Source organism: Mesoplodon bidens (assembly GCF_964165515.1).
Source record: "Mesoplodon bidens genome assembly, contig: HAP1_SCAFFOLD_42, whole genome shotgun sequence".
Lineage (NCBI taxonomy): Eukaryota > Metazoa > Chordata > Mammalia > Artiodactyla > Ziphiidae > Mesoplodon > Mesoplodon bidens.
The window spans coordinates 3,100,251-3,172,339 of record NW_027671544.1 but is presented as its reverse complement, the minus strand read 5'-3'; positions in this window follow the sequence as shown (position 1 = coordinate 3,172,339).

Here is a 72,089-nt window from a genome sequence, read left to right as displayed (position 1 = left end):
ACAATCCTCCATGTCCCTTGGGATCACATTGCTTCATGTCCTTGTCATGTCTCTCTTGCCTTTCTGATTTTTACAGATTTTCGGATGTTCCTTTTGACCGCTGGGTAGTGACAATTCTTTGTAGTGTGGATTTCCATTGCACGTTTGCTTGATTGGCCAAAAAGGGTGTATGCGTTATCTCCTGAATATATTCAGGAGAAAAGCCATGCGCCGTTTTTTGCCAAGTGCATCACTGTCGACGTTGTGATGCTTATCCTGTGCTTTAAAAGCGTTTCCAATTTACCACATGAAATATGTTTTGTGCAGTTCTGCCTCATTTTAAAGTCCGCTTCGTTGCCTTCTCTCAACAGATTTTTGGAAGAGAGTAGTCCATTATAACTCTGCAGGTTTGTGAATTGCTGTGCCCCTGAGCTCCAATTTTCAAATCCCATTTTTGGGAGCTGACTGCAAATCCACAATTTTGCTTCAGGAACTATACTGGTTCCAGGGGTGGCTATACTGTTCCCTATGGTTGGCTGAGGCTTTGGTTAATTCTTCCTGACGGGAATTTAGAGTGATATGTGCCCGTCCAAATGCCTATATCTACTCTCTGATTGGTTCTCCCTCTTCCCTTTCATCCTCTGCACAATTAGCAAACTGTGCGAACCAGGAGGTTATAGGGGCTAACTCTCCTAAGTTGGGAGATTCACAGTAAGGCAGTTGGAATGCCAACCTGGAGCACAAGGAGAGGACAAATTAGGAGACTTTTAGAAACCTTTCGTCATCACAGTGTGTCCATTCTCTAGGTTTCCCATACATGTTATAACTGTAGTGATATTCCCTTCTACCTGGAGATTTGGGAATCATGGAATGGTGTCATGCACTACTACTTTAAAGGGTCTGCATTTTCTCTCCCAATCTCACCAGTCCTCTCAGTCCCAAGTGTCCAGCCTTATGTCTCATCCAGTTGTCTTTGCAGATAGGGTCATTCCAGGTTTCATCAGAACCCCTGAAGGAATTGTGTAAGAATTTCGCTGTTTTTTTTGTTTTTTTTTTTTTGAAATTCATTTTTATAATGGGGTTGAGTTGATTTTCACTGACGTGTTTATGCCGATCTAGACACACTTGATTCCCTTACAGAGACATATCAATACATAGGTTTTAAGATTCTTACTAGTCAGATATATTCCTCTGCGGGGAATAGGGGTTTTGAGTCCCGTTCACTGAGGAAGGTGTAGGTAGTGTCTCTTCTGTATTTGGTTTATGGAATGTTACCTGTGCTAATATCAAACTCTGGTTTTATGCATCACCCCACCTCTCCTTTCCCTTTAAGCAGGCATAAGAGTGTTTTCTAAATGTGAGACTCTGTTCTCTTTCTTAATTCAGTTCATGTGTTGTGATGTTGACATTCCCTCTGTAAGTGATATCTTATGATAAGATTCTTTTTTTCTGTGTGACTAATTTCACTTAGAATCATCATACCTAAATCCACTCATTATGCTGCTACTGGCCTTATGGCATTGATTTCACGTCTGAGTGATATTCCGTTGTACAAAATTACCACAAGTTCTTTATGCATTTCTCTTTTTCCTGGGATAATTTAGGTGTTCCGAAGTTGAGGTTCTTGTATGCAGAGCAGCCCTAAATTTTGGGGTGCCTGTGTCTTGTCGATATTAGTCTTCCCAAGTTATATGCCCATGAGTTGAAGTCCCCTTTGCTCGGGGGCTTTGTATTTTAGATGTTTTAGGAAACATCATACACTTCTTCAGAGTGGCTCTTGGATATTTATACCCCACCCATCAGCGTGACTAGGCTCCCTGTTCTCCCTGGCCTCTCCTGCATTTCTGGTTTGTACACATTTTTTGGATGGCCTTTCTAAGCAGTGTATATTGAGACTTCTTTGTTGTGCGGATTTGCATTTCCCGCTTGCTTGGTTGGCCAAAAACTCTGTATGTGTTTTATTTTCCTGAAGATTTCACGAAAAAAACACATACACCCTTTTGCCCAACTGCATCATTTTAGAAATTCTGCTGCTTTTCATATGTTTTAAATGTGAGTACAACCTACCTTTTGAATTCTGTTTCCTGCAATTCTGCCTCTCATTCAGATCCTCTTCGTTGCCTTACCTGAATATATTTTTGGCCGTTGGTTATCATTTATATCTTTGCAGGTCTTTGAATTGTCAGCTCCTGAGCTCCATTTGTAACTCGCTTTTTTTTGTGAGCTGGCCGCCAAACGATTTGATTGCTTCAGGCCCTATTCTGGTTCTGAGGAGGCAGGCTGAGCCTTTGGTTAATTCTTGTTCCTAATGGGAAATTAGAGTGGCATGTGCCTGTCCAAACAACTAAGACTTGTCTCTAAATTTTTCTCAACCTTCCACTTCTTCCGCTGGACAAATTCCAAACTGTGTGCAAGAGGATGTTGACGGTGCTGGTATCCCCAAGGGAGGAGATTGTTAGGAAAGATGCTGGAGGGGTGAACCCGAGCACCAGGCGATGAGGAGATGAGGTGCCTTTTCCAAACTCTTTCCGATGAAACGGTGTAGCATCCTCTAGGTGTGGCAGGCATGTTTTAGCTGTAGGAAGGGTCCCGTGCATGTAAGGAGAACACCAGGGATTTTTCCAAATCACTGCCTCCCTGAACCCCAAACTGGGGAATTTTTAAGCTACGGCTACACGTGTGTCCATTAAGGGCCTTGGGAAATAGGCAGAGCCCAAACTTTAGATGATTGAAATCTTCAGGGTCAGAAGCGCTCACCATCGGCCTTGCTTAGGTTACATTTTATCTGTCATTGATAGATGATGTCAATAAAAATATCGATTCTTTTTCAGATTATTTCCCCTTATAGGTTATTGCAAAATATTCAGTGTAGTTCCATGTGCTATACAGTAGTTCCTTGTTGATGATCTATTTTATACATAGTAGTGTGTATGTGTTAATCCCAAACTGATAATTTATCCCTTCTCCTATCTTTCTCCTTTGGTAATAATAAATTATAAGATTTTATACATCTCAGAAATGGGGGAACTGAAAGAGATGTATCATTTTTAATGGAAAAGCATTCAAAACATGATTGAAGTTTCAGCCAAGAGTATTCGATGTACATCCATGGAAATAAATCACTTCATTTCTCTAATGTTGACCTGACAAATAAGACAGACGTCTTCACTGAACTTGCTTATAGGAAAGTGAAGGAAATATCAAATGTAATTCTTAGAAACATTTTATTTTACCCGAGCATTATACACTGCTCTATGTTAACTACAGTTTTGCTCACACATCTGTTCATTGAAGTTACTATGTTCTCAATTTCTGTTACTGATCCTCCGGAGTGGACCCCAACAGGAGTCCCCATGCCCAGTGTCATTGGAGCCAATAGATCAAGGCTGAGTTTGGTTCAGAAGCAAAGGAAACATTATTTTGAAAACAGAATGGAGAGGTGAGAGTATGCCCTCCCCCACGGGCTGTGGGCTGGGCTGCTGTGTAGGGATCCCAGCAGCTTCAGTGGGAGGGAGGGGATGGAGCTCTCGAGGGCTGGGTTGGCTGCAGCTCAGGCTCTATGCCACGGAGTCTGCATGGGACCCCGCTAGCTGAGGTGTCGACTCATGCATTCTGTTCTAGGAAATCCGGTCTGAAGTGCCAGGTGTGGGACCTCTGCATGCGGAACCCTAGGAGCACGTGAAATTAGACAAAGCACAAAGGAAAAACAGATTAGACTTTATTTTATTGTCCAGATTCTCTTTTTATCTCCCAGGAATTTTTAATGAACGTTGCCAGAGACAAACACCTCCTCTACGTTTTGTTCTGTTCCACATTATTGGGGTGTTGAGGGTGCAGACCCCTCTTTTGTAACTGCTTCATGCTATGGTGGGAGCCCTGATACCTGGGGGGAGGGGCAAAACGTCTCCCCACCAGCCTCCAGGTGAGGTTGATTGTCCCAAGGCCTCCTTCCTCACTTCTCGTCCACCTGAGCACCAGCATTGGAAGTGTTATAGATTCTAATGACCTTTAAGGGTCCAGGAAAGAGATGTGCAGAGATACTGAGGTGGCAGGTTTCACCCCACACCACATTTGTTCAGCGACCTTAGGAAAATGGTTTTTGCCAGCCTAGATGCTCTGACCTGTAATTTGTGCTTTCTTTAATTAGGTCCCTGAATTAATGTACAAACAGGACCATGTGTCAGAGCCCTGCCCGCACTACTCCCAGACAGTCCAGTGTCAGTGGTGATCCAGGACCATGACGTCCACTGAGTCAACGGCCTTTAGAAGTAACCAGCAGTCCAGCCGGTCATATTGGCCACCATCACCGTGTTGTCTGTAGGGTTTTCTATGGTGAAAGCGTGATATACCTTTCTCCGTCCAAGCTTATTAGCTCCACTCTGGGTGCAGTAAGTCCTGCAAGCAGAAGTCTGCTCTTTCAGACACAGTCTTGTTGTTTTTTGAGAGAAACTCCAGGTCAAGTGATGGTCACACGAGTCAACTTGGGGGCCCATTGCCCCTGTTTGTCTCTCTGGAGGTTGGAGTGTGAGGGCCTCCTCACACGAGGTCAGTGTGTCCACAGAGAGACCCCTGCAACTTCAGGGCATGATGGGTGGTTAGGATCACCACGTGGGGTCATTTTCCCTTTGGAGCGAGCTGGCCTTGTGGGCTGCTGATTTTCAGCTTTTTAGATACCCCAGTATCCTGGCCTGATGATTCGGTGGCAAAGCCCTTGGTGACCATAGTTTATCATACCTGAAGGGCATTTTGTGTTGCTCCATTTCAAGTGGTCCCAGTATTTCCACTAACGCTCCAAGGGCGATTAACCTTTGACCGGGTATGTAAAGGTCAAAGGGTTTAGCTAAATTAGGGTGTTCCTGGGCAAGTGTCTGAATTGACTGCTCTTTCCATTCTTGAGAGGCTGCTTCTGGATTCTACTCAAAAGGATCATCATCTTTTCGTGTCAGTGTTTCATGTAGAGGCCCAGCTATTAGACTGTAGTTAAGGATCCAGATGCAGAAAACCTTGGCCTCCCAAGGAACCCCTAAGCTGTCTTCTAATTTTAGAAGAGGTTAGGCTGCAAATGGCTTCTTCCCTATCCTGGGATGCGTTTCTCCGAATATCTGTGAGAATGAAGCCCAGGCATGTCACCTTAGCCTTAGATATTTGAGCCTTTTTCTTGGACACCTTCTATCCTTTATTGCCTAGGTAGTTCAGAGGCGTCTTTAGTAGGCCTGGTGATCAGAATGTCATCTGCATATTGAAGGAGGGTTCCCTTTTACAGAGGTAGAACTTTTAGGTCTTTAGAGGACATTTCCCCAATTATGGTGTGGGGATTTTTGAACCATTGGGGCAGGACGGCCCAGCATTATTGCTTTTGTTGCATGTTGTGTCCTGCCACTCACAAGCCAAACATTCTTGTGACTCTGAGATGAATGGAATACAGAAGAACGCATCATTGAAGTCTAATACAGAATGCCATGGCCTGGTGGATGGTAGAATGACCAGCAGGGTGTAGGAAATAGGAGCTACTGGATATATATCCTCGGTGGCTTCACTGACTGTCCTGATATACTTCACCAGGTCTCCAGCAGCCCATGGGGCTCTCGTGGTCAGGCCAATCCCAGGATATGGAGCTCACCTGGGCTGCACCGCCCACCACACAGCCCACGGGGCTCTCGTGGTCAAGTCCCTCCCAGGGTATGGAGCTCACCTGTGCAGCTACCCAGCAGCCCATGGGGCTCTCATGGTCAGGCCCTTCCCAGGATACGGAACTCCCCTGGGCAGGTACCCCAGCAGGGCTGGACACACAGGATCTGGGCACATAGCCCACCTTGCAGAGAACCCCCAGCTCACCTGTCACTCACAGCTGACACAGAACACCTCACAGCAGGACTTGAACTAACAAACAGCATCACTGACAGGTCTGTGACCCTGGCTATCACTCTGTGCAGCCTCTCTCTGCCTGGTTTTCCAGACACTTCCACTGCAGCCAAGGCACCAAGCCTCTGTCTGCACCCACCATCACTCCGCTCCCTGACTCCTGGGTTCTTCTCATTAGGATAGGGTCTTCTTGAAGTTGTTTTCCACTCATGGACCAGATAAAATGGTAAGAAAACAAGCCGCAGCTGCAGCCTCTTGTCTATCCTAACTCTCAAGAGCCCACACCTGTTCCTTGGGCGTGGCCCTTTTAGCAAGGTTCATTTTATGCAACTGTGAGCCCCTGAGGGTAGAGGATTGGCTGATTTGGGCAGCTGTACACTGTCTTCCAGCCCTCCCCAGGTGTGCCTGGGTTGAGGTCAATATAAACACCTCTCCAGTCAGCAAGAGCCCCTGTAGCTGTGCCTGACGCCATATTCTCTGCCCCCTCAGCAGTGTCGGGGCTGGGGTGGTGGGAGGTTGTGAGGGGCCGTGGCTTTTTGGGTGGCCCAGTGTGAGTGGGGCTCTGCTTGTCTTTCTGCAGGAGTTGCCAGGCTGCCACCTGCTAAAGAAGAGGATGTGTCACCCATACCTGCCGCTGGAAATTCTCCCCAGGCAGAGGTGAGGAAGTAAAAAAGCAGTGGGGGCCGTGGCAGGAGGGGAATCTCAGGCAGGAAAATGGAAAGCTTCCAGAAGAACATCTGGGGCCAGGACCATCCTGGCTGTCCTGCAGGCACCAAGTCAGCCTGCGTGCTGTCGCTGGTGTGGCTCCACAGCCCTTCCTCTAGGCTTGCAAGTGCTTGTACATATTCAGGTGTTTTACCTGGAAAGGGTGGGAAGAGTTTAGCTGCAGCAGGACTGGGGCTCAGCTCACATTTACTAACAGACGCTTCAACACAGTCCCCCAGCTTTGCAATGAGGATTCTCCTTGTGGGGGGGAACACTGCTGACTGCATGGGAGATGATTTCCCACCTCTGACCAACTTAAGAATATTTTACAACTGCAGCAAGTGCCCTGATACGATATTCCTCTGTATAAATGGTGGGTTCTGTTTTTCTTTTTTTCTTTTTGGTTCAACGTATATTTTATTTATTCCTCTTTTTATTTTTTAATTTGGTGATATAAACATGGAAATAATGCATTAATATAAAGACGTCTCTGTGAAGGGAAAAACATTTTTCTGTTTTATTTTATTAAATGTTATTTACTCATTTTTAATTTTTAAAATTTATTTATTACTTTTATACAGCAGGTTCTTATTGGATATCTATTTTATACATATAAGTGTGCACATGTGAATCCGAGTCTCCCTATTCATCCCACCACCACCCTCACATGGCGTTCCCCCCTTGGTGTCCATAAGTTTGTTCTCCACATCTGTGTCTCTATCTGTGCCCTGCAAACCAGTTCATCTGTACCATTTTTCTAGGTTCCACATATATGCATTAATATACAATATTGGTTTTTCTCTTTCTGACTTACTTCACTCTGTATGACAGTCTCTAGATCCATCAAGGTCTCTACAAATGACCCAATTTCATTCATTTGTATGGCTGAGTAATATTCCATTGTATATATGTACCACATCTTTATCCATTCGTCTGTCTGTGGGCACTTAGGTTGCTTTCATTACCTGGCTATTGTAAATAGTGCTGCAATGAACATTGTGGTGAATGTGTCTTTTTGATTTATGGTTTTCTCTGGGTATATACCCAGTAGTGGGATTGCTGGATTATATGGTAATTCTATTTTTAGTTTTTTTAAGGAACCTCCACACTGTTCCCCATAGAGACTGTATTAATTTACATTCCCAACAATAGTGGAAGAATGTTCCTTTCCTGCACACCTGCTCCAGCATTTGTTGTTTGTAGATTTTCTGATGATGCCCATTCTATCAGGTGTGACGTGAAACCTGATTGTAGTTTCCATTTCCATTTCTCTAATAATTAGTGTTGTTGAGCAGATTTTCATATGCGTACTGGCCATCTCTATATCTTCTTGGAAGAAATGTCTATTTAGATCTTCTTCCATTTTTGTATTGGGTTGTTTGTTTTATTAATATTGAGCTGCATGAGCTGTTTATATATATTGGAGATTAATCATTTGTCCATTGATTCGTTTGCAAATATTTTCTGCTATTCTGAGGGCTGTCTTTTTATCTTGTTTGTAGTTTGCTTTGCTTTGCAAAAGCTTTTAAGTTTCATTACATCCCATCTGTTTAGTTTTCTTTTTTATTTCATTACTATAGGAGGTGGATCAAAAAATGATCTTGCTCTGATTTACGTCAGAGTATCCTTTGTAAGTTTTCCTCTCAGAGTTTTATACTATCCGGTCTTACATTATGGTCTCTAATCCATTTTGAATATATTTTTATGTATGGTGTTGGGGAGTGTTCTAATTTCATTCTTTTACATGTAGCTGTCCATATTTCCCAGCACCAATGATTGAAGAGACTGTCTTATACCCATTGTATTGTCTTGCCTCCTTTGTCATAGATTAGTTGACCATAGGTGTGTAGGTTTATCCCTGTGCTATCTTTTTTTTTTCCTTTTACACGTTTATTGGAGTATAATTGCTTTACAATGGAGTGTTCGTTTCTGCTGTATAAAGAAGTGAATCAGCTATACATATACAAATATCACCAGATCCCCTCCCTCTTGCATCTCCCTCACACACCCCATATCCCACCACTTTATGTGGTCACAAAGCACCGAGCTGATCTCCCTGTTCTATGTGGCTGCTTCCCAGTAGCTATCAGTGTTACATTTGGTAATGTATTTATGTCCATGCCACTCTCTCACTTCGACCCAGCTTACCCATCCCCCTTCTGGTGTCCTCAAGTCCTTTCTCTATGTCTGTGTCCTTAATCCTGTCCTGCCACTAGGTTCTTCAAAATCTTGTTTTTTCTTCATTAGGTTCCGTATATCTCTGTTAACATACAGTATTTGTTTTTCCCTTTCTGACTTACTTCACTGTGTAGGACAGATTCTAAGTCCATCCACCTCAGTACAAATAACTCAGTTTTGCTTCTTTTTATGGCTGAGTAATATTCCATTGTATATATGTGCCAGATCTTCTTTATCCATTCATCTGTCGATGGATACTTAGGTTGCTTCCATGTCCTGGCTACTGTAAATAGAGCTGCAATGAACATTTTTGTACATAACTCTTTTAGAATTATGATTTTCGCAAGGCAAATGCCCAGTAGTTGGATTGTTGTGTCGTATGGTACTTCTATTGTTAGTTATTTAAAGGAACCTCCGTACTGTTCTCCCTAGTGCCCATATCAATTTACATTCCCACCCACAGTGCAAGTGTGTTCCCTTTGCTCCAATAAAGGCCTCTCCAGCATTTATTGTTTTGTAGATTATTTTGATGATTGCCACTCTGACTGCTGTGAGGTGATACCTCACGGTAGTTTTGATTTGCATTTCTCTAATGATTAGTGATGTTCAACATCCTTTCATGGGTTTCTTGGTAATCTGTATATCTTCCTTGGAGAAATGTCTATTTAGGTCTTCTGCCCGTTTTTGGATTGGGTTGTTTGTTTTTGTGATAATGAGCTACATGAGGTGCTTGTAAAATTTGGAGATTAATCCTTTGTCAATTGCTTCATTTGAAAATATTTTCTCCCATTCTGTGGGTTGTTTTTGCATCTTGTTTATGTTTTCCTGTACTGTGTAAAAGCTTTTAAGTTTCATTAGGTCCCATTTGTTAATTTCTGTTTTTATTTCCATTTCTCTAGGAGGTGGGTCAAAAAGGATATTGCTGTGATTTATGTCATAGAGTGTTCTGCTTATGGTTTCCTCTAAGTGTTTTATAGTGTCTGGTCTTATATTTAGATCTCTAATCCATTTAGAGTTTATTTTTGTGTATGGTGTTATGGAGTGTTCTAATTTCATTCTTTTATGTGTAGGGGTCCAGTTTTCCCAGCACCAATTACTGAAGAGACTGTCTTTTCTCCATTGTATATCCTTAGCTCCTTTGTCATAGATGAGATAGCCATAGGTATGTACGTTTATCTCTGGGCTTTCTGTCCTGTTCCATTGATCTGTGTTTATGCCAATCTACATACACTTGATTCCATTATGGAGACTTATAAATACATAGGTTTCAAGATTATTACCAGTCAGATATATTCCTCTTCATTGAATAGGGTGTTTTGTGTCCTGTTCATTGAGAAAGGAGTAGGTCTTATCTATTACATATTTGGTATATGGAATGAGATCTGTGCTAATTTCAAACTCTTCTTTTACACATCACCCCACGTCATCTTTTCCCTTAAGGAGGAATAAGTGTGTTTTCTAAATGTGTAACTCTGTTCACTTTTGAAATTCAGTTCATGTGTAGCCATGTTTACATTCCCTCTATAAGTGATATATTACAAAAAGTTTCTTTTTTCTTTGTGGCTCATTTAACTTAGCATCATCGTACCTAAAGCCACTCATTATGCTTCTATTGGCCTTATGACATTGATTTTATGTCTGAGTGACATTCCATTGTATATAAGTACCACAACATCTATATCCATTTTTTTTTCATTTCCTGGGATATTTAAAGTGTACTGAAGTCGAAGTTCTTGTAAACAGAGCAGCCCTAAACTTTGGGCTGGCTGTGTGTTGTGGATTTTTAGTTTTCCCAAAATACACGCCCATGAGTGGAAGTGTGTTATGCTGTGTAGCTCTGTTTTAGAAAACAACATACTGTTCTCCAGAGAGGCTGTTGGCAATTTACATCCTGTCCATCGGCGTAATCAGGCTCCTTTTTCTCCATGGCCTGTCCTGCATTTGTGTTTTTTACACTATTTGTGGATGGCCCTTTTGACTGGAGGTAAGGGCCACTTTTACGTAGTGTGGATTTGCAATGCCTTATGGCTTGCTTGGCCAAAAAGGGCGTATGCATTTTTTCCCGAATATATTCAAGAAAATACACATACTCTCTTTTCGGCCAAGGGCAACATTGTCGAAATTCTGTCACTTTTCATGTGCTTTAAAGATGACTCCAATCTACCTCTTGAAATCTCTTTCCTTCAATTCTGCCTTGCATTCAAATCCTTTTCACTGCCTGACGTCAGTATATTTCTGGATGATAGTTGTCCTTTATAACTCTGCAAGTTTGTGAATTGCTGTGCCCCTGATTTCCATTTTTCAACTCGCCTATTTGTGAGCTGGCTGCAATACCGTAGGGTGGCTGTAGGCCCTAGTCTGGTTCCGGGGCTTCAGGCTGATCCTTTGGTTAATTCTACTTCCTGATGGGAAACTAGAGTGACATGTGCCAATGCAAACACCTACAGTTAATCTCTCATTTGTTTCTCCTCATCCTGTTCATCCTCTGCACAATTTGCAAATTGTGCATAACAGGAGGGTAAAGGCGCTGATACTCCAAGTGGGGAGATTTTTAGTAATGCAGATGGAATGGCGAAGCCGAGAAAGACGAAAGGAAAAATGAGGTACCTTTTAGAAAACTTTCCCAATTACACAGTGTACCATCCACTGGGTTTCCCATGCATGCTTTAAATGTAGGAAGATTCCCTTAAACCTGGAGAGTTGGGACCTCTATAATGGGTAGCACACAGTATTGTTCTAAGTGGTGTTATTTTGCTCACACAACCTCAGCAATCTTGTCAGCACCAAGTGTCCAGTCTTATGTCTCATCCGGCTGTGGGTGTAAAGGTGGACAATCCAGGTTGCATCACAGGCCCTGAACGTAATTCTTAAGACTTTCTCTCTGTTTCGCTGTTTTTGCATTTTGCTTTTGAAATTTATTTTTATAAGGGTGTTAGGTGAATTTCAGTGCTGTGTTCATGCTGTTATACACACACATGGTTCCTTTATGGAGACATGAGAATACATATGTTTTAAAATTCTTGGAGTCAGATATATTCCTCTGCAATGACTCGGGGGTGTTGAGTCCAGTTCATTGTGTCGGGAGTAGGTGATGTCTATTACATACTTGGTTTATGTAACGGTATCTGTGCTAATTTTAAACTGTGGTTTTATGCATCACCCCACCTCACCTTTCCCCTTAAGCAGGCAGAATATTGTTTGCTAAATGTGTGACTCTGTTGTGTTTGTAATTATGTTCATTCGTAGCCAAGTGTACATTCCCACTATGAGTGATCACTTATGATATGATTGATTACTCTGTTATCTTTCCTAACTCAGTTCATGTGAAGCCATAGTTACATGACCTTCATAAGTGATATATTATGATAAGTTTCTTTTTCTGTGTGACTTATTTCACTTAGAATCATCGTACCTGAATCCACTCACTTTGCTGCTACTGGTCTTATGACATTGGTTTCATGGCTGAGGGATATTCCATCGTACGTAAGTACCACAATTTCTTGAACCATTTTTGCCTTTCCTGGGATATTTAATGTGTACCCAAGTTGAGGTTCTTGTAAGCAGTGCAGCCCGAAATTTGGGGGTGGCACTGTCTTATTGATTTTCAGTTTTCCCAAGGTATATTCCTTAGATTGGAAGTGCCATGGGCTCTGTAGCTCTGTTGTTTACTTGTTTTAGGGAACACAATGCAATCGTCCTGAGAGGCAGTTGGCAATTTACATCCCGCCTATCAGCATAACAATGCTCCCTTTTCTCCAGGGCCTGTCTTGCCTTTCTGGTTTTTACACATTTTGCGGATGCCCCTTTTGATCGGAGGGAATTGATACTTCTGTGTAGTGCAGATTTGCATTGTCCGCTTGCTTGCTTGGCCAAAAAGGGCGTATGCGTTTTCTCCTGAATACATTCAGGAGAAAACGCATACGCCCTTTTGGCCAAGTGCATCATTGTCAACGTTGTGCCCCTCTTCCTGTGCTTTAAAGGTGATTCCAACGTACCTCTTGAAATCTGTTTCGTGCTATTCTGCCTCTCTTTCAAGTCTGCCTCGATGCCTTCCGTCAACAGATTTTTGGATGATAGTTGTCCTTTATTACTCTGCCAGTTTGTGAATAGCAGTGCCCCTGAGCTCCATTTGTCAACTCGTTTTTGTGAGCTGACCGCAAGTCCAAGATTTTGCTTCGGGACCTCTACTGGCTCCCGGCAGGAGGCTGAGACTTTGGTTAATTCTGCTTACTGCCAGGCAATTAGAGTGACATGTTCCCGTCCAAATGCCTAACAGCAACTGTCTCATTGGTTCTCGCTCTTCCCTTTCATAGTCTGCCAAATTGGCAACCTGTGCGAACAAAGAGTTTAAAGGGCCTGTCTCTCCAAGTTGGCAGATTGATAGTAAAGCAGTTGGAAAGACAAAACGGAGCACCAGGAGAGGGACTATTACTTGAGTTTTAGAAAACTTTCGTATTCACAGTGTGTGCATTCTCTAGGTTTCCCATACATGTTATAGCTGTAGTTATATTCCCTTCAACATGGACAGTTGGGACCCATGGAATGAGTGCCATGCATTATTGCTTTACAGGGTCTGCATTTGCTCACCCAATCTCACCAATCCTATCAGTCCCAAGTGTCCAGCATTTTTCCACATCCAGCTGTCGTTGTAGACAGGGTCATTCCAGGTTTCATCAGAGACCCTGTAGGAATTGTAAAGAATTTCCCTGTTTGTTTGTTTTGTTTTTGAAATTCCTTTCTATAGTGGGTTTCAGCTGATTCTCGCTGCCATGTTTATGCCAGTCTGGACACACTTGATTCCCTTACAGAGACATATCAATACAGAGGTTTTAAGATCTTTACTAGTCAGATATATTCCTCTGCGGGAAATATGGGGTTTTGAGTCCCTTTCACTGAGGAAGGTGTAGATCTTGTCTATTCCATAGTTGGTTTTTGGAACGGTACCTGTGCTTATATCAAACTCTGGTTTTATGCATCACCCCACCTCTCCTTCCCCCTTTAGCAGGCATAAGAGTGTTTTCTAAATGTGAGACTCTGTTCTCTTTCCTAACCCAGTTCAAGTGTAGCCATGTTTACAGGATCTCCATAAGTGCTATCTTATGATAAGTTTCTTTTTCTGTGTGACTTATTTCACTTAGAATCATCATACCTGAATCCACTCATTTTGCTGCTACTGGTCTTATGACATTGAGTTCATGGCTGAGGGATATTCCATCGTACGTAAGTACCACAATTTTTTAAACCATTTTTATATTTCCTGGTATATTTAAGGTGTACCCAAGTTGACGTTCTTGGAAGCAGTGCAGCCCTAAATTTTGGGGTGACTCAGTCTTATTAATTTTCAGTTTTCCCAAGGTATATTCCCTAGACAGGAAGTTCCTTTGGCTCTGTAGCTCTGTTGTTTACTTCTTTTAGGGAACACAGTGTACTTCTGCAGAGAGGCAGTTGGCAATATACATCCAGCCTATCAGCATAACATGGCTCCCCGTTCTCCAAGGCCTCTCTTGCCATTCTGCTTTTTACACATATTGTGCATGTCCCTTTTGACCGGTGGGAAGTGATACTTCTTTGTAGTGCAGATTTGCATTGCCCTCTTGCTTGCTTGGCCAAAATGGGCGTATGCGTTTTCTCCTGAATATATTCAGGAGAAGACACATACGCTCTTTTTGGAAAAGTGCATCAATGTGGAAGTTTTGCCCCTCTATCTGTGCTTTACAGGCGATTCCAACATACCTCTTGAAATCTGTTTCCTGCTATTATGCCTCGCTTTCAAGTCTGCCTCATTGCCTTCCCTCAACAGATTTTTGAACGATAGTTGTCCTTTATTTCTCTGCCAGTCTGTGAATTGCTGAGCCCCTGAGCTCCATTTTTCAAATCGTTATATTGTGAGATGAACGCAAGCCCAAAATTTTGGTGCAGGACTTATACTGGGTTCCGGTGAGAGGCTGAGACTGTGGTTAATTTTTCTTCCTGCCTGGAAATTAGAGTGACATGTGCCCGTCCAAATGCCTAACAGCTACTCTCTCATTGGTTCTCCCTCTTCCCTTTTTTCCTCTGCCAAATTGGCAACTTGTACAAACCAGGAGGTTAAAGGGGCTGTCTCTCCAAGTTGGGAGATTGATAGTAAAGCACTTGGAAAGTCAAACCAGAGGAACCAGGAGACGGAGTATTCCTTGAGTTTTAGAAACCTTTCGCATTCACAGTGTTTCCATTCTCTAGGTTTCCCATACATGTTATAGCTGTAGTAATATTCCATTCAACCTGGAGAGTTGGAACCCATGGAATGGGTGCCATGCATTATTGCTTTAAAGGGTCTGCATTTGCTCACCCTATCTCACCAATCCTCTCAGTCCCAAGAGTCCAGCCTTATGCCACATCCAGCTTTCATTTTAGATACGGTCATTCCAGGTTTCATCAGAGACCCTGAATGAATTGTAAACAATTTCCCTGCTTTATTGTTTTCTTTTGGAAATTCCTTTTTATAGTGGGTTTGAGCTGATTCTCGCTGCCATGTTTATGCCAGTGTAGAAACACTTGATTCCCTTACAGAGACATGTCAATACATAGGTTTTCAGACTGTTACTACTCAGATATATTCCTCTGCGGGAAATATGGGGTTTTGAGTCCCTTTCAGTGAGGAAGGTGTAGGTCTTGTCTATTCCATAGTTGGTTTTTGGAACGGTACCTGTGCTTATATGAAACTCTGGTTTTATGCATCACCCCAACTCTCCTTCCCCCTTAAGGAGGCATAAGATTGTTTTCTAAATGTGAGACTCTGTTCTCTTTCCTAACTCAGTTCATGTGTAGCCATGTTTACAGGATCTTCATAAGTGATATCTTATGATAAGTTTATTTTTCTGTGTGACTTATTTCCCTTAGAATCATCGTACCTGAATCCACTCATTTTGCTGCTACTGGTCTTATGACATTGATTTCATGGCTGAGGGATATTCCATCGTATGTAAGTACCACAATTTTTTGAACCATTTTTATATTTCCTGGGATAATTAAGGTGTACCCAAGTTGAGGTTCTTGTAAGCAGTACAGCCCTAAATTTGTGGGTGACACAGTCTTATTAATTTTCAGTTTTCCCAAGGTATATTCCCTAGACTGGAAGTGCCCTTGGCTCTGTAGCTCTGTTGTTTACTTGTTTTAGGGAACACAGTGCACTCCTCCAGAGAGGCAGTTGGCAATTTACATCCCGCCGATCAGCATAACAAAGCTCCCTGTTCTCCAGGGCCTGTCTTGCCATTCGGCTTTTTACACATTTTTTGCACATCCCTTTTCACCGGTGGGAAGTGATACTACTTTGTAGTGCAGATTTACATTGCCTGCTTGCTTGCTTGGCCTAAAAGGGCGTATGCGTTTTCTCCTGAATATATTCAGGAGAAAACGCATACACCTTTTTTGGAAAAGTTCATCAATGTTGAAGTTGTGCCCCTCTTCCTGTGCTTTAAAGGTGATTCCAACATACGTTTTGAAATCTGTTTTCTGCTATTCTGCCTCGCTTTCAAGTCCGCCTGGTTGCCTTCCCTCAACAGATATTTGGACAATAGTTGTCCTTTATTACTCTGCCAGTCTGTGAATTGCTGAAACCCTGAGCTACATTTTTCAACTCATTTTTTTGTGAGGTGATCGCAAGTGCAAAATTTTGGTTCAGGACCTATACTTGTTCCAGGTGCCTGTCTTAGTCTGTGGCTAATTCTTCTTCCTGCCTGGAAATTAGAGTGACATATGCCCAGCCAAATGCGTAACAGCTACTCTCTCATTGGTTCTCCATCTTTCATTTCATCCTCTGCCAAGTTTGCAACTTGAGCGAACCAGGAGGTTAAAGGGGCTGTCTCTCCAAGTTGGGAGATGGATAGTAAAGCAGGTGGAAAGTCAAACCGGAGCAACCAGGAGAGGGAGTATTCGTTGAGTTTTAGAAACCTTTCGTATTCACAGTGTGTCCATTCTCTTGGTTACCCGTACATTTTATAGCTGTAGTAATATTCCCTTCAACCTGGAGAGTTGGGACCCATGGAATGGTTGCCATGCATAATTGATTTTAAGGGAATGCATTTGCTCACCCTATCTCACCAATCCTCTCAGTCACAAGAGTCCATCCATATGCCATATCCAGCTGTCATTGTAGATAGGGTCATTCCAGGTTTCATCAGAGACTCTGAAGGAATTGTAAAGAAGTTCCCTGTTTGTTTGTTTTTTTTTTTTTTCTTTTTGCGGTATGTGGGCCTCTCACTTTTGTGGCCTCTTCCGTTGTGGAGCACAGGCTCCGGATGCGCAGGCCAAGTGGCCATGGCTCACGGGCCCAGGTGCTCCGCCGCATATGGGATCCTCCCAGACCGGGGCACAAACCCGTATCCCCTGCATCGGCAGGCGGACTCTCAACCACTGCGCCACCAGGGAGGCCCTTTCCTTTTGTTTTTGAAATACCTTTTAATACTGGGTATAAGCTGATTCTCGCTGCCATGTTTATGCCAGTCTAGAAACACTTGATTCCCTTACAGAGACATATCTGTACATAGGTTTTAAGATTCTTACTAGTCAGATATATTCCTCTGCGGGAAATATGGGTCTTTTGAATCCCTTTCACTGAGGAAGGTGTAGGTCTTGTCTATTACATAGTTGGTTTTTGGAATGGTACCTGTTCTTATATCAAACTCTGGTTTTATGTGTCACACCACCTCTCCTTCTCCCTTAAGCAGGCATAAGAGTGTTTTCTAAATGTGAGTCTCTGTTCTTTTTCCTAACTCAGTTCATGTGTAGCCATGTTTACAGGTTCTCCATAAGTGCTATCTTATGATAAGTTTCTTTTCCTGTGTGACTTATTTCACTTAGAATCATCGTACCTGGATCCACTCATTTTGCTGCTACTGGTCTTATGACATTCAGTTCATGGCTGAGGGATATTCCATCGTTCATAAGTAACACAATTCTTTGAACCATTTTTATATTTCCTGGGATATTTAAGGTGTACCAAAGTTGAGGTTCTTGTAAGCAGTGCAGCCATAAATTTGGGGTGGCTCTGTCTTATTGATTTTCAGTTTTCCCAAGGTATATTCCCCAGGCTGCAAGTGCCCTTTGCACTGTAGCTCTGTTGTTTATTTCTTTTAGGGAACACAATGCACTCCTCCAGAGACGCAGTTGGCAATATACATCCCACCCATCAGCATAACAAGGCTTCCTGTTCTCCAGGGCCTGTCTTGCCATTCTGCTTTTTAAACATTTTTTGGATGTCCCTTTTGAACAGTGGGAAGAGATAATTCTTTGTAGTGCAGATTTCAATTGCCTGCTTGCTTGCTTGGCCAAAAAGTGCGTATGTGTTTTCTCCTGAATATATTCAGGAGAAAAAACATACGACCTATATGCCAAGTGCATCATTGTCGATGTTGGGCCCCTCTTCCTGTGCTGCAAAGGTGATTCCAGCGTACCTCTTGAAATCTGTTTCCTGTTATTCTGCCTCGCTTTCAGGTCTGCATCGTTGCCTTCCCTCAATAGATTTTTGTATGATAGTTGTCCATTATTACTCTGACAGTTTGTGAATTGTTGTGCCCCTGAGCTCCATTTTTCAACTCGATTTTTGTGAGCTGAACGCAAGTCCAAAATTTTGGTTCAGGACCGATACTGTTCCTGGTGTGTGGCTGAGACTTTGGTTAATTCTTCTTCCTGCCGGGAAATTTGAGTGACATGTGCCCGTCCAACTGGCTAACAGCTATTCTCTCATTAGTTCTCCCTCTTCCCTTTCATCCTCTGCCAAATTGGCAACCTGTGCAAACCAGGAGGTTAAAGGGGCTGTCTCTCCAACTTGGCAGATTGACAGTAAAGCAGTTGCAATGCCAAACCGGAGCACCAGGAGAGGGCCTATTGGTTGAGTTTTAGAAACATTTTGTATTCACAGTGTGTCCATTCTCTAGGGTTTCTGTACATGTTATAGCTGTAGTTATATTCCCTTCAAACTGGAGAGTTGAGACCCATGGAATGGGTGCCATGCATTATTGCTTTAAAGCGTCTGCATTTGCTCACCCATTCTCACCAATCCTCTCAGTCCCAAGAGTCCAGCATTTTTCCACATCCAGCTGTCGTTGTAGACAGGGTCATTCCAGGTTTCATCAGAGACCCTGAAGGAATTGTAAAGAATTTCCCTGTTTTTTTGTTTTGTTTTTGAAATTCCTTTCTATAGTGGGTTTCAGCTTATTCTCGCTGCCATGTTTATGCCAGTCAGGACACACTTGATTCCCTTACGGAGACATATCAATACAGAGGTTTTAAGATCCTTACTAGTCAGATATATTCCTCTGCGGGAAATATGGGGTTTTGAGTCCCTTTCACTGAGGAAGGTGTAGATCATGTCTATTCCATAGTTGGTTTTTGGAAAGGTACTTGTGCTTATATCAAACTCTGGTTTTATGCATCACCCCACCTCTCCTTCCCCCTTTAGCAGGCATAAGAGTGTTTTCTAAATGTGAGACTGTTCTCTTTCCTAACCCACTTCAAGTGTAGCCATGTTTACAGGATCTCCATAAGTGCTATCTTATGATAAGTTTCTTTTTCTGTGTGACTTATTTCACTTAGAATCATCGTACCTGAATCCACTCATTTTGCTGCTACTGGTCTTATGACATTGAGTTCATGGCTGAGGGATATTCCATCGTACGTAAGTACCACAATTTTTTAAACAATTTTTATATTTCCTGGTATATTTAAGGTGTACCCAAGTTGACGTTCTTGGAAGCAGTGCAGCCCTAAATATTGGGGTGACTCAGACTTATTAATTTTCAGCTTTCCCAAGGTATATTCCTTAGACTGGAAGCTCCTTTGGCTCTGTAGCTCTGTTGTTTACTTCTTTTAGGGAACACAGTGTACTTCTGCAGAGAGGCAGTTGGCAATATACATCCTGCCCATCAGCATAACATGGCTCCCAGTTCTCCAAGGCCTCTCTTGCCATTCTGCTTTTGTACACATTTTGTGCATGTCCCTTTTGACCGGTGGGAAGTGCTACTTCTTTGTAGTGCAGATTTGCATTGCCCTCTTGCTTGCTTGGCCAAAATGGGCGTATGCGTTTTCTGCTGAATATATTCAGGAGAAGACACATACGCTCTTTTTGGAAAAGTGCATCAATGTTGAAGTTGTGCCCCTCTATCTGTGCTTTACAGGCGATTCCAACGTACCTCTTGAAATCTTTTCCTGCTATTATGCCTCGCTTTCAAGTCTGCCTCGTTGCCGTCCCTCAACAGATTTTTGAACGATAGTTGTCCTTTATTTCTCTGCCAGTCTGTGAATTGCTGAGCCCCTGAGCTCCATTTTTCAACTCGTTTTATTGTGAGATGAACGCAAGCCCAAAATTTTGGTTCAGGACCTGTACTGGTTCCCAGTGGGTGTCTGAGTCTGTGGTTAATTCTTCCTCCTGCCTGAAAATTAGAGTGACATGTGCCCGTCCAAATGCCTAACAGCTACTCTCTCATTGGTTCTCCCTCTTCCCTTTCATCCTCTGCCAAATTGGCAACTTGTACGAACCAAGAGGTTAAAGGGGCTGTCTCTCCAAGTTGGGAGATTGATAGTAAAGCAGTTGGAAAGTCAAACTGGAGCAACCAGGAGAGGGAGTATTCGTTGAGTTTTAGAAACAATTCATATTCACAGTGTGTCCATTCTCTAGGTTTCCCTAACATGGTATATCTGTAGTAATATTCCCTTCAACCTGGAGAGTTTAGACCCATGGAATGGGTGCCATGCATTATTGCTTTAAAGGGTATGCATTTGCTCACCCTATCTCACCAATCCTCTCAGTCACAAGAGTCCAGCCATATGCCATATCCAGCTGTCGTTGTAGATAATGTCATTCCAGTTTCCATCAGAGACCCTGAAGTAATTGTAAAGAATTTCCCTCGTTTTTTGTTTTCTTTTTGAAATTGCTTTTTATACTGGGTTTGAGCTGATTCTCGTTGCCATTTTTATGGCAGTCTAGACACACTTCATACCCTTACAGAGACATATCAATACATAGGTTTTAAGATTCTTACTAGTCAGATATATTCCTCTGTGGGAAATATTGCGTTTTGAGTCCCTTTCACTGAGGATAATTTATGTCTTGTCTCTTCCATAGTTGGTTTTCGGAATGGTACCTGTGCTTATATCAAACTCTGGTTTTATGTGTCACCCCAACTCTCTATCCCCCTTAAGCAGGCATAAGAGTGTTTTCTAAATGCGAGACTCTCTTCTCTTTCCTAACTCAGTTCATGTGTAGCCATGTTTACAGGACCTTCATAAGTGATATCTTATGATAAGTTTATTTTTCTGTGTGACTTATTTCACTTAGAATCATCGTACCAGAATCCACTCATTTTGCTGCTGCTGGTCTTATGTCATTGAGTTCATGGCTGAGTGATATTCCATCGCATGTAAATACCACAATTTTTTGAACCTTTTTTATATTTCCTGGGATATTTAAGGTGTACCCAAGTTGAGGTTCTTGTAAGCAGTGCAGCCCTAAATTTGGGGGTGGCTCCGTCTTATTGATTTTCAGTTTTCCCAAGGTATATTCCCTAGACTGGAAGTGCCCTTGGTTCTGTAGCTCTGTTGTTTACTTGTTTTAGGTAATACAATGCACTCCTCCAGAGAGGTGGTTGGCAATTTACATCCCGCCTATCAGCATAAAAATGCTCCCTGTTCTCCAGGGCCTGTCTTGCCATTCTGCTTTTTATACATTTTGTGGATGTCCCTTTTGACCGGTGGGAAGTGATACTTCCTTGTAGTGCAGATTTGCGTTGCCCGCTTGCTTGCTTGGCCAAAAAGGGCGTATGGGTTTTCTCCTGAATATATTCAGGAGAAAATGCATACGCCCTTTTTGGCCAAGTGCATCATCGTTGAAGTGGTGCCCCTCTTCCTGTGTTTTACAGGCGATTCCAAAGTACCTCTTGAAATCTGTTTCCTGCTATTCTGCCTTGCTTTCAAGTCCGCCTCATTTCCTTTCCTCAACAGATTTTTGGATGATAGTTGTCCTTTATTATTCTGACAGTTTGTGAATTGCTTTGCCCCTGAGCTCCATTATTCAACTCGTTTCTTGTGAGCTACACGCAAGTTCAAAATTTTGGATCAGGACCTATACTGGTTCCCGGTGGGTGGCTGAGACTTTGGTTAATTCTTTTTCTTGCAGGGAAATTAGAGTGACATGTGCCGGTCCAAATGCCTAACAGCTACTCTCTCATTGGTTCTCCCTCTTCCCTTTCATTCTCTGCCAAATTGGCAACCAGTGGGAACCAGTAGGTTAAAGGGGCTGTCTCTCCAAGTTGGTAGATTGACAGTAAAGCAGTAGGAATGTCAAACCGGAGCACCAGGAGAGGGAATTTTCGTTGAGTTTTAGAAAACTTTCCTATTCACAGTGTGTCCATTCTCTAGGTTTCCCATACATGTTATAGCTGTATTAATATTCCCTTTAACCTGCAGAGTTGGGACCCATGGAATGGGTGCCATGCATTATTGCTATAAAGGGTATGCATTTGCTCACCCAATCTCACCAATTCTCTCAGTCTGTAGTGTCCAGCCTTATGAGACATCCATCTGTCGTTGTAGATAGGGTCATTATAGGTTTCATCAGAGACCCTGAAGTAATTGTAAAGGATTTCCGTGTTTTTTTTTGTTTTGTTTTTTAAATTCCTTTTTATAGTGTATTTGAGCTGATTCTCTCTGCCATGTATATGCCAGTCTATACACACTTGAATCCCTTATGCAGACATATCAATACATAGGTTTTAAGATCCTTAGTAGTCAGATATATTCCTCTGCGGGAAATATGGGGTTTTGAGTCCCTTTCACTGAGGAAGGGGTAGGTCTTGTCTATTCCATAGTTGGTTTTCAGAACGGTACCTATGCTTATATAAAACTCTGGTTTTATGCATCACCCCACCTCTCCTTCCCCCTTAAGCAGGCATAAGAGTGTTTTCTAAATGTGAGACTCTGTTCTCTTTCCTAACTCAGTTCATGTATAGGCATGTTTACAGAATCTTCAAAAGTGATATCTTACGATATGTTTCTTTTTCTGCATGTCTTATTTCACTTAGAATCATCGTACCTGTATCCACTCATTTTGCTGCTACTGGTCTTATGACATTGTGTTCATGGCTGAGGGATATTCCATCGTATGTAAGTACCACAATTTTTTGAACCATTTTTATATTTCCTGGGATATTTAAGGTGTACAGATGTTGAGGTTCTTGTAAGCAGTGCAGCCCTAAATTTTCGGGTTGCTCTGTCTTATTGATTTTCAGTTTTCCCAAAGTATAATCCCCTGACTGGAAGTGCCCTTGGCTCTGTAGCTCTGTTGTTTACTTGTTTTAGGGAACACAATGAACTCCTCCAGAGCGTCAGTTGGCAATATACATCCCGCCCATCAGCATAACAAGGCTCCCTGTTCTCCAGGGCCTGTCTTGCCTTTCTGATTTTTGCACATTTTGTGGATGTCCCTTTTGACGGGTGGGAAGTGACACTTCCTTGTAGTGCAGATTTACGTTGCCCGCTTGCTTGCTTGGCCAAAAAGGGCGTATGCGTTTTCCCCTGAAAATATTCAGGGGAAAACGCATACACACTTTTTGGCCAAGTTCATCATCGTCGAAGTTGTGCCACTCTTCCTGTGCTTTACAGGGGATTCCGAAGTACCTCTTGAAATCTGTTTCCTGCTATTCTGCCTCGCATTCAAGTCCACCTCGTTTCCTTCCCTCAACAGAATTTTGGACGATAGTTGTCCTTTATTACTCTGCCAGTTTGTGAATTGCTTTGCCCCTGAGCTCCATGTTTCAACTCATTTTTTCTGAGCTGAACGGAAGTCCAAAATTTTGGTTCAGGACCTATTCTGATTTCCGGTAGGTGGCTGAGACTTTGCTTAATTCTTCTTCCTACCGGGACATTAGAGTGACATGTGCCCGTCCAAAAGCCTAACAGCTACTCTCTCATTGGTTCTCCCTCTTCCCTTTCATCCTGTGACAAATTGGCAACCTGTGCTAACCAGGAGGTTAAAGGGGCTGTCTCTCCATGTTGGGAATTTGACAGTAAAGCAGTTGGATTGTCAAACCAGATCACCAGGAGAGGGACTAAACGTTGAGTTTTAGAAATGTTTTGTATTCATATTGTGACCATTCCCTAGGTTTCCCGTACATGTTATAGCTATAGTAATATTCCCTTCATCCTGTAGAGTTGAGACCCATGGAATTGGTGGCATGCATTATTGCTTTAAAGGGTCTACATTTGCTCACCCAATCTCACCAATCCTCTCAGTCCCAATTGTCCAGCCTTATGCCACATCCAGCTGTCATTGTGGACAGTGTCATTCCAGGTTTCATCAGAGACCATGAAGGATTTGTAAAGAATTTCCCTGCTTTTTTGTTTGCTTTTTGAAATTCCTTTTTATAGTGGGTTTGAGCTGATTCTCACTGCCATGTCTATGCCAGTCTGGACACACTTGATTCCCTTAGGGAGACATATCAATAAATAGGTTTTAAGATTCTTACTAGTCAGATATAATCCTCTGCAGGAAATATGGTGTTTTGAGTCCCTTTCACTGAGGAAGGTGTAGGTGTTGTCTATTCCATAGTTGGTTTTCAGAACGGTACCTGTGCTTATATCAAACTCTGGTTTTATGCGTCACCCCACATCTCTTTCCCCCTTAAGCCGGCATAAGAGTGTTTTCTGAACGTGAGACTCTGTTCTCTTTCCTAACTCATTTCATGTGTAGCCATGTTTACAGGATCTTCAAAAGTGATATCTTATGATATGTTTCTTTTTCTGTGTGTCTTATTTCACTTAGAATCATCGTACCTGAATCCACTCATTTTGCTGCTACTGGTCTTATGACATTTTGTTCATGGCTGAGGGATATTCCATCTTATGTAAGTACCACAATTTTTTTTTTTTTTTTGCTGTACGCGGGCCTCTCACTGCTGTGGCCTCTCCCGTTGCGGAGCACAGGCTCCGTACTCACAGGCTCCGCGGCCATGGCTCGCGGGCCCAGCCGCTCTGCGGCACGTGGGATCTTCCGGGATCGGGGCGCGAACCCGTGTCCCCTGCATCGGCAGGCGGACTCTCAACCACTGCGCCACCAGGGAAGCCCAAGTACCACAATTTTTTGAACCATTTTTATATTTCCTGGGATATTTAAGTTGTACAGAATTTGAGGTTCTTGTAAACAGTGCAGCCCTAAATTTTGGGGTGGCTCTGTCTTATTGGTTTTCAGTTTCCCAAACTATATTCCCTAGACCTCAAGTGCCCTTGGCTCTGTAGCTCTGTTGTTTACATCTTTTAGGGAACACAATGCACTCCTCCTGTGAGGCAGTTGGCAATATACATCCCGCCCGTCAGCATAACAAGGCTCCCTGTTCTCCAGGGCCTGTCTTGCCTTTCTGATCTTTACACATTTTGTGCATGTCCCTTTTGATGGGTGGGTAGTGACACTTCCTTGTAGTGCAGATTTGCGTTGCCCACTTCTTTGCTTGGCCAAAATTGGCGTATGCGTTTTCTCCTGAAAATATTCACAAGAAAACGCATACGCCCTTTATGGCCAAGTGCATCATCGTCGAAGTTGTGCCCCTCTTCCTGTTCTTTACAGGCGATTCCAAAATACCTCTTGAAATTTGTTTCCTGCTATTCTGCCTTGCTTTCAAGTCCTCCTCGTTTTCTTTCCTCAACATATTTTTGGACGATAGTTGTCCTTTATTAGTCTGCCAGTTTGTGAATTGCTGTGCCCCAGAGCTCCATTTTTCAACTCGTTTCTGGTGAGCTGAATGCAAGTCCATAATTTTGGTTCAGGACCTATACTGGTTCCCAGTGGGTGGCTGAGACTTTGGTTAATTCTTCTTCTTGCCGGGAAATTAGAGTGACATGTGCCCGTCCAAATGCCTAACAGCTACTCTCTCATTGGTTCTCCTTCTTCCCTTTCATCCTCTGCCAAATTGGCAACCAGTGGGTACTAGGATGTTAAAGGGGCTGTCTTTCCAAGTTGGTAGATTGACAGTAAAGCAGTTGGAAAGTCACACCGGAGCACCAGGAGAGGGAATATTCGTTGAGTTTTAGAAACAATTCCTATTCACAGTGTGTCCACTCTCTAGGTTTCCCGTACATGTTATAGCTGTATTAATATTCCATTTAACCGGGAGAGTTGGGATGCATGGAACGGGTTCCATGCATTATTGCTTAAAAGGGTCTGCATTTGCTCACCCAATCTCACAAATTCTCTCAGTCCCTAGTGTCCAGCCTTATGACACATCCAACTGTCATTGTAGATAGGGTCATTACAGGTTTCATAAGAGACCCTGAAGTATTTGTAAATGATTTCTTTGTTTTTTTGTTTTGTTTTTGAAATTCCTTTTTATAGTGTGTTTCTGCTGATTCTCGCTGCATTTCTTTATTCCAGTCTATACACACTTGATTCCCTTATGCAGACATATCAATACATAAGTTTTAAGATCCTTACTAGTCAGATATATTCCTCTGCGGGAAATACGGGGTTTTGAGTCCGTTTCACTGAGGAAGTTGTAGGTCTTGTCTATTCCATAGTTGGTTTTTGGAACGGTAGCTGTGCTTGTATCAAACTCTGGTTTTATGCATCACCCCACCTCTCCTTCCACCTTAGGCAGGCGTAAGAGTGTTTTCTAAATGTGAGACTGTGTTCTCTTTCCTAATTCAGTTCATGTGTTGTGATATTGACATTCCCTCTATAAGTGATATCTTATGATAAGATTCTTTTTCTGTGTGACTAGTTTTCCTTAGAATCATCATACTTAAATCCACTCATTATGCTGCTACTGGCCTTATATACATTGATTTCATGTCTGAGTGATATTCCGTTGTACAAAATTACCACAAGTTCTTTATGCATTTCTCTTTTTCCTGGGATATTTTAGTTGTAGCAAAGTTGAGGTTTTTGTATGCAGAGCAGCCCTAAACATTGGGGTGCCTGTGTCTTATTGATATTTAGTCTTCCCAAGTTATATGCCCATGAGTTGAAGTCCCCTTTGCTCGGGGTTTTTGTATTTTAGATGTTTTAGGAAACAACATACACTTCTTTAGAATGGCTCTTGGGTATTTATACCCCACCCATCAGCGTGACTAGGCTCCCTGTTCTCCATGGCCTCTCCTGCATTTCTGGTTTGTACACATTTTTTGGATGGCCTTTCTGAGCAGTGGAAATTGAGACTTCTTTGTTGTGCGGATATGCATTTCCCTCTTGCTTGGTTGGCCAAAAATACTGTATGTGTTTTTTTCCTGAAGATATTCATGAAAAAAACGCATACACCCTTTTGCCCAACTGCATCATTTTAGAAATTCTGCTGTTTTCATATGCTTTAAATGTGAGTACAATCTACCTTTTGAAATCTGTTTCCTGCAATTCTGCCTCTCATTCAGATCCTCTTCGTTGCCTTACCTGAATATATTTTTGGACGTTGGTTATCATTTATATCTTTGCAGGTCTTTGAATTGCCTGCTCCTGAGCTGCATTTTGCAACTCGCTTTTTTTGTGTGCTGTATGCCAAACCATTGGATTGCTTCCGGCAATATTCTGGTTCTGGGGAGGCAGGCTGAGCCCTTGGTTAATTCTTCTTCTACTGGGAAATTAGAGTGGCATGTGCCTGTCAAAACTCATACAGCTAATCTCTCATTGGTTCCCTCTCTTCCCATTTATCATCTGCACAAATTGAAAACTGTGTAAAACAGGAGGTTAAAGGTGCTGATTCTCCAAGTGGGGAGATTGTTAGTAATGTGGCTGGAATGGCGAATCCCAGCACCAGGAGATCAAAAATGAGGTGCATTTTAGACACCTTTCCTGAGCACAAGGTGTACATTCATCTCGGTTTCCCAGGCATGTTTTCGCTGTCAGAAGATTCCCTTGAACCTGCAGATTTGGGACCCATGGAATGGGGACCAGGCAGTAATACTTTAAAAGGTCTGCATTTTCTCAACCACCCTCTCTAACATTTCTTAGCGTGCATAGCTTCCAGCCTTATATATCATCCTGCTGTGGGTCTACATGTGTTCAATCCATGTTACATCGTAGCCCTTCAACAAAAGTTGTAAGAAATTTTGTCTGTCTCACTGTTTTTATAAATATTTTTAAATTTATTTTTATATTGGTTACAGCTGATTTTCAAAGCTCTGTTTTTTGCTGCTGTACATCCACTTGATTCATGTACTGTGAGACAACAATAAATTATTTTTCAGATGCTTACCGGTCATATGTATTATTTTCCAGTGACTTGAGTGGGCTGAGTGCAGTTCTTTGAGGTACCGTGTAGGCCTTGTCAGTTATTCAACTTGGTACTTGGAATGGTATCTTTGCTAATTTCAACCTCATGGATAATACCTCACCATTCCCCATCTTTCCCATTTAGCAGCCTTATGTCTATTTTCTACATATTTGACTATGTTTCTGTTTTGTAGTTTATTTCATGTGTAGCCATTTTTGATTCCAACTTTAAATGACATCTTATGATATGTGCCTTTTTCTTTCTGACATATGTCACTAAGAATGATCGTATGTAACTCCTCCAGAGTTGTTCCAACTGGCCTTATTTCATTGATTTCTGGATGAGTAATATTCCACTCTACATAAGTACCCCATCTCTTTTATCCATTTTATCCTTCCAGGGACATTTAGGTTATATCCAAGTTGAGGCCCTTTTTAACAGAGAGGTGGTCAACGTTGGGGTGCCTATTTTCTGCTGATTTTTGTTTTTCCCAAGGTATACGCCCATGAGTGCAAGTGCCCTATGCTCTGAAGCTCATTTTTTAGATGTTTTAGCAAACACAATACACTTCTCCAAAGTGGGCATTGGCAAATTACATTTCCACTATCCCCCTCACAGGGCTCCCTTTTCTCCTCGCCCTATCCTGCATTTCTGGTGTTTACACTTAATGTGGATGGCCCTTCTGACTGATGTGAAGTGTTACATTTTGTAGTATTGATTTCCAGTGCCCACATGTTTGGTTGGATCAAAAGTGTGTATGGCCTTTACTTGAATATATTCAGAAAAAAATGCATACGCCCTTTTGGGCCAACTGCATCATTGGCGATGTTCAGCCCCTTTTCTTGTGCTTTAATGGGGAGTCCTTTCTACCTCTTCAAATATGTTTCCTGCCATTCTCCCTTGCTTACAAGTACGTTTCTGTGACGTACCTGAAGACATTTTTCGATGACAGATATTTTCAACTCTGCAGTTTCATGAATTTTAGTGCCCCTGAGTTTCAGTTTTCAACTTGTGTTTTTGGAAACTGGACACAAAACAGCGGGATTTCCTCTAGCCCTATTCTGTTTCCGTGGGCAATTCTAGTCTTTGATGAATTTGTCTTCCGGATTGGAAATGAGAGTGGCATGTGCCTGTCCGAACACCTAAGACTTGTCTCTAAATTTTTCTCATCCTTCCGCTTCATCCTCTGGACAAATTCCAAACTGTGTGGAAGAGGATGTTCACGGTGCTGATATCCCCAAGTGAGGAGATTGTTAGGAAAGATGCTGGGGGGGGGTGTACCCGAGCACCAGGTGATGAGGAGATGAGGTGCCTTTTCCAAACTCTTTCCGATCAAACGGTGTACCATCCTCTAGGTGTGGCAGGCATGTTTTGGCTGTAGGAAGGGTCCCGTGCATGTAAGGAGAACACCAGGGATTTTTCCAAATCAATGCCTGCCCGAACCCCAAACTGGGGAATTTTTAAGCTACGGCTACACGTATGTCCATTAAGGGCCTTGGGAAATAGGCAGAGCCCAAACTTTAGATGATTGAAATCTTCAGGGTCAGAAGCGCTCACCATCGGCCTTGCTTAGGTTCGATTTTATCTTTCATTGATAGATGATGTCAATAAAAATATCGATTCTTTTCAGATTATTTCCCCTTATAGGTTATTGCAAAATATTCAGTGTAGTTCCCTGTGCTATACAGTAGTTCCTTGTTGATGATCTATTTTATACATAGCAGTGTGTATGTGTTAATCCCAAACTGTTAATTTATCCCTTCTCCTACCTTTCCCCTTTGGTAATAATAAATTATAAGATTTTATACTTGTCAAAAATGGGGGAGCTGAAGGAGAGGTATCATTTTCAATGGAAAAGCATTCAAAACACGATTGAAGCTTCAGCCAAGAGTTTTCGATGTACATCCATGGAAATAAATCATTTCATTTCTCTAATGTTGACCTGATAAATGAAACAAATGTCTTCACTGAACTTGCTTATAGGAAAGTGATGGAAATATCAAATGTAAGTCTTAGAAACATCTTATTTTACCCGAGCGTTATACACTGCTCTATGTTAACTACACTTTGGCTCACACATCTGTTCATTGAAGTTACGATGTTCTCAATTTCTGTTACTGATCCTCCAGAGTGGACCCCAAAAGGAGTCCCCGTGCCCAGTGTCATTGGAGCCAACAGATCAAGACTGAGTTTGGTTCAGAAACAATGGAAACATTATTTTGAAAACAGAAAGGAGAGGTGAGAGCATGCACTCCCCCACGGGCTGTGTGCTGCGCTGCTGTGTAGGGATCCCAGCAGCGTCAGTGGGAGGGAGGGGATGGAGCTCTCGAGGGCTGGGTTGGCTGCAGCTCAGGCTCTATGCCACGGAGTCTGCATGGGACCCCGCTAGCTGAGGTGTCGACCCAGCCGTTCTGCACTAGGAAATCGGATCTGAAGTGCCGAGTGTGGGACCTCTGCATGCGGAACCCTAGGAGCACGTGAAATTAGACAAAGCACAAAGGAAAAACAGGTTAGACTTTATTTTATTGCCTAGATTCTCTTTTTATCTCCCAGGATTTTTTAATGAACGTTGCCAGAGACGAACACCTCCTCTGCTTTTTGTTCCTTTCCTCATTCTTGGGGTGTTGAGGGTGCAGACCCCTCTTTTGTAACTGCTTCATGCTGTGGTGGGAGCCCTGATACATGGGGGGTGCGTCAAAACGTCTCCCCACCAGCCTCCAGGTGAGGTTGATTGTCCCAAGGCCTCCTGCCTCACTTCTCGTCCACCTGAGCACCAGCATTGGAAGTGTTATAGATTCTAATGACCTTTAAGGGTACAGGAAAGAGAGGCACAGAGATGCTGCGGTGGCAGGTTTCACCCCACCCCACATTTGTTCGGCGACCTTAGGCTGACGGTTTTGGCCAGCCTAGATGCTCTGACCAGTAGTCTGTGCTTTCTTTAATTAGGTTCCTGAATTAATGTACAAACAGCACCATGTGTCAGAGCCCTGCCCGCGCAACTCCTAGACAGTCCAGGGTCAGTGGTGATCCAGGACCATGACGTCCACTGAGTCAACGGCCTTTAGAAGTAGCCAGCAGTCCAGCCGGTCATATTGGCCACCATCACCACGGTGTCTGTAGTGCTTTCTATGGTGAAAGCGTGATATACGTTTCCCCCGCCAAGCTTATTAGCTCCCCTGTGGGTGCAGTAAGTCCTGCAAGCAGTAGTCTGCTCTTTCGGGGCACAGTGTTATTGTTTTCTGAGAGAAATTCCAGGTCAAGTGATGGTCACATGAGTCATCTTGGGGGCCCGTTGACCCCGTTTGTCTCTCTGGAGGTTGGAGTTGGAGGGCCTCCTCACTCGAGGTGAGTATGTCCACAGAGCGACCCCTGCATCTTCAGGGCATGATGGGTGGTTAGGATCACCACGTGGGGTCCTTTTCCCTTAGGAGGGAGCTGGGCTTGCGGTCTGCTGATTTCCAGCTTTTTAGATACCCCAGTATCCTGGCCTGATGAGTCGGTGGGCAAAGCCCTTGGTGACCATAGTTTATCATACCTGAAGGGCATTCTTGTGTTGCTCCATTTCAAGTGGTCCCAGTTTTTGCACTAAGGCTCCAAGGGCGATTACCCTTTGACCGGGTATGTAAAGATCAAAGGGTTTAGCTAAATTAGGGAGTTCCTGGGCAAGAGTCTGAATTAACTGCTCTTTCCATTCTTGAAAGTCTGCTTCTGGATTCTACTCAAAAGTATCATCAACTTTTCGTGTCAGTGTTTCATGTAGAGGCCCAGCTATTAGACTGTAGTTAGGGATCCAGATGCAGAAAACCTTGGACTCCCCAGGAACCCCTAAGCTGTCTTCTAATTTTAGAAGAGGTAAGGCTGCAAATGGCTTCTTTCCTATCCTGGGATGCGTTTCTCCGAATATCTGTGAGAATGAAGCCCAGGCATGTCACCTTAGCCTGGGATATTTGAGCCTTTTTCTTGGACACCTTCTATCCTTTCTTGGCTAGGTAGTTCAGAGGCGTCTTTAGTAGGCCTGGCGATCAGAATGTCATATTCATATTGAATGAGGGTTCCCTTTTACAGAGGTAGAACTTTTAGGTCTTTAGAGGACATTTCCCCAATGATGGTGTGGGGATTTTTGAACCATTGGGGCAGGACGGCACAGCATTATTGCTTTTGTTGCATGTTGTGTTCTGCCACTCACAAGCCAAAAATTCTTGTGACTCTGAGATGAATGGAATACAGAAGAAGGCATCATTGAAGTCTAATACAGAATGCAATGGTCTGGTGGATGGTAGAATGACCAGCAGGGTGTAGGAAATAGGAGCTACTGGATGTATATCCTCGGTGGCTTCACTGACTTTCCTGATATCCTTTACCAGGTCTCCAGGAGCCGATGGGACTCTCGTGGTCAGGCCAATCCCAGGATATAGAGCTCACCTTGGCTGCACCCCCCACCTCACAGCCCACGGGGCTCTCGTGGTCAAGTCTCTCCCAGGGTATGGAGCTCACCTGTGCAGCTACCCAGCAGCCCATGGGGCTCTCATAGTCAGGCCCTTCCCAGGATACAGAGCTCCCCTGGGCAGGTACCCCAGCAGGGCTGGACACACAGGAACTGTGCCCATAGCCCACTTTGCAGAGAACCCCCATCTCACGTGTCGCTCACAGCTGACACAGATCACCTCTGAGCAAGACTTGAACTAACAAACAGCAGCCCTGACAGGTCTGTGACCCTGGCTATCACTCTGTGCAGCCTCTCTCTGCCTGGTCTTCCAGACACTTCCACTGCAGCCAGGGCACCAGGCCTCTGTCTCCACCCGACATCACTCCTCTCCCTGACTCCTGGGTTCCTCTCATTAGGATAGGGTCTTCTAGAAGTTGTTTTCCACTCATGGACCAGATAAAATGATGAGAAAACAAGCTGCAGCTGCAGTCCCTTGTCTATCGTGACTCTCAAGAGCCCACACCTGATCCTTGGGCCTGGCCCGTTTAGCAAGGTTCATTTTCTGCAACTGTGAGCCCCTGAGGGGTGAGGATTGGCTGATTTGGGCAGCCTGACACTGCCTGCCAGCCCTCCCCAGGTGTGCCTGGGTTGAGGTCTATATAAACACCTCTCCAGTCAGCAAGAGCCCCTGTAGCTGTGCCTGACACCATATTCTCTGCCCCGTCAGCAGTGTCGGGGCTGGGGTGGTGTGAGTGAGTGAGGGGCCGTGGCTTTGTGGGTGGCCCAGTGTGTGTGGGGCTCTGCTTGACTTTCCGCAGGAGTTGCCAGGCTGCCACCTGCTAAAAAGAGGATGTGTCACCCATACCTGCTGCTGGAATTTCTCCCCTGGCAGAGGTGAGGAAGTAAAAAAGCAGTGGGGGCCGTGGCAGGAGGGGTATCTCAGGTAGGGAAATGAAAGCTTCCAGAAGAGCATCTGGGGAGAGGACCATCCTGGCTGGCCTGCAGGCACCAAGTCGGCCTGCGTGCTATCGCTGGTGTGGCTCCACAGCCCTTCCTGTATGCTTGGAAGTTCTTGTACATATTCAGGTGTTTTACCTGGAAAGGGTGGGAAGAGTTCAGCTGCATCAGGACTGGGGCTCAGCTCACATTACTCACAGACGCCTCGACACAGTCCCCCAGCTTTGCCATGAGGATGCTCCTTGGGGGGGGTGGAGCGCTGCTCACTGCATGGGAGACGATTTCCCACCTCTGACCAACTTAAGAATTTTTTACCACTGGAGCAAGTGCCCTGATACGATTTTCCTCTGTATAACTGTTGGGTTCTGATTTTTTTTTTCTTTTTTTCTTTTTGGTTCAAGGTTGATTTTATTTATTCCTCTTTTTTAAATTTCGAGATATAAACATGGAAATAATTCATTAATATAAAGAGGTCTGTGTGAAGGGAAAAAACTTTTTTGGTTTATTTTATTAAATGTTATTTATTTATTTTTAATTTTTTTTTAAATTATTTATTTCTTTTATACAGCAGGTTCTTACTGGATATCTATTTTATACATATAAGTGTGCACATGTGAATCCCGGTCTCCCAATTCATCCCACCACCACCCTCACATGGCATTCACCCCTTGGTGTCCATATGTTTGTTCTCTACATCTGTGTCTCTATCTCTGCCCTGCAAACCGGTTCATCTGTACCATTTTTCTAGGTTCCACATATATGCATTAACATACAATATTTGTTTTTCTCTTTCTGACTTACTTCACTCTGTATAACAGTCTCTAGATCCATCAAGGTCTCTACAAATGACTCAATTTCATTCCTATGTATGGCTGAGTAATATTCCATTGTATATATGTACCACATCTTTATCCATTCATCTGTCTGTGGACACTTAGGTTGCTTTCATTACCTGGCTCTTGTAAATAGTGCTGCAATGAACATTGTGGTGAATGTGTCTTTTTGATTTATGGTTTTCTCTGGGTATATGCCCGGTAGTGGGATTGCTGGATTATATGGTAATTCTATTTTTAGTTTTTTAAGGAACCTCCATACTGTTCTCCATAGAGTCTATATCGATTTACATTCCCAACAATAGTGGAAGAAGGTTCCTTTTCTCCAGCCCTCTCCAGCATTTGTTGTTTGTAGATTTTCTGATGATGCCCATTCTAACAGGTGTGACGTGATACCTCATTGTAGTTTCCATTTCCATTTCTCTAATAATTAGTGATGTTGAGCAGATTTTCATGTGCATACTGGCCATCTCTATGTCTTCTTGGAAGAAATGTCTATTTAGATCTTCTTCCATTTTTGTATTGGGTTGTTTGTTTTATTAATATTGAGCTGCATGAGCTGTTTATATATATTGGAGATTAATCATTTGTCCATTGATTCATTTGCAAATATCTTCTGCCATTCTGAGGGTTGTCTTTTCATCTTGTTTGTACTTTCCGTTGCTTTGCAAAAGCTTTTACATTTCATTAGATCCCATCTGTATAGTTTTCTTTTTTATTTCATTACTATAGGAGGTGGATCAAAAAAGATCTTACTGTGACTTACGTCAGAGTATCCTTCGTAAGTTTTCCTCTCAGAGTTTTATACTGTCCCATCTTACATTATGGTCTCTAATCCATTTTGAATATATTTTTATGTATGGTGTTGGGGAGTGTTCTAATTTCATTCTTTTACATGTAGCTGTCCATATTTCCCAGCACCAATGATTGAAGAGACTGTCTTATCTCCATTGTATAGTCTTGCCTCCTTTGTCATAGATTAGTTGACCATAGGTGTGTAGGTTTATCCCTGGGCTTTCTTTTTTTTTTTCCTTTTACACATTTATTGGAGTATAATTGTTTTACAATGGTTTCTTAGTTTCTGCTGTATAACAAAGTGAATCAGCTATACATATACAAATATCAGCGGATCCCCTCCCTCTTGCATCTCCCTCCCACACTCCATATCCCACGCCCTTATGTGGTCACAAAGCACCGAGCTGATCTCCCTGTTCTATGTGGCTGCTTCCCAGTAGCTATCGGTGTTACATTTGGTAATGTATTTATGTCCATGCCGCTGTCTCACTTCGTCTCAGCTTATGCATCCGCCTTCCGGTGTCCTCAAGTCCTTTCTCTACGACTGTGTCCTTAATCCTGTCCTGCCACTAGGTTATTCAAAATATTTTTTTTTCTTCATTAGGTTCTGTATATCTCTGTTAACATACAGTATTTGTTTTTCCCTTTCTGACTTACTTCACTGTGTAGGACAGATTCTAAGTCCATCCACCTCAGTACAAATAACTCAGTTTTGCTTCTTTTTATGGCTGAGTAATATTCCATTATATATATGTGCCAGATCGTCTTTATCCATTCATCTGTCGATGGACACTTAGGTTACTTCCATGTCCTGGCTATTGTAAATAGAGCTGCAATGAACATTTTTGTACATAACTCTTTATGAATTATGGTTTTCGCAAGGCAAATGCTCAGTAGTTGGATTGTTGTGTCGTATGGTACCTCTATTGTTTGTTATTTAGAGGAACCTCCGTACTGTTCTCCCTAGTGCCCATATCAATTTTCATTCCCACCCACAGTACAAGTGTGTTTTTTTCTCCAATAAAGGCCTCTCCAGCATTTATTGTTTTGTAGATTTTTTTGATGATTGCCACTCTGACTGCTGTGTGGTGATACCTCACGGTAGTTTTGATTTGCATTTCTCTAATGATTAGTGATGTTCAGCATCCTTTCATGTGTTTCTTGGTAATCTGTATATCTTCCTTGGAGAAATGTCTATTTAGGTCTTCTGCCCGTTTTTGGATTGGGTTGTTTGTTTTTGTGATATTGAGCTACATGAGGTGCTTGTAAAGTTTGGAGATTAATCCTTTGTCAAATGCTTCATTTGAAAATATTTTCTCCCATTCTGAGGGTTGTTTTGCATCTTGTTTATGTTTTCCTGTACTGTGTAAAAGCTTTTAAGTTTCATTAGGTCCCATTTGTTGATTTCTGTTTTTATTTCCATGTCTCTAGGAGGTGAGTCAAAAAGGATCTTGCTGTGATTTATGTCATAGAGTGTTCTGCCTATGGTTTCCTCTAAGTGTTTTATAGTGTCTGGTCTTATATTTAGATCTCTAATCCATTTAGAGTTTATTTTTGTGTATGGTGTAATGGAGTGTTCTAATTTCATTCTTTTATGTGTAGGGATCCAGTTTTCCTAGCACCAATTACTGAAGATACTGTCTTTTCTCCACTGTATATCCTTAGCTCCTTTGTCATAGATGAGATAGCCATAGGTATGTAGGTTTATCTCTGGGCTTTCGGTCCTGTTCCATTGATCTGTGTTTATGTCAATCTACATACACTTGATTCCAATATGGATACATATAAATACATAGGTTTCAAGATTATTACCAGTCAGATATATTCCTCTTCAGTGAATAGGGTGATTTGTGTCCAGTTCATTGAGAAAGGAGTAGGTCTTGTCTCTTACATATTTGGTATATGGAATGGTATCTGTGCTAATTTCAAACTCTGCTTTTACACAACACCCCACGTCACCTTTCCCCTTAAGGAGGAATAAGTGTGTTTTCTAAACGTGTAACTCTGTTCTCTTTTGAAATTCAGTTCATGGGTAGCCATGTTTACATTCTCTCTATAAGTGATATATTACAATAAGTTTCTTTTTCTTTGTGGCTCATTTAACTTAGCATCATCGTACCTAAAGCCACTCATTATGCTGCTATTGGCCTTATGACATTGATTTTATGTCTGAGTGACATTCCATTGTATATAAGTACCACAACATCTATATCCATTTTTTTCCTTTCCTGGGATATTTAAAGTGTACCGAAGTCGAGGTTCTTGTAAACAGAGCAGACCTAAACTTTGGGCTGGCTGTGTGTTGTGGATTTTTAGTTTTCCCAAAATACACGCCCATGAGTGGATGTGTGCTATGCTCTGTAGCTGTTTTAGAAAACAACATACAGTTCTCCAGAGAGGCTGTTGGCAATTTACATCCTGTCCATCGGTGTAACCAGGCTCCCTTTTCTCCATGGCCTGTCCTTTATTTGTGGTTTTTACACTATTTGTGGATGGCCCTTTTGACTGGAGGTAAGGGACACTTCTATGTAGTGTGGATTTTCAATGCCTGATGGCTTGCTTGGCCAAAAACGGCGTATTCTTTTTTTTCCCGAATATATTCAAGAAAATACACATACTCCCTTTTCGGCCAAGGGCAACATTGTCGAAGTTTTGTCGCTTTTCATGTGCTTTAAAGATGACTCCAATCTACCTCTTGAAATCTGTTTCCTTCAATTCTGCCTTGCATTCAAATCCTCTTCACTGCCTTACCTCAATATATTTCTGGATGATAGTTGTCCTTTATAACTCTGCAAGTTTGTGAATTGCTGTGCCCCTGATTTCCATTTTTCAACTCGCCTATTTGTGAGCTGGCTGCAATACCGCAGGATGGCTTTAGGCCTTAGTCTGATTCCGGGGCTTCAGGCTGAGCCTTTGGTTAATTCTTCTTCCTGATTGGAAACTAGAGTGATATGTGCCCATCCAAACACGTACAGCTAATCTCTCATTTGTTTACCCTCTTCCTGTTCATCCTCTGCACAATTTGAAAACTGTGCATAACAGGAGGGTAAAGGCGCTGACACTCCATGTGGGGAGATTTTTATTAATGCAGATGGAATGGTGAAGCTTAGCACGACAAAAGGAAAAATGAGGTACCTTTTAGAAAACTTTCCCAATTACACAGTGTACCATCCACTGGGTTTCCCATGCATGTTTTAACTATAGGAAGATTCCCTTAAACCTGGAGAGTTGGGACCACTAGAATGGGTAGCACACAGTATTGCTCTAAGTGGTTTTCTTTTGCTCACACAACCTCAGCATTCTTGTCAGCCCCAAGTGTCCAGTCTTATGTCTCATCCATCTGTGGGTGTAAAGGTAGTCAATCCTGGTTGGACCACAGGCCCTGAACGTAATTTTTAAGATTTCTCTCTGTTTCGCTGTTTTTGCATTTTGCTTTTGAAACTTATTTTTATAAGGTGCTTTAGCTGAATTTCAGTGCTGTGTTCATGCCATTATACACACATATGATTCCTTTATGGACACATGAGAATACATATGATTTAAAATGATTAGAGTCAGATATATTCCTCTGCAATGAATAGGGGGTGTTGGTCCAGTTGACTGTGCTGGGTGTAGGTGTTGTCTATTACATACTTAGTTTATGTAATGGTATCTGTGCTAATTTAAAACTGTGGTTTTATGCATCACCCCACCTCGCCTTTCCCCTTAAGCAGGCAGAAGATTGTTTTCTAAATGTGTGACTCTGTTGTGTTTGTAATTCAGTTCCCGTGTAGCCATGTGTACATTCACCCTATGAGTGATATCTTATGGTAAGATTCGTTACTCTGTTATCTTTCCTAACTCAGTTCATGTGTAGCCATGGTAACAGGAACTTCAAAAGTGATATCTTATGATAAGCTTCTTTTTCAGTGTGACTTATTTCACTTAGAATCATCGTATCTGAAGCCACTCATTTTGCTGCTACTGGCCTTATGACATTGATTTCATGGCTAAGGGATATTCCATCGTACATAAGTACCACAGTTTCTTGAACCAATTTTTCTTTCCTGGGACATTTAAGGTGTACCCAAGTTGAGGTCCTTGTGAGCAGTGCAGCCCTAAATATTGGTGTGGCTCTGTCTTACTGATTTTCAGTTTTCCCAAGGTATATTCCCTAGACTGGAAGTGCCCTTGGCTCTGTAGCTCTGTTGTTTACTTGTTTTAGGGAATGCAGTGCACTCCTCCAGTGAGGCAGTTGGCAATTTACATCCTGTCCATCAGCATAACAAGGCTCCCTGTTCTCCAGGGCCTGTCTTGTCTTTCTGGTTTTTACACATTTTTCGGATTTCCCTTTGACCAGTGGGAAGTGATCGTTCTTGTAGTACAGATTTGCATTGCCTGTTTGCTTGCATGGCCAAAAAGGGCGTATGCATTTTTTCTTGAATATATTCAGGAGAAAACGCATACACCGTTTTGGCCAAGTGCATCATTGTTGAAGAAGTGACCCTCTTCCTGTGCTTTAAAGGCGATTCCAATGTACCTCTTCAAATCTGTTTCTTGCTATTCTGTCTCGCTTTCAATTCCGCTACGTTGCCTTCCCTCAAAAGATTTTTGGACGATAGTTGTCCTTTATTACTCTGCCACTATGTGAATTGCTGTGCCCATGAGCTCCATTTTTCAACTCGTTTTTGTGAGCTGAACGCAAGTCCAAAATTTTGGTTCAGGACCTATACTGGTTCCTGGTGGGTGGCTGAGACATTGGTTAATTCTTCTTCCCACCAGGAAATTAGAGTCACATGTGCCTGTCGAAATGCCTAACAGCTACTCTCTCATTGGTTCTCCCTCTTCCCTTCCATCATCTGCCAGATTGTCAACCTGTGTGATCCAAGAGTTTAAAGGGTCTGTCTCTCCAAGTTGGGAGATTGATAGTAAAGCAGTTGGAAAGTCAAACGGGAGCCCCAAGAGAGGGACTATTCGTTGAGTATTACAAACCATTCGTATTCACAGTGTGTCCATTCTCTAGGTTTCCCGTAAATGTTATAGCTGTAGTAATATTCCCTTCAACCTGGAGAGTTGGGACCCATGGAATGGGGGCCATGCATTATTGCTTTAAAGGGTCTGCATTTGCTCACCCAATCTCACCAATCGTCTCAGTCCCAAGTGTCCAGCCTTATGCCACATCCAGCTGTCATTGTAGATAGAGTCATTCCAGGGTTCATCAGAGACCCGGAAGGAATTGTAAAGAAATTCCCTGTTTTTTGTCTTGTTTTTAAAATTCCTTTTTATAGTGGGTTTGAGCTGATTGTCGCTGCCATGCTTATGCAAGTGTAGACACAATTGGTTTCCTTACACAGACATATCAGTACATAGGTTTTAAGATCCTTACTAGTCAGATATATTGTTCTGCGGGAAATATGGGGTTTTGAGTCCCTTTCACTGAGGAAGGTGAAGGTCTTGTCTATTCCATGGTTGGTTTTTGAAGCGGTACCTGTGCTTATATCAAACTGTAGTTTTATGCATCACCCCACCTCTCCTTCCCCCTTAAGCAGGCATAAGTGTCTTTTCTAAATGTGAGAATCTGTTCTCTTTCCTAACTCAGTTCATGTGTAGCCATGTTTACAGGATCTTCATAAGTGATATCTTATGATAAGTTTCTTTTTCTGTGTGACTTATTTCACTTAGAATCATCGTACTTGAATCCACTCATTTTGCTGCTACTGGTCTTATGACATTGATTTCATGGCTGAGGGATATTCTTTCGTACATAAGTACCACAAATCTTTGAACCATTTTTATATTTCCTGGGATATTTAAGGTGTACCCAATATAAGGTTCTAGTAAGCAGTGCAGCCCTAAATTTGGTGGTGGCTCTGTCTTATTGATTTTCAGTTTACCCAAGGTATATTCCCTAGACTAGAAGTGCCCTTGGCTCTGTAGCTCTGTTGTTTACTTGTTTTAGGGAACGCAATGCACTACCCTAGTGAGGCAGTTGGCAATTTACATCCCGCCCATCAGCATAACAAGGCTCCCTGTTCTCCAGGGCCTGTCTTGCCTTTCTGGTTTTTATACATTTTGTGGATGTCCCTCTTGACCGGTGGGAAGAGATACTGCTTTGTAGTGCAGATGTACATTGCCCGCTTGCTTGCTTGGCCAAAAAGGGCATATGCGTTCTGTCCGGAATATATTCAGGAGAAAATGCATACGCCCTTTTTGGCCAAGTGCATCATTGTTGAAGTTGTGCCCCTCTTCCTGTGCTTTACAGGCAACTCCTGCGTACCTCTTGAAATCTGTTTCCTGCTATTATGCCTCACATTCAAGTCCGCCTCGATGCATTCCCTCAACAGATTTTTGGACGATAGTTGTCCTTTATTACTCTGCCAGTTTGTGAAATGCTGTGCCCCTGAGCTCCATTTTTCAACTCGTTTTTTGTGAGCTGAACGCAAGTCCAAAATTTTGTTTCAGGACCTATACTGGTTCCTGGTGGGTGGCTGAGACTTTGGTTAGTTCTTCTTCCCACCGGGAAATTAGAGTCACATGTGCCCGTCGAAATGCCTAACAGCTACTCTCTCATTGGTTCTCCCTCTTCCCTTCCATCATCTGCCAGATTGGCAACCTGTGCGATCCAATAGTTTAAAGGGGCTTTCTCTCCAAGTTGGGAGATTGATAGTAAATAGTTGGAAAGTCAAACCGGCGCACCAGGAGAGGGACTATTCGTTCAGATTTAGAAACCTTACGTATTCACAGTGTGTCCATTCTCTAGGTATCCCGTACATGTTATAGCTATAGTAATATTCCCTTCAACCTGGAGAGTTGGGAGCCATGGAATGGGGGCCATGCATTATTGCTTTAAAGGGTCTGCATTTGCTCACCCAATCTCACCAATCGTCTCAGTCCCAAGTGTCCAGCCTTATGCCACATCCAGCTGTCATTGTAGATAGGGTCATTCCAGGTTTCATCAGAGACCCTGAAGGAATTACAAAGAATTTCCCTGTTTTTTTGTTTCGTATTTGAAATTCCTTTTTATAGTGGGTTTGAGCTGATTCTCTCTGCCATGTTTACGCCAGTCTAGACACACTTTATTCCTTTACCCAGAAATATGAGTACTTACGATTTAAGATCCTTACTATTCAGATATATTCCTCTGCGGGAAATACGGGGTTTTGAGTCCCTTTCACTGAGGAAGGTGTACGTCTTGCCTATTCCATAGTTGGTTTTTGGAACGGTACCTGTGCTTATATCAAACTCTGGTTTTATGCATCACCCCACCTCTCCTTCCCCTTTAAGGAGGCATAAGAATGTTTTCTAAATGTGAGCCTCTGTTCTCTTTCCTAACTTAGTTCATGTGTAGCCATGTTTACAGGATCTTCATAAGTGATATCTTATGATAAGTTTCTTTTTCTGTGTGACTTATTCCACTTAGAATCATCGTACCTGAATCCACTCATTTCGCTGCTACTGGTCTTATGACATTGATTTCATGGCTCAGGGATATTCCATCGTATGTAAGTACCTAAATTTTTTGAAACATTTTTATATTTTCTGGGATATTTAAGGTGTACCCAAGTTGAGGTTCTTGTAAGCAGAGCAGCCCTAAATTTGGGGGTGGCTCTGTCTTATTGATTTTCAGTTTTCCAAAGGTATATTCCCTAGACTGGAAATGCCCTTGGCTCTGTAGCTCTGTTTTTTCCTTCTTTTAGGGAACACAGTGCAGTCCTCCAGTGAGGCAGTTGGCAATTTACATCCCGCCCATCAGCATAACAGTGCTCCCTGTTCTCCAGGGCCTGTCTTGCCTTTCTGGTTTTTACACATTTTGTGGATGTCCCCTTTGAACGGTGGGATGTGATACTTCTTTGTAGTGCAAATTTGCATTGCCCACTTGCTTGCTTGGATAAAAAGGTCGTATGCGTTTTCACCTGAATAAATCCAGGCGAAAACGCATACGCCCTTTTTGGCGAAGTGCATCATTGTCGAAGTTGTGCCCCTCTTCCTGTGCTTTACAGGCGATTCCAAGGTACCTCTTGAAATCTGTTTCTGTTATGCTGCCTCGCTTTCAATTCTCCCTCGTTGCCTTCCCTCAACAGATTTTTGGACGATAGTGGTCCTTTATTACCCTGCCAGTTTGTGAATTGCTCTGCCCCTGAGCTCCATTTTTCAACTCGTTATTTGTGAGCTGAACGCAAGTCCAAAATTTTGGTTGAGGAGCTATACTGGTTCCCGATGGATGGCTGAGACTTTGGGTAATTCTTCTTCCTGCCGTTAAATTACAGTGACATGTGCCCGTCGTAATACCTAACAACTACTCTCTCATTGGTTCTCGCTCTTGCCTTCCATCCTCTGCCAAATTGGCAACCTGTGCGAACTAGGAGGTTAAAGGGCCTGTTTCTCCAAGTTGGGAGACTGATAGTAAAGCCATTGGAAAGTCAAACCGGCGCACCAGGAGAGGGACTATTCGTTCAGATTTAGAAACCTTACGTATTCACAGTGTGTCCATTCTCTAGGTTTCCCGTACATGTTATAGCTGTAGTAATATTCCCTTCAACCTGGAGAGTTGGGACCCATGGAATGTGTGCCATGCATTATTGCTTTAAAGGGTCTGCATTTGCTCACCCAAGCTCACCAATCCTCTCAGTCCCAAGTTTCCAGCCTTATGCCACATCCAGCTGTCATGGTAGATAGGGTCATTCCATGTTTCGTCAGAGACACTGAAGGAATTGTACAGAATTTCTATGTATTTTTGTTCTGTTTTTGAAATTCCTTTTTATAGTGGGTTTGAGCTGATTCTCGCTGCCATGTTTATGCCAATCTGGACACACTTGATTTCTTTATGGAGACATATCAATACATAGGATTTAAGATTCTTACTAGTCAGATATATTCCTCTGCGGGAAATATGGGGTTTGAGTCCCTTTCACTGTGGAAGGTGTAGGACTTGTCTATTCCATAGTTGGTTTTTGGAACGGTACCAGTGCTTATTTCAAACTGTTGTTTTATGCATCACCCCACCTCTCCTTCCCCCTTAAGCAGGGATAAGATTGTTTTCTAAATGTGAGACTCTGTTCTCTTTCCTAACTCAGTTCATGTGTAGCCATGTTTACGGGATCTTCATAAGTGATATCTTATGATAAGTTTCTTTTTCTGTGTGACTTATTTCACTTAGAATCATCGTACCTGAATCCACTCACTTTGCTGCTACTGGTCTTATGACATTCATTTCATGGCTGAGGGATATTCCATCGTATGTAAGTACCACAATTTTTTGAACCATTTTTATATTTCCTGGGATATTTAAGGTGTACCCAAGTTGAGGTTCTTGTAAGCAGTGCAGCCATAAATTTGGGGGTGGCTCTGTCTTATTGATTTTCAGTTTTCCCAAGGTATATTCCCTAGACTGGAAGTGCCCTTGGCTCTGTAGCTCTGTTGTTTACTTGTTTATGGGACACAATGCACTCCTCCAGTGAGGCAGTTGGCAATTTACATCCCACCCATCAGCATATCAATGCTCCCTGTACTCCAGGGCCTGTCTTGCCTTTCTGGTTTTCACACAGTTCGTGGATGTCCCGTTTGAGAAGTGCTAAGAGATACGACTGTGTAGTGCAGATTTGCATTGCCCGCTTGCTTGCTTGGCCAAAAAGGGCGTATGCGTTTTCTCCTGAATATATTCAGGAGAAAACACATACGCCCTTTTTGGCCAAGTGCATCATTGTCGAAGTTGTGGCCCACTTCTTGTGATTTACAGGTGATTCCAACGTACCTCTTGAAATCTGTTTCCTGCTATTCTTCCTCGATTTCAAGTCCGCCTCGTTGCCTTCCCTCAACAGATTTTTGGACGATAGTTATCCTTTATTTCTGTGCCAGTTTCTGAATTGCTGTGCCCCGGAGCTGCATGTTTCAACTCCGTTTTTGTGAGCTGAACGCAAGTGCAAAGTTTTGGTTCAGGACCTATACTGGTTCCCGGTGGGTGGCTGTGACTTTGGTTAATTCTTCTTCCTGCCGGGAAATTAGAGTGACATGTGCCCTTCCAAAACCCTAACAGCTACTCTCTCATTGGTTCTCCCTTTTCCCTTCCATTCTCTGCCAAATTGGCAACCTGTGTGAACCAGGAGGTTAAAGGGGCTGTCTCTCCAAGTTGGGAGGTTGATAGTAAAGCAGTTGGAAAGTCAAACCGGAGCACCAGGAGAGGGACTATTCGTTGAGTTTTAGAAACATTTCGTATTCACAGTGTGTCCATTCTCTAGGTTTCCCATACATGTTATAGCTGTAGTAATATCCCCTTCAACCTGGAGAGTTGGGACCCATGGAATGGTTGCCATGCATTATTTCTTTAAAGGATCTGCATTTGCTCACTCAATCTCACCAATCCTCCCTGTTCCATGGGTCCAGCCTTATGCCACATCCAGCTGTCATTGTAGATAGGGTCATTCCAGGTTTCGTCAGAGACCCTAAAGGAATTGTAAAGAAGTTCCCTGTTTTTTTATTTTTGTTTTGTTTTTAAAATTCCTTTTTATAGTGGGTTTGAGCTGATTCTCGCTGCCATGTTTATGCCAGTCTAGACACACTTGATTCCCTTACGGAGACATATCAATACATAGGTTTTAAGATTCTTACTAGTCAGATATATTCCTCTGCGGGAAACATGGGGTTTTGAGTCCCTTTCACTGAGGAAGGTGTAGGTCTTGTCTATTCCATAGTTGGTTTTTGAAGCGGTACCTGTGCTTATATCAAACTCTGGTTTTATGCATCACCCCACCTCTCCTTCCCCCTTAAGCAGGCATAAGTGTGTTTTCTAAATGTGAGACTTTGTTCTCTTTCCTAACTCTCTTCATGTGTAGCCATGTTTACAGGATCTTCATAAGTGATATCTTATGATAAGTTTCTTTTTCTGTGTGACTTATTTCACTTAGAATCATCGTACCTGAATCCACTCATTTTGCTGCTACTGGTCTTAAGACATTGATTTCATGGCTGAGGGATATTCCATCGTACATAAGTTCCACAATTTTTTGAACCATTTTTATATTTCCTGGGATATTTAAGGTGTACCCAAGATAAGGTTCTAGTAAGCAGTGCAGCCCTAAATTTGGGGGTGGCTCTGTCTTATTGATTTTCAGTTTACCCAAGGTATATTCCCTAGACTAGAAGTGCCCTTGGCTCCGTAGCTCTGTTGTTTACTTGTTTTAGGGAACGCAATGCACTACTCTAGTGAGGCAGTTGGCAATTTACATCCCGCCCATCAGCATAACAATGCTCCCCGTTCTCCAGGGCCTGTCTTGCCTTTCTGGTTTTTATACATTTTGAGGATGTCCCTCTTGACCGGTGGGAAGAGATACTGCTTTGTAGTGCAGATTTACATTGCCTGATTACTTGCTTGGCCAAAAATGGCGTATGCGTTCTGTCCGGAATATATTCAGGATAAAATGCATACGCCCTTTTTGGCCAAGTGCATCATTGTCGAAGTAGTGCCCCTCTTCCTGTGCTTTACAGGCAACTCCTGCGTACCTCTTGAAATCTGTTTCCTGCTATTCTGCCTCACTTTCATGTCCGCCTCGATGCATTCCCTCAACAGATTTTTGGACGATAGTTGTCCTTTATTACTCTGCCAGTTTGTGAATTGCTGTGCCCCTGAGCTCCATTTTTCAACTCGTTTTTTGTGAGCTGAACGCAAGTCCAAAATTTTGGTTCAGGACCTATACTGGTTCCTGGTGGGTGGCTGAGACTTTGGGTAATTCTTCTTCCCACCGGGAAATTAGAGTCACATGTGCCCGTCGAAATGCCTAACAGCTACTCTCTCATTGGTTCTCCCTCTTCCCTTCCATCATCTGCCAGATTGGCAACCTGTGCGATCCAAGAGTTTAAAGGGGCTGTCTCTCCAAGTTGGGAGATAGATAGTAAAGCAGTTGGAAAGTCAAACTGGAGCACCAAGAGAGGGACTATTCGTTGAGTTTTACAAACCATTCGTATTCACAGTGTGTCCATTCTCTAGGTATCCCGTACATGTTATAGCTGTAGTAATATTCCCTTCAACCTGGAGAGTTGGGAGCCATGGAATGGGGGTCATGCATTATTGCTTTAAAGGGTCTGCATTTGCTCACCCAATCTCACCAATCGTCTCAGTCCCAAGTGTCCAGCCTTATGCCACATCCAGCTATCATTGTAGATAGGGTCATTCCAGGTTTCATCAGAGACCCTGAAGGAATTACAAAGAATTTCCCTGTTTTTTTGTTTCGTATTTGAAATTCCTTTTTATAGTGGGTTTGAGCTGATTCTCTCTGCCATGTTTATGCCAGTCTAGACACACTTAATTCCCTTACCCAGACATATGAGTACATACCATTTAAGATCCTTACTATTCAGATATATTCCTCTGCGGGAAATACGGGGTTTTGAGTCCCTTTCACTGAGGAAGGTGTACGTCTTGTCTATTCCATAGTTGGTTTTTGGAACGGTACCTGTGCTTATATCAAACTCTGGTTTTATGCATCACCCCACCTCTCCTTCCCCCTTAAGGAGGCATAAGAATGTTTTCTAAATGTGAGCCTCTGTTCTCCTTCCTAACTCAGTTCATGTGTAGCCATGTTTACAGGATCTTCATAAGTGATATCTTATGATAAGTTTCTTTTACTGTGTGACTTATTTCACTTAGAATCATCATACCTGAATCCACTCACTTTGCTACTACTGGTCTTATGACATTCATTTCATGGCTGAGGTATATTCCATCGTATGGAAGTACCAAAATTTTTGGAACCATTTTTATATTTCCTGGGATATTTAAGGTGTACCCAAGTTGAGGTTCTTGTAAGCAGTGCAGCCATAAATTTGGGGGTGGCTCTGTCTTATTGATTTTCAGTTTTCCCAAGGTATATTCCCTAGACTGGAAGTGCCCCTGGCTCTGAAGCTCTGTTGTTTACTTGTTTATGGGACACAATGCACTCCTCCAGTGAGGCAGTTGGCAATTTACATCCCACCCATCAGCATATCAATGCTCCCTGTACTCCAGGGCCTGTCTTGCCTTTCTGGTTTTTACACAGTTTGTGGATGTCCCGTTTGAGAAGTGGTAACAGATACAACTGTGTAGTGCAGATTTGCATTGCCCGCTTGCTTGCTTGGCCAAAAAGGGCGTATGCGTTTTCTCCTGAATATATTCAGGAGAAAACGCATACGCCCTTTTTGGCCAAGTGCATCATTGTCGAAGTTGTGGCCCTCTTCTTGTGATTACAGGCGATTCCAACGTACCTCTTGAAATCTGTTTCCTGCTATTCTTCCTCGATTTCAAGTCCGCCTCCTTGCCTTCCCTCAACAGATTTTTGGACGATAGTTATCCTTTATTTCTGTGCCAGTTTCTGAATTGCTGTGCCCCGGAGCTGCATGTTTCAACACCTTTTTTGTGAGCTGAACGCAAGTGCAAAGTTTTTGTTCAGGACCTATACTGGTTCCCGGTGGGTGGCTGTGACTTTGGTTAATTCTTCTTCCTGCCGGGAAATTAGAGTGACATGTGCCCTTCCAAAACCCTAACAGCTACTGTCTCATTGGTTCTCCCTTTTCCCTTCCATCCTCTGCCAATTTGGCAACCTGTGTGAACCACGAGGTTAAAGGGGCTGTCTCTCCAACTTTGGAGGTTGATAGTAAATGATTTGGAAAGTCAAACCGGAGCACCAGGAGAGGAACTATTCATTGAGTTTTAGAAACATTTCGTATTCACACTGTGTCCATTCTCTATGTTTCCCATACATGTTATAGCTGTAGTAATATCCCCTTCAACCTGGAGAGTTGGGACCCATGGAATGGGGGCCATGCATTATTGCTTTAAAGGATCTGCATTTGCTCACTCAATCTCACCAATCCTCTCAGTCCCAAGGGTCCAGCCTTATGCCACATCCAGCTGTCATTGTAGATAGGGTCATTCCAGGTTTCATCAGAGACCCTGAAGGAATTACAAAGAATTTCCCTGTTTTTTGGTTTCGTATTTGAAATTCCTTTTTATAGTGGGTTTGAGCTGATTCTCTCTGCCATGTTTATGCCAGTCTAGACACACGTAATTCCCTTACCCAGACATATGAGTACATACGATTTAAGATCCTTACTATTCAGATATATTCCTCCGCGGGAAAAACGGGGTTTTGAGTCCCTTTCACTGAGGAAGGTGTATGTCTTGTCTATTCCATAGTTGGTTTTTGGAACGGTACCTGTGCTTATATCAAACTCTGGTTTTATGCATCCCCCCACCTCTCCTTCCCCCTTAAGGAGGCATAAGAATGTTTTCTAAATGTGAGCCTCTGTTGTCTTTCCTAACTCAGTTCATGTGTAGCCATGTTTACAGAATCTTCATAAGTGATATCTTATGATAAGTTTCTTTTACTGTGTGCCTTATTTCACTTAGAATCATCGTACCTGAATCCACTCACTTTGAGGCTACTGGTCTTATGACATCATTTCATGGCTGAGGGATATTCCATCGTACGGAAGTACCACAATTTTTTAAACCATGTTTTATATTTCCTGGGATATTTAAGGTGTACCCAAGTTGAGGTTCTTGTAAGCAGTGCAGCCATAAATTTGGGGGTGGCTCTGTCTTTTTGATTTTCAGTTTTCCAAAGGTATATTCCCTAGACTGGAAATGCCCTTGGCTCTGTAGCTCTGTTTTTTACTTGTTTTAGGGAACACAGTGCACTCCTCCAGTGAGGCAGTTGGCAATTTACATCCCGCCCATCAGCATAACAGTGCTCCCTGTTCTCCAGGGCCTGTCTTGCCTTTCTGGTTTTTACACATTTTGTGGATGTCCCTTTTGAACGGTGGGAAGTGATACTTCTTTGTAGTGCAAATTTGCATTGCCCGCTTGCTTGCTTGGATAAAAAGGTCGTATGCGTTTTCCCCTGAATATATTCAGGCGAAAACGCATACGCCCTTTTTGGCCAAGTGCATCATTGTCGAAGTTGTGCCCCTCTTCCTGTGCTTTACAGGCGATTCCAAGGTACCTCTTGAAATCTGTTTCCTGTTATGCTTCCTCGCTTTCAATTCTCCCTCGTTGCCTTCCCTCAACAGATTTTTGGATGATAGTGGTCCTTTATTACTCTGCCAGTTTGTGAATTGCTGTGCCCCTGAGCTCCATTTTTCAACTCATTATTTGTGAGATGAACGCAAGTCCAATATTTTGGTTGAGGAACTATAATGGTTCCCGGTGGATGGCTGAGAATTTGGGTAATTCTTCTTCCTGCCGGGAAATTACAGTGACATGTGCCCGTCGAAATACCTAACAACTACTCTCTCATTGGTTCTCGCTCTTCCCTTCCATCCTCTGCCAAATTGGCAACCTGTGCGAACTAGGAGGTTAAAGGGGCTGTCTCTCCAAGTTGGGAGATTGATAGTAAAGCTGTTGGAAAGTCAAACTCGACCACCAGGAGAGGGACAATTCGTTGAGTTTTACAAACCTTTCATATTCACAGTGTGTCCATTCTCTACGTTTCCCGTACATGTTATAGCTGCAGTAATATTCTCTTCAACCTGGAGATTTGGGACCCATGGAATGGGTGCCATGCATTATTCCTTTAAAGGGTCTGCATTTGCTCACCCAATCTCACCAATCCTCTCAGTCCCAAGTTTCCAGCCTTATGCCACATCCAGCTGTCATTGCAGATAGGGTCATTCCAGGTTTCATCAGAGAATCTGAAGGAATTGTAAAGGATTTCCCTGTTTTTTTGTTTTGTTTTTGAAATTCGTTTTTATAGTAAGTTTGAGCTGATTCTCGCTGCCAGGTTTATGCCAGTCTAGACAAACTTAATTCCCTTACCCAGACATATCAGTACATAGGTTTAAGACCCTTACTACTCAGATATATTCCTCTGCGGGAAATATGGGATATTGAGTCCCTTTCACTGAAAAAGGTGTAGGTCTTTTCTATTCCATAGCTGGTTGTTGGAACGGTACCTGTGCTTATATCAAAGTTTGTTTTTATGCATCCCCACACATCTACTTCCCCCTTAAGCAGGCATAAGAGTGTTTTCTAAATGTGAGCCGCTGTATTTTTTCCTAACACAGTTCATGTGTAGCTATGTTTACCGGATCTTCATAAGTGATATCTTATGATAAGTTTCTTTTCCTGTGTGACTTATTTCACTTAGTATCATCGTATCTGAATCCATTCATTTTGCTTCTACTTGTCTTATGACATTGATTTCATGGCTGAGGTATATTCCATCATATGTAAGTACCACAGTTTTTTGCACCAGTTTTATATTTCCTGGGATATTTAAGGTGTACCCAACTTGAGGTTCTTCTAAGCAGTGCAGCCCTAAATTTGGGGGTGGCTCTGTCTTATTGATTTATAGTTTTCCCAAGGTATATTCCCTAGACGGTATGTGCCCTTCGCTCTGTAGTTCTGTTGTTTACCTGTTTTGGGAACACAATGCACTCCTCCAGTGAGGCAGTTGGCAATTTACAACCCGCCCATCAGCATAACAAGGCTCCCTGTTCTCCAGGGCCTGTCTTGCCTTTCTGGTTTTTACACATTTTGTGGATGTCCCTTTTGACCGGTGGGAAGTGATACTTCTTTGTAGTGCAGATTTGCATTGCCCCCTTGCTTCTTGGCCAAAAAGGGCGTATGCATTTTCACCTGAATATATTCAGGAGAAAACACATATGCCCTTTTTGGCCAAGTGCAACATTATGGAAGTTGTGCCCCTCTTCCTGTGCTTTACAGGCGTTTCCAGCGTACCTCTTGAAATCTGTTTCCTGCTATTCCACCTCGCTTTCAAGTCCGCCTCGTTGCCTTCCCTCAGCAGATTTTTGAATGATAGTTGTCCTTTATTACTCTGCCACTTTGTGAATTGCTGTGCACCTGAGCTCCATATTTCAAAGCGTATTTTGTGAGCTGAACGCAAGTTCAAAATTTTGTTTCAGGACCTATACTGGTTCTCGGTGAGTGGCTGAGACTTTGGCTAATTCTTCTTCCTGCCGGGAAATTAGAATGACATATCCCCGTCCAAATGCCTAACAAGTGCTCTCTCATTGGTTATCCCTCTTCCCTTCCAGCCTCTGCCAAATTGGCAAGCTGTGGGAACCATTAGGTTAAAGGGGATGTCTCTCCTAGTTGGGAGATTGATAGTAAAGCAGTTGGAAAGTCAATCCGGAGCACGAGGAGAGGGACTATTCGTTGAGATTTAGAAACCATTCGTATTCACAGTGTGTCCATTCTCTAGGTTTCCAGTACATGTTATACCTGTAGTAATATTCCCTTCAACATGGAGAGTTGGGACCCATGGAATGGGTGCCATGCATTATTGCTTTAAAGGGTCTGCATTTGCTCACCAAATCTCACCAATACTCTCAGTCCCAAGTGTCCAGCCTTTGCCACATCCAGCTGTCATTGTAGATAGCGTCATTCCAGGTTTCCTCAGAGACCCTGAAGGAATTCTAAGGAATTTTTCTGTTTTTTTTTTGTTTGTTTGTTTTTGAAATTCATTTTTATAGTGGGATTGAGCTGATTCTCGCTCCCATGTTTATGCCAGTCTAGACACACTTAATTCCCTTACCCAGGCATATCAGTACATAGGTTTAAGATCATTACTACTCAGATATTTTCCTCTGCGGGAAATATGGGGTTTTGAGTCCCTTTCCCTGAGGAAGGTGTAGGTATTTTCTAATCCATAGTTGGTTTTTGGAACGGTACCTGTGCTTATATCAAACTCTGGTTTTATGCATCACCCCACCTCTCCTTCCCCATTAAGCAGGCATAAGAGTGTTTTGTAAATGTGTGACTCTGTTCTCTTTCCTAACTCAGTTCATGTGTAGCCATGTTTACAGGATCTTCATAAGTGATATCTTATGATAAGTTTCTTTTTCTGTGTGACTTATTTCACTTAGAATCATCGTACCTGAATCCACTCATTTTGCTGCTACTGGTCTTATGACATTGATTTCATGACTGAGGGATATTCCATCGTACATAAGTACCACAATTTTTGGAAACATTTTTATATTTCCTGGGATATTTAAGGTGTACCCAAGTTAAGGTTCTTGTAAGCAGTGCCGCTCTAAATTTGGGTGTGGCTCTGTCTTATTGATTTTCAGTTTTCCCTAGGTATATTCCCTAGACTAGAAGTGCCCTTGGTTCTGTAGCTCTGTTGTTTACTTGTTTTGGGGAACACAATGCACTCCTCCAGTGAGGCAGTTGGCAATTTACATCCCGCCCATCAGCATAACAAGGTTCCCTGTTCTCCAGGGCCTGTCTTGCCTTTCTGGTTTTTACACATATTGTGGATGACCCTTTTGAGTGGTGTGAAGTGATACTTCTTTGTACTGCAGATTTGCATTGCCCACTTCCTTGCTTGGACAAAAATGGCATATGCGTTTCCTCCTGAATATATTCAGGGGAAAATACATACGCCCTTTTTGTCCAAGTGCATCATTGTTGAAGTTGTGCCCCTCTTCCTGTGCTTTTCAGGGGATTCCAACGTACATCTTGAAATCTGATTCCTGCTATTCTGCCTCGCTTTCAAGTCAGCCTCGTTGTCTTCCCTCAACAGATTTTTGGACGATAGTTGTCTTTATTACTCTGGCAGTTTGGGAATTGCTGTGCCCCTGAGCTCCATGTCTCAACGCGTTTTTTGTGAGCTGAACGCAAGTCCAAAATTTTGGTTCAGGACCTCTACTGGTTTCCGGTGGGTGGCTGAGACTCTGGTTAATTCTTCTTACTGCTTGGAAATTAGAGTGACATGTCCCTATCCAGATGCTTAACAACTACTCTCTCATTGGTTCTCCCTTTTCCCTTCCATCCTCTGACAAACTTGCAACCTGTGGGAACGAGGAGTTTAAAGGGGCTGCCTCTCCAAGTTGGGAGATTGATAGTAAAGCAGTTGGAAAGTCAAACTGGTGCACCAGGAGAGGGACTATTCATTGAGTTTTAGAAACCTTTCGTATTCACAGTGTGTCCATTCTCTAGGCTTCCCGTACATGTTATAGCTGTAGTAATATTCCCGTCAACCTGGAGAGTTGAGAACCATGGAATGGGTGCCATGCATTATTTTTTTAAAGGGTCTGCATTTGCTCATGCAATCTCACCAATCCTCTCAGTCCCATGTGTCTGGCCTTATGCCACATTCAGCTGTCATTGTAGATAGGGTCATTCCAAGTTCCATCAGAGACCCTGAAGGAATTGTAAAGGATTTCCCTGTTTTTTTTGGTTTTGTTTTTGAAATTCCTTTTTATAGTGGGTTTGAACTGATTCTCGCTGCCATGTTTATGCCAGTCTAGACACACTTGATTCCCTTACTGTGACATATCAATACATAGGTTTAAGATTCTTACTAGTCAGATAAATTCCTCTGCGGGATATATGGGGTTGTGAGTCCCTTTCACTGAGGAAGGTGTAGGACTGGTCTATTCCATAGATGGTTTTAGGAACGGTACCTGTGCTTATATCAAACTCTGGTTTTATGCATCACCCCACCTCTCCTTCCCCCTTAAGCAGGCAGAAGAGTGTTTTGTAAATGTGCGACTCTGTTCTCTTTCCTAACTCAGTTCATGTGTAGTCATGTTTACAGGATCTTCATAAGTGATATCTTATGATAAGTTTCTTTTTCTGTGTGACTTATTTCACTGAGAATCATTGTACCTGAATCCACTCACTTTGCTTTTACTGGTCTTTGGACATTGATTTCATGGCTGAGGAATATTGCATCGTACGTAAATACCACAATTTTTTAACCATTTTTATATTTCCTGGGATATTTAATGTGTACCAAAGTTGAGGTTCTTGTAAGCAATGCAGCCCTAAATCTGGGCGTGGCTCTGTCTTATTGATTTTCTGTTTTCCCAAGGTATATTCCCTACACTGGAAGAGCCCTTGGCTCTGTAGCTCTGTTGTTTACTTGTTTTAGGGAACACAATGCACTCCTCCAGTGAGGCAGCTGGCAATTTACATCCCGCCCATCAGCATAAAAAGGCTTGCGGTTCTCCAGGGCCTGTCTTGCCTTTCTGGTTTTTACACATTTTGTGGATGTCCCTTTTGACCCGTGGGAAGTGATAATTCTTTGTAGTGAAGATTTGCATTGCCCGCTTGCTTGCTTGCCCAAAAAGGGCGTATGTGTATTCTCTTGAATATACTCAGAAGAAAACGCATATGCCCTTTTTGTCCAATGGCATCATTGTCGAAGTTGTGCCGTTCTTCCTGTGCTTTACAGGCGATTCCAATGTACCTCTTGAAATCTGTTTCCTGCTATTCTGCCTCGCTTTCAAGTTGGCCTCGTTGCCTACCCTCAACAGATTTTTGGACGATAGTTGTTCTTTAATACTCTGCCATTTTGTGAATTGCTGTGCTCCTGAGCTCCATTTATCAACTTATTTTTAGTGAGCTGAACGCAAGTCCAAAATTTTGGTTCAGGACCTATACTGGTTCCCTTTGGTTGGCTGAGTCTTTGGTTAATTCTTCTTCCTGCGAGGAAATTAGAGTGACATGTGCCCGTCCAAATGCCTAACAGCTACTCTCTCATTGGTTCTCCCTCTTCCCTTCCATCCTCTGCCAAATTGGCAACCTGTGCGAACCAGGAGGTTAAATGGGCTGTCTCTCCAAGTTGGGAGATTGATAGTAAAGCAGTTGGAAAGTCAAACCAGAGCACCAGGAGAGGGACTATTCGTTGAGTTTTTGAAACCTTTCGTATTCACAGTGTGTCCATTCTCTTGGTTTCCCGTACATATTATAGCTGTAGTAATATTCCCTTCCACCTGGAGAGTTGGGATCCATGGAATGGGTGCCATGCATTATTGCTTTAAAGGGTCTGCATTTGCTCACCCAATATCACAAATCCTCTCAGTTCCAAGTGTCCAAAATTATGCCACATCCTGCTGTCATTGTTGATAGGGTCATTCCATATTTCATCAGAGACCCTGAAGGAATTTTAAAGAATTTCCCTGTTTTTCTGTTTTGTTTTTGAAATTCTTTTTATAGTGGGTTTGAGCTGATTCTCGCTGCCATGTTTATGCCAGCTTAGACACACGTGATTCCGTTATGGGTATATATCAATATATAGGTTTTAAAATTATTACTAGTCAGATATATTCCTCTGCGGGAAATATGGGGTTTTGAATCCCTTTCACTAAGAAAGTTGTAGGTCTTGTCTATTCCATAGTTGGTTTTTGGAACGGTACCTGTGCTTATATCAAACTCTGGTTGTATGCATCAAACCACCTCTCCTTCCCCCTTAAGCAGGCAAAAGAGTATTTTCTAAATGTGAGCCTCTGTTCTCGTTCCTAAATCACTTCATGTGTAGCCATGTTTACAGGATCTTCATAAGTGATATCTTATGATAAGTTTCTTTTTCTGTGTGACTTATTTCACTTATAATCATTGTACCTGAATCCACTCATTTCGCTGCTACTTGTCTTATGACATTGATTTCATGGCTGAGGGATATTCCATCGTACATAAATACCACAGTTTTTGGAACCATTTTTATATTTCCTGGGATAATTTAGCTGTACCCAAGTTGAGGTTCTTGTAAGCAGTGCAGCCCTAAATTTGGTGGTGGCTAGGTCTTATTGATTTTCAGTTTTCCCAAGGTATATTCCCTAGACTGGAAGTGCCCTTGGCTCTGTAGCTCTGTTGTTTACTTGTTTTAGGGAACACAATGCACTCCTCCAATGGGGAAGTTGGCAATTTACATCCCGCCCATCAGCATAACAAGGCTCCCTGTTCTCCAGGGCCTGTCTTGCCTTTCTGGTTTTTACACATTTTGTGGATGTCCCTTTTGACCGGTGGGAAGTGATACTTGTTGTAGTGCAGATTTGCATTGCCCGCTTGCTTGCTTGGCCAAAAAGGGGATATGCGTTTTCTCCTGAATATGTTCAGGAGAAAACGCATACGCCCTTTTTGGCCAAGTGCATCATTGTCGAATTTGTGCCCCTCTTCCTGTGCTTTACAGGCAATTCCAACCTATCTCTTGAAATCTGTTTCCTGCTATTCTGCCTCGCTTTCATGTCCGCTTCGTTGCCTTCGCTCAACAGATTTTCGGACAATAGTTGTCCTTTATTACTCTGCCAGTTTGTGAATTGCTGTGCCCCCTGAATTCCATCTTTCAACTCGTTGTTTGTGAGCTGAACGCAAGTCCAAAATTTTGGTTCAGGACCTGTACTGGTTCCCTGGGGGTGGCTGAGACTTTGGTTAATTCTTCTTCCTGCCGGAAAATTAGAGTGACATGTCCCCGTCCAAATGCCTTACAGCTACTCTCTCATTGGTTCTCCCTCTTTCCTTCTATCCTCTGGCAAATTGAAAACCTATGGGAACCAGGAGGTTAAAGGGCCTGTATCTCCAAGTTGGGAGATTGATAGTAAAGCAGTTGGAAAGTCAAAGTGGAGCAACAAGGGAGAAGGTCTATTCGTTGAGTTTTAGAAACCTTTCGTAGTCACAGTGTGTCCATTCTCTAGGTTTCCCGTATATGTTATAGCTGTAGTAATATTCCCTTCAACCTGGAGATTTGGGACCCATGGAATGGGTGCCATGCATTATTGCTTTAAAGGGTCTGCATTTGCTCACCCAATCTCACCAATCCTCTCAGTCCCAAGTGTCCAGCCTTATGCAACATCCAGCTGTTATTGTAGATAGGGTTATTCCAGGTTCCAGCAGAGACCCTGAAGGAATTGTAAAGAATTTCCCTGTTTTATGTTTTTTTTTTGAAATTCCTGTTTATAGTGGGTTTGAGCTGATTCTTGCTGCCATATTTATGTCAGTCTAGACACACTTAAATCCCTTACCCAGACATTTCATTACATAAGATTTAAGATCCTTACTAGTCAGTTATATTCCTCTGTGAGTAATACGGGGTTTTGAGACCCTTTCACTTAGGAAGGTGTAGATCTTGTCTATTCCATAGTTGTTTATTGGAACGGTACCTGTGCTTATATCAAAGTGTGGTTTTATGCATCACCCCATCTCTCCTTCCCCCTTAAGCAGGCATAAGAGTGTTTTCTAAATGTGAGATTTTGTTCTCTTTCCTAACTTATTTCATGTGTATCCATATTTACAGGATCTTCATAAGTGATATCTTATGATAAGTTTCTTTTTCTGTGTGACTTATTTCACTTAGAATCATCGTACCTGAATCCACTCATTTTGCTGCTACTGATCTTATGACATTGATTTCATGGCTGAGGGATATTCCATCGTACGTAAGTACCACAATTTTTTGAACCATTTTTATATTTCCTGGGATATTTAAGTTCTACCCAAGTTGAGGTTCTTGTAATCATTGCAGACCTAAATTTAAGGGTGGCTCTGTCATATTGATTTTCAATTTTCCAAAGGTATATTCCCTAGACTGGTAGGGCCCTTGGCTCTGTAGCTCTGTTGTTTACTTGTTTTAGGGAACACAGTGCACTCTTCCAGTGAGGCAGTTGGCAATTTACATCCCGCCCATCAGCATAACAAGGCTCCCTGTTCTCCAGGGCCTGTCTTGCCTTTCTGGTTTTTACACATTTTGTGGATGTCCCTTTTGACCGGTGGGAAGTGATACTTCTTTGTAGTGAAGATTTGCATTGCCCGCTTGCTTGCTTGCCCAAAAAGGGCGTATGCGTTTTCTCATGAATATATTCAGGAGACAACGCATACGCCCTTTTTGGCCAAGTGCATCATTGTCGAAGTTGTGCCCCTCTTCCTGAGTTTTACAGGTGATTCCTCCGTATCTCTTGAAATCTGATTCCTGCTATTCTGCCTTGCTTTCAAGTCGGCCTCGTTGCCTTCCTTCAGCAGATTTTTGGACGATAGTTTTCCTTTATTACTCTGCCAGTTTGTGAATTGCTGTGCCCCTGAGCTCCATTTTTCAACTCCTTTTTTGTGAGCTGAACGCAAGTCCAAAATTTTGGTTCAGGACCTATACTGGTTCCCGGTGGTTGGATGAGACTTTGTTTAATTCTTCTTCCTGCCGGGAAATTAGAGTGACATGTGCCCATCCAAATGCCTAACAGCTACTCTCTCTTTGGTTCTCCCTCTTCCCTTCCATCCTCTGCCAAATTGGCAACCTGTGCGAACCAGGAGCTTAAAGGGGGTGTCGCTCCAAGTTGCGAGATTGATAGTAAAGCAGTTGGAAAGTCAAATAGTTTCACCAAGAGAGGGACAATTCGTTGAGTTTTAGAAATCTTTCGTATTCACGTTGTGTCCATTCTCTAGGTATCCCGTACATGTTATAACTGTAGTAATATTCCCTTCAACCTGGAGAGTTGGGACCCATATAATGGGTGCCATGCATTATTGCTTTAAAGGGTCTGCATTTGCTCACCCAATCTCACTAATCCTCTCAGTCCCTAATGTCCAGCCTTATGCCACATCCAGCTGTCATTGTAGATAGGGTCATTCCAGGTTTCCTAAGAGACCCTGAAATAATTGTAAAGGATTTCCCTGTGTTTTTGTTTTGTTTTTGACATTTCTTTTTATAGTGGGTTTGAGCTGATTCTCGCTGCCATGTTTATGCCAGTCTAGACACACTTGATTCCCTTATGGAGACATATCAATACATAGGTTTTATGATTCTTACTAGTCAGATATATTCCTCTGCGTGAAATTTGGGGCTTTGAGTCCCTTTCACTGAGGAAGGTGTAGGTCTTGTCTATTGCACAGTTGGTTTTTGGAACGGTACCTGTGCTTGTATCAAACTCTGGTTTTATGCATCACCCCACCTCTCCTTCCCACTTAAGCCGGCATAAGAGTGTTTTCTAAAAATGAGACTCTGTTCTCTTTCCTAACTCAGTTCATGTGTAGCCATGTTTACAGGATCTTCATAAGTAATATCTTATGATAAGTTTCTTTTTCTGTGTGACTTATTTCACTTAGAATCACCGTACCTGAATCCACTCACTTTGCTGTTACTGGACTTATGACATTGATTTCATGGCTGAAGGATATTCCATCGTACATAAGTACCCCTATTTTTGAACTACTTTTATTTCCTGGGATATTGAAGGTGTACCCTAGTTGAGGTTCTTCTATGCAGTGGAGCCCTAAATTTGGGGGTGGCTCTGTCTTATTGATATTCAGTTTTCCCAAGGTATGTTCCCTAGACTTGAAGTGCCCTGGGCTCTGTAGCTCTGTAGTTTACTTGTTTTAGGGAACACAATGCACCACCCCAGTGAGGCAGTTGGCAATTTACATCCCACCCATCAGCATAACAAGGCTCCTGTTCTCCAGGGCCTGTCTTGCCTTTCTGTTTTTTACATATTTTGTGGATGTCCCTTTTGACCGGTAGGAAGTGATTGTTCTTTGTAGTGCAGATTTGCATTGCCGGCTTGCTTGCTTGGCCAAAAAGGGCGTATGCGTTTTCTCGTGAATATATTCTGGAGAAAACGCATACGCCCTTTTTGGCCAAGTGCATCATTGGCGAAGTTGTGACACTCTTCCCGTGCTTTACAGGCGATTCCTACGTACCTCTTGAAATCTGATTCCTGCTAATCTGCCTCGCTTTCAAGTCGGCCTCGTTGCCTTCCCTCAGCAGATTTTTGGACGAGCGTTGTCCTTTATTAATCTGCCAGTTTGTGAACTGCTGTGCCCCTGAGCTCCATTTATTAACTCGTTTTTTGTGAGCTGAACGCAAGTCCAAAATTTTGGTTCAGGACCTATACTGGTTCCCGGTGGGTGGCTGAGACTTTGGTAAATTCTTCTTCCTGCCGGGAAATTAGAGTGACATGGGCTCCTCCAAATGCCTAACAGCTACTCTCTCATTGGTTCTCCCTCTTCCCCATCCTCTGCCAAATTGGCAACCTGTGTGAACCAGGAGCTTTAAGGGGTTATCTCTCCAAGTTGGGAGATTGATAGTAAAGCAGTTGGAAAGTCAAACAGGAACACCAGGAGAGGGACTATTCGTTGAGTTTTAGAAACGTTTCGTATTCACGGTGTTTCCATTCTCTAGGTTTCCCATACATGTTATCGATGTAGTAATATTCCCTTCAACCTGGAGAGTTGGGACCCATATAATGGGTGCCATGCATTATTGCTTTAAAGGGTCTGCATTTGTTCACCCAATCTCACCAATCCTCTCAGTCCCAGGTGTCCAGCCTTATGCCGCATCCAGCTGTCATTGTAGATAGGGTTATTCCAGGTTTCCTAAGAGACCCTGAAATAATTGTAAAGGATTTCCCTGTTTTTTTGTTTTGTTTTTGACATTTCTTTTTATAGTGGGTTTGAGCTGATTCTCGCTGCCATGTTTATGCCAGTCTAGACACACTTGATTCCCTTATGGAGACATATCAATACATAGGTTTTATGATTCTTACTAGTCAGATATATTCCTCTGCGGGAAATATGAGGTTTTGAGTCCCTTTCACTGAGGAAGGTGTAGGTCTTGTCTATTGCACAGTTGGTTTTTGGAACGGTACCTGTGCTTATATCAAACTCTGCTTTTTTGCATCACCCCACCTCTCCTACCCACTTAAGCAGGCACAAGAGTGTTTTCTAAATGTGAGACTGTGTTCTCTTTCCTAACTCAGTTCATGTGTAGCCATGTTTATAGGATCTTCATAAGTGATATTTTATGATAAGTTTCTTTTTCTGTGTGACTTATTTCACTTATAATCATTGTACCTGAATCCACTCATTTCGCTGCTACTTGTCTTATGACATTGATTTCATGGCTGAGGGATATTCCATCGTACATAAATACCACAGTTTTTGGAACCATTTTTATATTTCCTGGGATAATTTAGCTGTACCCAAGTTGAGGTTCTTGTAAGCAGTGCAGCCCTAAATTTGGTGGTGGCTAGGTCTTATTGATTTTCAGTTTTCCCAAGGTATATTCCCTAGACTGGAAGTGCCCTTGGCTCTGTAGCTCTGTTGTTTACTTGTTTTAGGGAACACAATGCAGTCCTCCAATGGGGAAGTTGGCAATTTACATCCCGCCCATCAGCATAACAAGGCTCCCTGTTCTCCAGGGCCTGTCTTGCCTTTCTGGTTTTTACACATTTTGTGGATGTCCCTTTTGACCGGTGGGAAGTGATACTTGTTGTAGTGCAGATTTGCATTGCCCGCTTGCTTGCTTGGCCAAAAAGGGGATATGCGTTTTCTCCTGAATATGTTCAGGAGAAAACGCATACGCCCTTTTTGGCCAAGTGCATCATTGTCGAATTTGTGCCCCTCTTCCTGTGCTTTACAGGCAATTCCAACCTATCTCTTGAAATCTGTTTCCTGCTATTCTGCCTCGCTTTCATGTCCGCTTCGTTGCCTTCGCTCAACAGATTTTCGGACAATAGTTGTCCTTTATTACTCTGCCAGTTTGTGAATTGCTGTGCCCCCTGAATTCCATCTTTCAACTCGTTGTTTGTGAGCTGAACGCAAGTCCAAAATTTTGGTTCAGGACCTGTACTGGTTCCCGGGGGGTGGCTGAGACTTTGGTTAATTCTTCTTCCTGCCGGAAAATTAGAGTGACATGTCCCCGTCCAAATGCCTTACAGCTACTCTCTCATTGGTTCTCCCTCTTCCCTTCTATCCTCTGGCAAATTGAAAACCTATGGGAACCAGGAGGTTAAAGGGCCTGTATCTCCAAGTTGGGAGATTGATAGTAAAGCAGTTGGAAAGTCAAAGTGGAGCAACAAGGGAGAAGGTCTATTCGTTGAGTTTTAGAAACCTTTCGTAGTCACAGTGTGTCCATTCTCTAGGTTTCCCGTATATGTTATAGCTGTAGTAATATTCCCTTCAACCTGGAGATTTGGGACCCATGGAATGGGTGCCATGCATTATTGCTTTAAAGGGTCTGCATTTGCTCACCCAATCTCACCAATCCTCTCAGTCCCAAGTGTCCAGCCTTATGCAACATCCAGCTGTTATTGTAGATAGGGTTATTCCAGGTTCCAGCAGAGACCCTGAAGGAATTGTAAAGAATTTCCCTGTTTTATGATTTTTTTTTGAAATTCCTGTTTATAGTGGGTTTGAGCTGATTCTTGCTGCCATATTTATGTCAGTCTAGACACACTTAAATCCCTTACCCAGACATTTCATTACATAAGATTTAAGATCCTTACTAGTCAGTTATATTCCTCTGTGAGTAATACGGGGTTTTGAGACCCTTTCACTTAGGAAGGTGTAGATCTTGTCTATTCCATAGTTGTTTATTGGAACGGTACCTGTGCTTATATCAAAGTGTGGTTTTATGCATCACCCCATCTCTCCTTCCCCCTTAAGCAGGCATAAGAGTGTTTTCTAAATGTGAGATTTTGTTCTCTTTCCTAACTTATTTCATGTGTATCCATGTTTACAGGTTCTTCATAAGTGATATCTTATGATAAGTTTCTTTTTCTGTGTGACTTATTTCACTTAGAATCATCGTACCTGAATCCACTCATTTTGCTGCTACTGATCTTATGACATTGATTTCATGGCTGAGGGATATTCCATCGTACGTAAGTACCACAATTTTTTGAACCATTTTTATATTTCCTGGGATATTTAAGTTCTACCCAAGTTGAGGTTCTTGTAAGCATTGCAGACCTAAATTTAAGGGTGGCTCTGCCATATTGATTTTCAATTTTCCAAAGGTATATTCCCTAGACTGGTAGGGCCCTTGGCTCTGTAGCTCTGTTGTTTACTTGTTTTAGGGAACACAGTGCACTCTTCCAGTGAGGCAGTTGGCAATTTACATCCCGCCCATCAGCATAACAAGGCTCCCTGTTCTCCAGGGCCTGCCTTGCCTTTCTGGTTTTTACACATTTTGTGGATGTCCCTTTTGACCGGTGGGAAGTGATACTTCTTTGTAGTGAAGATTTGCATTGCCCGCTTGCTTGCTTGCCCAAAAAGGGCGTATGCGTTTTCTCCTGAATATATTCAGGAGAAAACGCATACGCCCTTTTTGGCCAAGTGCATCATTGTCGAAGTTGTGCCCCTCTTCCTGAGTTTTACAGGTGATTCCTCCGTATCTCTTGAAATGTGATTCCTGCTATTCTGCCTTGCTTTCAAGTCGGCCTCGTTGCCTTCCTTCAGCAGATTTTTGGACGATAGTTTTCCTTTATTACTCTGCCAGTTTGTGAATTGCTGTGCCCCTGAGCTCCATTTTTCAACTCCTTTTTTGTGAGCTGAACGCAAGTCCAAAATTTTGGTTCAGGACCTATACTGGTTCCCGGTGGTTGGATGAGACTTTGTTTAATTCTTCTTCCTGCCGGGAAATTAGAGTGACATGTGCCCATCCAAATGCCTAACAGCTACTCTCTCTTTGGTTCTCCCTCTTCCCTTCCATCCTCTGCCAAATTGGCAACCTGTGCGAACCAGGAGCTTAAAAGGGGTGTCGCTCCAAGTTGCGAGATTGATAGTAAAGCAGTTGGAAAGTCAAATAGTTTCACCAAGAGAGGGACAATTCGTTGAGTTTTAGAAATCTTTCGTATTCACGTTGTGTCCATTCTCTAGGTATCCCGTACATGTTATAACTGTAGTAATATTCCCTTCAACCTGGAGAGTTGGGACCCATATAATGGGTGCCATGCATTATTGCTTTAAAGGGTCTGCATTTGCTCACCCAATCTCACTAATCCTCTCAGTCCCTAATGTCCAGCCTTATGCCACATCCAGCTGTCATTGTAGATAGGGTCATTCCAGGTTTCCTAAGAGACCCTGAAATAATTGTAAAGGATTTCCCTGTGTTTTTGTTTTGTTTTTGACATTTCTTTTTATAGTGGGTTTGAGCTGATTCTCGCTGCCATGTTTATGCCAGTCTAGACACACTTGATTCCCTTATGGAGACATATCAATACATAGGTTTTATGATTCTTACTAGTCAGATATATTCCTCTGCGTGAAATTTGGGGCTTTGAGTCCCTTTCACTGAGGAAGGTGTAGGTCTTGTCTATGGCACAGTTGGTTTTTGGAACGGTACCTGTGCTTGTATCAAACTCTGGTTTTATGCATCACCCCACCTCTCCTTCCCACTTAAGCCGGCATAAGAGTGTTTTCTAAAAGTGAGACTCTGTTCTCTTTCCTAACTCAGTTCATGTGTAGCCATGTTTACAGGATCTTCATAAGTAATATCTTATGATAAGTTTCTTTTTCTGTGTGACTTATTTCACTTAGAATCACCGTACCTGAATCCACTCACTTTGCTGTTACTGGACTTATGACATTGATTTCATGGCTGAAGGATATTCCATCGTACATAAGTACCCCTATTTTTGAACTACTTTTATTTCCTGGGATATTGAAGGTGTACCCTAGTTGAGGTTCTTCTATGCAGTGGAGCCCTAAATTTGGGGGTGGCTCTGTCTTATTGATTTTCAGTTTTCCCAAGGTATGTTCCCTAGACTTGAAGTGCCCTGGGCTCTGTAGCTCTGTAGTTTACTTGTTTTAGGGAACACAATGCACCACCCCAGTGAGGCAGTTGGCAATTTACATCCCACCCATCAGCATAACAAGGCTCCTGTTCTCCAGGGCCTGTCTTGCATTTCTGTTTTTTACATATTTTGTGGATGTCCCTTTTGACCGGTAGGAAGTGATTGTTCTTTGTAGTGCAGATTTGCATTGCCGGCTTGCTTGCTTGGCCAAAAAGGGCGTATGCGTTTTCTCGTGAATATATTCTGGAGAAAACGCATACGCCCTTTTTGGCCAAGTGCATCATTGGCGAAGTTGTGACACTCTTCCTGTGCTTTACAGGCGATTCCTACGTACCTCTTGAAATCTGATTCCTGCTAATCTGCCTCGCTTTCAAGTCGGCCTCGTTGCCTTCCCTCAGCAGATTTTTGGACGAGCATTGTCCTTTATTAATCTGCCAGTTTGTGAACTGCTGTGCCCCTGAGCTCCATTTTTTAACTCGTTTTTTGTGAGCTGAACGCAAGTCCAAAATTTTGGTTCAGGACCTATACTGGTTCCCGGTGGGTGGCTGAGACTTTGGTAAATTCTTCTTCCTGCCGGGAAATTAGAGTGACATGGGCTCCTCCAAATGCCTAACAGCTACTCTCTCATTGGTTCTCCCTCTTCCCCATCCTCTGCCAAATTGGCAACCTGTGCGAACCAGGAGCTTTAAGGGGTTATCTCTCCAAGTTGGGAGATTGATAGTAAAGCAGTTGGAAAGTCAAACAGGAACACCAGGAGAGGGACTATTCGTTGAGTTTTAGAAACGTTTCGTATTCACGGTGTTTCCATTCTCTAGGTTTCCCGTACATGTTATCGATGTAGTAATATTCCCTTCAACCTGGAGAGTTGGGACCCATATAATGGGTGCCATGCATTATTGCTTTAAAGGGTCTGCATTTGTTCACCCAATCTCACCAATCCTCTCAGTCCCAGGTGTCCAGCCTTATGCCGCATCCAGCTGTCATTGTAGATAGGGTTATTCCAGGTTTCCTAAGAGACCCTGAAATAATTGTAAAGGATTTCCCTGTGTTTTTGTTTTGTTTTTGACATTTCTTTTTATAGTGGGTTTGAGCTGACTCTCGCTGCCATGTTTATGCCAGTCTAGACACAGTTGATTCCCTTATGGAGACATATCAATACATAGGTTTTATGATTCTTACTAGTCAGATATATTCCTCTGCGGGAAATATGAGGTTTTGAGTCCCTTTCACTGAGGAAGGTGTAGGTCTTGTCTATTGCACAGTTGGTTTTTGGAACGGTACCTGTGCTTATATCAAACTCTGCTTTTTTGCATCACCCCACCTCTCCTACCCACTTAAGCAGGCACAAGAGTGTTTTCTAAATGTGAGACTGTGTTCTCTTTCCTAACTCAGTTCATGTGTAGCCATGTTTACAGGATCTTCATAAGTGATATTTTATGATAAGTTTCTTTTTCTGTGTGACTTATTTCACTTATAATCATTGTACCTGAATCCACTCATTTCGCTGCTACTTGTCTTATGACATTGATTTCATGGCTGAGGGATATTCCATCGTACATAAATACCACAGTTTTTGGAACCATTTTTATATTTCCTGGGATAATTTAGCTGTACCCAAGTTGAGGTTCTTGTAAGCAGTGCAGCCCTAAATTTGGTGGTGGCTAGGTCTTATTGATTTTCAGTTTTCCCAAGGTATATTCCCTAGACTGGAAGTGCCCTTGGCTCTGTAGCTCTGTTGTTTACTTGTTTTAGGGAACACAATGCACTCCTCCAATGGGGAAGTTGGCAATTTACATCCCGCCCATCAGCATAACAAGGCTCCCTGTTCTCCAGGGCCTGTCTTGCCTTTCTGGTTTTTACACATTTTGTGGATGTCCCTTTTGACCGGTGGGAAGTGATACTTGTTGTAGTGCAGATTTGCATTGCCCGCTTGCTTGCTTGGCCAAAAAGGGGATATGCGTTTTCTCCTGAATATGTTCAGGAGAAAACGCATACGCCCTTTTTGGCCAAGTGCATCATTGTCGAATTTGTGCCCCTCTTCCTGTGCTTTACAGGCAATTCCAACCTATCTCTTGAAATCTGTTTCCTGCTATTCTGCCTCGCTTTCATGTCTGCTTCGTTGCCTTCGCTCAACAGATTTTCGGACAATAGTTGTCCTTTATTACTCTGCCAGTTTGTGAATTGCTGTGCCCCCTGAATTCCATCTTTCAACTCGTTGTTTGTGAGCTGAACGCAAGTCCAAAATTTTGGTTCAGGACCTGTACTGGTTCCCGGGGGGTGGCTGAGACTTTGGTTAATTCTTCTTCCTGCCGGAAAATTAGAGTGACATGTCCCCGTCCAAATGCCTTACAGCTACTCTCTCATTGGTTCTCCCTCTTCCCTTCTATCCTCTGGCAAATTGAAAACCTATGGGAACCAGGAGGTTAAAGGGCCTGTATCTCCAAGTTGGGAGATTGATAGTAAAGCAGTTGGAAAGTCAAAGTGGAGCAACAAGGGAGAAGGTCTATTCGTTGAGTTTTAGAAACCTTTTGTAGTCACAGTGTGTCCATTCTCTAGGTTTCCCGTATATGTTATAGCTGTAGTAATATTCCCTTCAACCTGGAGATTTGGGACCCATGGAATGGGTGCCATGCATTATTGCTTTAAAGGGTCTGCATTTGCTCACCCAATCTCACCAATCCTCTCAGTCCCAAGTGTCCAGCCTTATGCAACATCCAGCTGTTATTGTAGATAGGGTTATTCCAGGTTCCAGCAGAGACCCTGAAGGAATTGTAAAGAATTTCCCTGATTTATGTTTTTTTTTGAAATTCCTGTTTATAGTGGGTTTGAGCTGATTCTTGCTGCCATATTTATGTCAGTCTAGACACACTTAAATCCCTTACCAAGACATTTCATTACATAAGATTTAAGATCCTTACTAGTCAGTTATATTCCTCTGTGGGTAATACGGGGTTTTGAGACCCTTTCACTGAGGAAGGTGTAGGTCTTGTCTATTCCATAGTTGTTTATTGGAACGGTACGTGTGCTTATATCAAAGTGTGGTTTTATGCATCACCCCATCTCTCCTTCCCCCTTAAGCAGGCATAAGAGTGTTTTCTAAATGTGAGATTTTGTTCTCTTTCCTAACTTATTTCATGTGTATCCATGTTTACAGGATCATCATAAGTGATATCTTATGATAAGTTTCTTTTTCTGTGTGACTTATTTCACTTAGAATCACCGTACCTGAATCCTCTCACTTTGCTGTTACTGGTCTTATGACATTGATTTCATGGCTGAAGGATATTCCATCGTACGTAAGTACCACTATTTTTGAACTATTTTTATATTTCCTGGGATATTGAAGGTGTACCCTAGTTGAGGATCTTGTAAGCAGTGGAGCCCTATATTTGGGGGTGGCTCTGTCTTATTGATTTTCAGTTTTCCCGAGGTGTATTCCCTAGACTTGAAGTGGCCATGGCTCTGTAGCTCTGTTGTTTACTTGTTTTAGGGAATACAGTGCACCATTCCAGTGAGGCAGTTGGCAATTTACATCCCGCCCATCAGCATAACAAGGCTCCTGTTCTCTAGGGCCTGTCTTGCCTTTCTGGTTTTTAAATATTTTGTGGATGTCCCTTTTGACCGGTTGGAAGTGATACTTCTTTTTAGTGCAGATTTGCATTGCCCGCTTGCTTGCTAGGCCAAAAAGGGCGTATGCGTTTTCTCCTGAATATATTCAGGAGAAAAAACATACGCACTTTTTGGCCAAGTGCATCATTGTCGAAGTTGTGCCCCTCTTCCTGTGTTTTACAGGAGATTCCTCTGCACCTCTTGAAATTTGATTCCTGCTATTCTGACTCGCTTTCAAGTCGGCTTCGTTGCCTTCCCTCAGCAGATTTTTGGACGATAGTTGTCCTTTATTACTCTTCCAGTTTGTGAATTGTTGTGCCCCTGAGCTCCATTTTTCAACTCGTTTTTTATGAGCTGAACACAAGTCCAAAATTTTGGTTCAGGACCTATACTGGTTCCCTGTGGTTGGCTGAGACTTTGTTTAATTCTTCTTCCTGCTGGGATATTAGAGTGACATGTGCCCATCCAAATGCCTAAGAGCTACTCTCTCTTTGGTTCTCCCTCTTCCCTTCCATCCTCTGCCAAAATGGCAACCTGTGCGAACCAGGAGCTTAAAGGGTGTGTCTCTGCAAGTTGCGAGATTGATAGTAAAGTAGTTGGAAAGTCAGACAGGAACACCAAGAGAGGGACTATTCGTTGAGTTTTAGAAACCTTTTGTATTCACGGTGTGTCCATTCTCTAGGTTTCCCGTACTTGTTATAGCTGTAGTAATATTCCCTTCAACCTGGAGAGTTGGGACCAATATAATGGGTGCCAATCATTATTGCTTTAAAGGGTCTGCATTTGCTCACCCAATCTCACCAATCCTCTCAGTCCCAAGTGTCCAGCCTTATGCCGCATCCAGCTGTCATTGTAGATAGGGTCCTTCCAGGTTTCCTAAGAGACCCTGAAATAATTGTAAAGGATTTCCGTGATTTTTTCTTTTGTTTTTAACATTTCTTTTTATAGTGTTTTTGAGCTGATTCTCGCTGCCATGTCTATGCCAGTCTAGACACACTTGATTCCCTTACGGAGACATATCAATACATAGGTTTCATGATTCTTACTACTCAGATATATTCCTCTTTGGGAAATATGGGGTTTTGAATCACTTTCACTGAGGAAGGTGTAGGTCTTGTCTATTCCATAGTTGGTTTATGGAACGCTACATGTGCTTATATCAAACTCTGGTTTTATGCATCACCTCACCTCTCCTTCCCCCTTAAGCCGGCATAAGAGTGTTTTCTAAATGTGAGACTCTGTTCTCTTTCCTAACTCAGTTCTTGTGCAGCCATGTTTACAGGATCTTCATAAGTGATATCTTATGATAAGTTTCCTTTTCTGTGTGACTTATTTCATTTAGAATCATCGTACCTGCATCCAATCACTTTGCTCTTACTGGTCTTTTGACATTGATTTCGTGGCTGAAGGATATTCCATCGTACTTAAGTACCACTATATTTGAACTATTTTTATATTTCCTGGGATATTGAAGGTGTACCCTAGTTGAGGTTCTTGTAAGCAGTGGAGCACTAAATTTGTGGGTGGCTGTGTCTTATTGATTTCAGTTTTCCAAAGGTATATTCCCTAGACTTGATGTGCCCATGGCTCTGTAGCTCTGTTGTTTACTTGTTTTAGGGAACACAATGCACCACTCCAGGGAGGCAGTTGGCAATTTACATCCCGCCCATCAGCATAACAAGGCTCCTGTTCTCCAGGGCTTGTCTTGCATTTCTGGTTTTTATATATTTTGTAGATGTCCCTTTTGACCGGTGGGAAGTGATACTTCTTTGTAGTGAGATTTGCATTGCCCGCTTGCTTGCTTGGCCAAAACGTGTGTATGCGTTTTCTCCTGAATATATTCAGGAGAAAACGCATACGCACTTTTTGGCCAAGTGCATCATTGTCGAAGTTGTGCCCCTCTTCCTGTGCTTTACAGGCGACTCCTACGTACCTCTTGAAATCTGATTCCTGCTATTCTGCCTCGCTTTCAAGTCGGCCTCGTTGCCGTCCCTCAGCAGATTTTTGGATGATAGTTGTCCTTTATTACTCTGCCAGTTTGTGAATTTCTGTGCCCCTGAGCTCCATTTTTCAACTCGTTTTTTTGTGAGCTGAACGCAAGTCCAAAATTTTGGTCAGGACCTATACTGGTTCCCGGTGGGTGGCTGAGTCTTTGTTTAATTCTTCTTCCTGCCGGGAAATTAGAGTGACATCTGTCCGTGCAAATTCCTAACAGCTTCTCTCTCACTGGTTCTCCCTCTTCCCTTCCATCCTCTGGCAAATTGGCAACCTGTGCGAACCAGGAGCTTAAAGGGGGTGTCTCTCCAAGTTGGGAAATTGATAGTAAAGCAGTTGGAAAGTCAAACAGGAACACCAGGAGAGGAATTATTCGTTGAGTTTTAGAAACCTTTCGTATTCACTGTTTGTCCATTCTCTAGGTTTCCCGTACATGTTATAGCTGTAGTAATATTCCCTTCAACCTGGAGAGTTAGGACCCATATAATGGGTGCCATGCATTATTGCTTTAAAGGGTCTGCATTTGCTCACGAATCTCACCGATCCTCTCAGTCCCAAGTGTCCAGCCTTATGCAACATCCAGCTGTCATTGTAGATAGGGTCATTCCAGGTTTCCTAAGACACACTGAAATAATTGTAAAGGATTTCCCTGTTTTTTTGTTTTGTTTTTGACATTTCTTTTTATAGTGGGTTTGAGCTGATTCTCGCTGCCATGTTTATGCCAGTCTAGACACACTTGATTCCCTACAGAGACATATCAATATATAGGTTTTATGATTTTTACTAGTCAGATATATTCCTCTTTGGGAAATATGGGGTTTTGAGTCCCTTTCACTGAAGAAGGTGTAGGTCTTGTCTATTGCATAGTTGGTTTTTGGAACGATACCTGTGCTTATATCAAACTCTGGTTTTATGCATAACCCCACCTCTCCTTCCCCCTTAAGCAGGCATAAGAGTGTTTTCAAAGGTGAGGCTCTTTTCTCTTTCCTCAGTCAGTTCAAGTGTAGCCATGTTTACAGGATCTTCATAAGTGATATCTTATGATAAGTTTCTTTTTCTGTGTGACTTATTTCACTTAGAATCATCGTAGCTGAATCCACTCATTTGTTGCTACTGGTCTTATGACATAGATTTCATGACTGAGGCATATTCCATCGTATGTAAGTACCACAATTTTTTGAACCATTTATATATTTCCTGGGATATTTAAGGTGTACCCAAGTTGAGGTTCTTGTAAGCAGTGCAGCCCTATTTTTTGAGGTGTCT